This window comes from Tympanuchus pallidicinctus, unplaced genomic scaffold (assembly GCF_026119805.1).
Source record: "Tympanuchus pallidicinctus isolate F22 unplaced genomic scaffold, pur_lepc_1.0 scaffold2, whole genome shotgun sequence".
In the NCBI taxonomy this organism is placed as follows: domain Eukaryota; kingdom Metazoa; phylum Chordata; class Aves; order Galliformes; family Phasianidae; genus Tympanuchus; species Tympanuchus pallidicinctus.
In genome coordinates this window covers 30,739,791-30,811,879 of record NW_026294721.1, presented here as the reverse complement: position 1 = coordinate 30,811,879, position 72,089 = coordinate 30,739,791, and positions in this window count along the sequence as shown.

The window sequence follows — 72,089 nt, the reverse complement described above, 5'->3', positions numbered from 1 at the left end:
TGTGCAGGACATGTCAGTGTTAATGAAGATTTATTTAGTAGCGACATTTGATCAGATCTACTTGATGAAGTCTTAGGTTTCATTAGTTAAAGACATAAAGCAGTCTGTCTGATTAAAGGAAGAAAAAGCAGTGGGGAACTCACATAAATTACTACAGCTCAATTAGGTGTAGACAGTTTAGTGAGTGTTTATTACCAGTAGAAAGGAAGATTTTCCAATTAGATTAAAAGGTGTTGAAAACAACTCTTACAGCGCACAGTGATTTAGACCCATAGCTGGAACAATACATTGTAAGAAGTTGCATTGATTAAGAGTAAGCTGGTAAGTTATCTGCATTGCTTCTTTGTTTATCAATGGAGTCCCTGCTGGCTAGGTACAATTTACATCACAAGATCAATGTCTAGACTCAGCTAGTTTTCTACTTGGTCTGAAGATTTATATGGGTGTAAAGGGCATCTGTATCATGGCTGGAAATACCAACAAGATTTATTGGGGATAATCGTCGAGGAAGTGAAGATGTATCAATCATCAGAAGTGTATCCTTGCCATGCGAGGCCCTTTGCACAGGCATCCCTGCTGCAAAGCTGGATTTGAAGAGAAGACATTTTAATCAGAAAAGAATTCCAGTGAGGTTCCACAAGCTCATTGTAAAAACTGAAAAGAGATTAAAACAAAAGTGGAAATATGCAAAGTGCTCTGGCAGTGGTCAGCCAGTGTTTTTGACAAACAAATGACAAAAAAAAAGTGATTGAAGGTACTTGGTGTACAGTACAAGCTCATGATTCATGAAGCCCAACATCCTGCAGAACAGAATGTGACTTCCAGCAGTGCTGAGCTAGCTGGAGTCTAGATCTGCTTTGCCAAAGGATTTTTGGATACAGACTGGGAAAGGTAGGGGGTCATTGTGCCTGGCTCTGAATGACCGATTGTTTCCCATGCAGAATGGCAAGGGGAAGGAGGTGGGGAAGAGAAGGAAAAGAAAAGAAAATGAATGATATTTAAATTCCTTATACTCCTGCTGTGCCCTTCAGATCACACAGGCCTGCAGCTGCTTCTAATCCCTCTCTCCCAGAATTGTTCATTGTCAGGACTGAAAGTACTGAGAGTAGTAAATGATGAAATTAGAAAAAAAAAAAAAAAAATCAAATATTAAATATTTGATGTAATAACAACACACTCAGTTCCACATTGCAGCCATTCTTTTACCTGGTATCAAAGCAGGAATCAAAATAATCCAAATGCTACAACAGTGATCTGTTCTAATTCCTTTTTTTCTTTCCCCTGCAACTCTTGCACAGAGTTAACATTTCTGTTAAAACAGATCCCTGAAGTCAAAATTTAAATCAATGTCATTGGGGGGGTGACAAGGTTGTGATCAACTGCAGTGAAATCAGAATTTTGCCCCTCCTCTCAGCTCTAATAATCAGGCCTTCAGGCTTCAGAAAGGCAAATGCACATAGGGGTTCTGTTAAGAGCAAAAGAGATATGGCACAGTGTCTTCCACAGAATAATCAAAGGGATATGGCAGGGGTTGTTTTCCTTCTTTTCACTAACTATAGCTGTGCTCTCATACATGGTACACATTCTCCAAATACACAGAACAGCATATTCTTGTCCAAAAGTCTTCCTTACATGTACAAATAAAATGGACAGCACTTTCTGTGTAAATATTTTGATGTGTATAAAAGCACTTTATAAAGAGAGAGTCTAAACAGAGATTGCCTCACAAACTGCACGCAAGAAATTGTTGATTGATTTTTAAGATATGGTTCATTAAAGCTGCAACAGTGTGGTTACTCACTCATCTGAATAATCCCATTGTTTTAAACGCATGTGTTCACTGCATGCTGCCAAATTCCACACTGAAACCCTAAAAGTCTTCATTCTCACCTCATAATGAACAAAGTTCACGGAGTCTGTACTTCAATCTGAAGCGCTTTGTCCAGAACATTTGAGTTACGTGGCATCTTCTCTACATTTCATGAGACGTCCCTTCCTCAGCCACAACAACACTTCACTGAAGCAACCAGCAACCACTCTTCATCAAAATAAGCCGCATTCAAACTCTTCCAGGCACCCTGGATAGTACCTTTTTACTATTTTGAACAACTGCTCATGAATAAAACACCGATATTCTTTGTAATGTAAACATCAGGTTTGTTAACAAAACTGGGCTTTGGGTTTGTTTTCTTTACAATTGGAAGAGCTTGTCATTTAAGGAAACAATTAACATTTGTTACAAGCAACTGACTGTAAATGACTGCTACTATTACACTAAATACGTTTAATTATGATTTACTGGCGCATAGCAACCTTTTGTAACTTGTAAGCCAATATCCATTTTTGCTTAATTAAACTCGTTATAACAACACTTTGCTACTTAAAGGTGGAAAAAAAAGGAAAAAAAAAGCTAAATGGGAAAAAATATATCCATAATTAATCATTAAAACTAAAGGCCATTAGGTAACAATGCAGCAAATTTCCTAGTATTTAAACCACTACTGCTACTAATTGTACTCTTGGAGAAAATAAGCTGAAAAAGACATAGATACGAGAGATTTGTCCACTGGTCTCTGGACTTCACAGAGAGAATTGCCCCCAAACAATGTCAAGCTGGGAGAGCTGAGCTTAGGCTACCTTGGAGCTCTGGAAACATCCAAAGTGAAAGCCTCTGACATTTCAAGCAGCATCTCTTGCATGCTTATATCTTTAGTGCATCGGGCAAAGCATGCAAATCTTTACTCTCTGGTTGTAAAAACGTTTGTGCTCAAATTGTGTGCTCTGGTTGTTATAAGTATATTTTTAATTAAAAAAATAACAGGGTCTCTCAGCAGAATTTCAGCCAAGCAGCCTTCCAAAGGCTCCTGATATTTCCTGCTAAGTTCTAGATTTTTGGAGTATCATAAGCAATTTCTAAGTGTGGGAATCAAATGTTGTTTCTGCATTAGAATTGTATAATATTATTTTATGATCTCCGCTATCATAGTTCTTTTTGGGAGTCCCTCTACGTAACTTGGGGAAGATCTCTGATAAGTTTACATCACTTATTGTATAGACGAACCTTCCCAGGAACACACTCTATATATATGTATATATGTCTATTTTGTCATACACACTGCAAGAATATCCTGCATGAGAGCAAACCAGAGAACAAGCCATGGCATGCCCGAGGATAAAGGCTGTCATGTTGTGTCCATAGGTGCACTCCTACTTGCGGGACACCCGCCATTGCAATCGGGAATAAATTCTGCTTTTATCAGAGATACCGTCCTGACAAAAATGACTTGGATATTTCCAACATAAGTATCTCAGAGTATCATAAACCATTATCTTCTTTTTTGTATTAGAGACAGGGAAGATGTTCCTTTGCTGAAAATTCTGCATCTTCATCTCTCAGCTTCATATGCACTGGGATTCAAGAATTTAGTCCCAGCTACAGATTTAAAGCAGTCTTGAACAAGCTGAAAGTCACAGTGTGGGACAAGTATATCAGCACCTTGTACTGCTCAGATCATTTATTGACTTTTTAGTTGTAGAATTTCCTGCATGGTCTTGACTTTTCTCCAGCTTCCCCTCTCCTACCCCCCCTCCTCCGGAAAAAAAAAAGGTATATATCTAAGAAAAATCATCCCTTCTTTATTAGGCACTAAACATATAGCATCTGTAGAGACTACCTTTGCCCCCATAACTGGTGATATAGCATTTCACTAGAATGTTTTAAAATTCAGTGGTAAAGAAGGTTGAATATAGGAGGGAAGGATTTGAATTATTAATTCCCAATAAACCTAGATCCTTCCAAAATGATATCTAATGCATTTCAAATGTTGAAATACATGCTTAGATCCTCCTCTTTCTAACAGGATTTACTCATGCAACTCCTGGGTGGAGATTAAAAATCCACTCCCTCACAGAATCCCCTTTCTTTCTACTGTTAATCATGAGGTCAAAGCTAAACTGCAGCCTGTCAGTATTTTTAATGAATATGTTTTACACATTGTAGTTGACTGCTTGCTCAGCAACAGTCTGTGCTATCTGGAGGCCAAAGATAAGTGCTCAGGGATTACCTTTAAAACAATCCTCCAGCTCTTTTTTCACTAACAGTGGAAAGTCAGAACAAAAACTGAGCAGTAATCCTTGCTTCTGTAGACTGGCCAAGTTTTAACAATTGAAGGTTCAGAAGAAGCCCTTGAAAATCTTTGAGCATCAAAGCTCAACACAAGTGCTGTAGCTGTTCAAAGGTTAGGATGTCTAGTGCAGCCATTTGCTCCTTTCCTCTCTCCCCCTCAACTCTCTGCTCCCCCAGTCCACTCTAAATGTCACCTTAAATCAAGAACTGTATACTCAGTTCTGTCAATGGAGAATGACAACATTATTGTAAACTATTGTGGATTGTCTTTTCTAGGGATAGCTTGGCTGCCTCTACCATGCACATATGAAAACATCTCAAGACTGTTCTTTTATTACCACTGCATATATACCACTAATTCTGACACTCGCTTTTTATCACTTTAGCTGTAAAACAAATGTGAAATCAAGTGGACAGCTGCAAACACAGATGATGGCATTTTTAACCTGCTGCCTTGGAATGTGGCTCCTGTACTCTTCCATTTCAAATTTCAGATGAAGTCACCATGACAAAGGGAAAAACTGTTGCTGACAAGGAATGTACCAACAGCTTGTTTTGAGTATTACCTGTCTGCATGCTTTTTTGGAAATTAAAAAGAATAGTAGCTGAGATCTTTAAATTCTATAGTTAGTTAATATTTCCAAGTGGTAGTTCATTATTCTAACATTTTATATAATTATACCAGCTTTTATTAAAATAAATCAGTGATTATACCTGTCCCTTAAGTCTTAGCACAATTTTTAGGACAAAAATACTTTCTTTTCCACCATCTAGATCCTATCATTAATACCAATGGGAGCTGCTCTCCTAAGAAATTTGTGTGTTATTTTTTTTGTTTGTTTCTGTATCCTGTTATATTCAACTCAGGTATACTCAGCATTTCAAAAGCAACAGGTTCCAGATAAGTGAAGCAGGACAAACACAAAATGAGTTATGCTAAACCAATGCCTAATTGGAATATTTTTCACCCTACAGATATCCAACAGAATACAGTGACTGTGCTACGCTCGGTATGGTTTATTTATCTCAGAGCATTTATCTTTATGAAACTTTTTTTTTTTTTTCTTATTAGGGACAAAATTTTTATCAATGTATCACTTTAAAAAATGTTTCAAAACGTCTTTTGAACTTGACAGAGCTGTGTCCCAATCTTGAATGTCCTGGTTAAAGGTAAGGAGTTCATGAATCATTTTGTATTATGAATTTCACAGATCAGTGATAGCTGAGAATGGCTCTATGGTTGGAGGAGCTCTCACAGCTAAGCACTGATCTGATTTAGTTGTGATAGAAAGGAGTTATCAATGACTACTGTGAATTCAAGGCACTCTTGCAGAATGCTGCAATGATATATTGCAGAATGGTTTTTAGCTGGGAGTTAGCTTTCAGAGTTTTGCTAAGACCAGCAGTTTACCTCTATTCAGCGCCCCCATAAGATCAGTTTTACATCTGCACTCAACACTATTAGTCAGAATTGACAAAGAAATTTTCCATTTTCAAAATTTCTTATTTATTAAAGGTTTTTTCATTTTTCTTTGTTCTCTTCAAAATCCATGCTAAAGGCAGTTAGCTATCATTTCTTAAGCAATTACTGTCTATCTTGTGGGTGTGTCTCATACCAGAAGACTATGCTTTTTACATGGCTAGGTGGTTAGGCTTTTTTTCTCTTGCTTTCAGCTGTTACTCTCATGCCTCCATCACTTTTCAGAAGTGATACCAATTCCAATAAAGATGGAGAAAACTTATTAAGACCCATTATCTAGGTCATACTCTTAGTGTAGTCCGTGAAAAATATTCTCAAATACTTTTTCCAGTTACAATCTGTTTAAAAGAAAAATACAACAGAGGATGTGATTTATTGGGTAGTGTTTTCAGTCTAAGCATTTAGTATGTTTACTTCAATGTTCTTATATTATGGGAGAAAAAATACAGATGTTGGTGTTTTCTGTATAAGATATTCAAAGAAAATCCTTCATATGGCATCTAGGACTTTTTTAATACCAAAAAGCAAAATGAGAAAGGATGGCTTAAGTCAGAGCCAACTATACTTTAAAGATTGTGAGAAAACTTCAGAGTTAGAGTTAATTGTCACTTAGATTTGGAATTCTGAAAATTTTCATATTTCATTGATACTATTTTGATTTTTTTCCGGTGTAAAAATCCTGAAATTGAGGGTATTTCCAAATTGCAATGGTTTATTTTCTTTGTTTGCTCGTTTTTTAAATATATAAATTTCAATATTTGAGCTCTACATCTGAAGAACTGTGAAAATGAAAAGTCATCTGAAGCCTCATTCCATTTTTTACATGGCACACAATGCCGTATGTTACACGTATGTTACAGTTTTTTTAAAAAGATAAATTACAATGGAAGTAAAGCTAGGAAAAGAGCAGATTATTACTTAGCAAGTGACAATACTATGCTGTTCCTGTCTTTACCTAACATCATGATCTAACTATGATCCTGCACTCTTTCTATTTTCTACTCTCTTTAAGAAATGCAAAGAAAAGATCAAATAACAATAATTGAAACTACCATTCTCCTGTTGCCCAGGCTTATCCCACTTGCCTATTTTAGCAGGATGACACCCAGAATTCTCTTCTGAAGGTACTCTTTCTTTCCCCTTGCTTATATGTGTTATCAGAATTAATCTTTTTTTTTCTTTTTTTCTTCTTTTTTTTTTTTAATGTCAATGCATGTAGCCAATCATCCACCACACTGCTTAGCCTCTGGTTCTTACAACAGAGCTTCCTCTGTTGGTTGGGGACTCAACTTTGGAACATGAGAAAGAACACATGGGTTTCTTGATTCGTGGAGCTTATGAGGATCCCAACATTTTATAGATTAATATCAGCATATGAATAGTGCAGTCAACATGATTCCAATGAAAGGCAGGCAAGTAAGTGGCTAAATAAATCATGGAAGAGCAGAACAGAACACGAAGAAGTTACAGTTTGTACAAATATATAATCCATGGAAAAATAATACCAGTTCACCTCACTTCTGTATATTTTTGACAAGGATTTAAGCTCTGTTGGTCCAATTTGACTATAAACTAATTCTCTATGTTGAAGGCAGATAGCAAATATTTTCGCATTGTGAAGAATTAAAAAATTACACAATTTGGGTGTTAATTAAAAAGGAATAGGGGAAATTATAATACTTATGCTGTATGAATTAGAGGACTATTACACCCAGTAGGAAGAACAGACATTTGATAAAAATAAAGAAGTTTAAAGCAGAGAAAAACTCTGCTTTCCTTTACAGTTTTCCTTTCCTACAGTTTTCCTTTATCAGGAAGTTATAAGAACAGCTATTCTGAGCAGCTGGAGGAGATCACAGTGAAAGGAATTTCTCCTTTGGAAGCCGATTTCAGCTTGTTTCTGTCAGGTATATACTAATGCTGGATTAAACCCTGTCTGAAACAGAAGAATATAATTCACTAAATGTTACTTTTCTTAACCCAAATTTAAAGAGTTTTCAAATCCACTCTAGCTTATTAAAAAGGGCATTTTTTCTGGGTCAACTTATATCCAAGTCATTTATCTAGCTACTGTAAGTAGTCAGTGAACCATATCAGGATCTACGTGTATTACATTTGATTGTAAATCTTTACTTGCAAGTACTAGACAGCCAAAAATAAGGAGAATGTATATGTTAGCCCACAAGGCAAAGAAGTTAATTTGAGTGATGTGTTCTGCAGTGAACAGTTCTCAGAACTACTATGGCCAAAGGAACTGTAAAATGATTATTCAGAGAAGAGATTTAAAACAAGATCTTTAATATAGTTTTAAGGACTAAAGGGTAATCAATCACTTAGGGGTTATTCACATTGTACCTCAATATTCAGAAAGTTAAAGTCATGTTCACCGTCTTCTATTCACAATTAATTTATAGCCTTTAACAAACACCATTTGCTCACTCTCTTTCCACGTATTTCTTATGTATGTGATCAGAATTACATACATTTGATGCCAGGAAAATTAAATAAACTAGTTTGAAAATCAGCTGACAGGCAAGTGATGTAGACTGCAGCTTACAGCCACTTAAACTTGCCTTAGATGCAAAATTACTAAATTGTTTCAACAATTGTTTTACAGTACAGCACCAGGAGTTCATTGTCCTGTGTTTTAAAAAGAAGAAATGGCCTCTAAAGAAGCCTGCCATCTATACTTCATATGTATGGAACTTTTTGGTTCTCCTAACATACTTCCACAGAAATAAAATAAAATAAAATAAAATAAAATAAAATAAAATAAAATAAAATAAAACACGAAAGCACTCACTGCCCAGCCAAGTGAAAAAAACAAGAATGTGTACATTTCTATTTTAGAGAACATGCTAGAAAGTAGATAATAATCTGTTTTTAGAATCTTTAAGACTTTAGCAATATAGTATAATTTACCATCATACATTTCCCAAGTAAACACAGAGTGATTCATGACAAACCACCTCATTTTTGTAAAAATATTCTTCATCTGAGTGGTATAAAAACCAATTTTCTATACTATAAATCAATATTATATGTTCTATGAACCAGTGTTATATAATATTCTATAAACCAGTATATGATCTCTTGAGGACTGTGTTCTTAAACTGTGGGTTTAGCTTTGCTGTGGATATATAAGCATAAAAATGCCATGCTATGAATAGAGCAGCTAGACCAGAAGTTGGCATAAGCAATACAAAAATTTGCAATAACACTGATTTTATAGTTCCTTGGGAGGAGCCAGAAAGGAAAAGCTATATCCATTGTATTCATAAGCATTTCCGATGTTTCTTTTAAAACCACTAAAAAACCAGTGTTCTTTTAAAAACACTAAAAAACACTCACCGTAAGTAATATTACTTACACTAGACTTTGCTGAATTTTAAAAGATCAATTTTAATTACAGAAGCTCAATATCCCTGGAAATCAGATAACAAATATTTAGGCATCTAAAAGCATGCTCAGGATCCTGGCATAGGAATACTTTTTGAAAAATCTGAAACCTAGAGGTGATGTTTCAGGCACGAGTTCAAGAATACATAAGCTAGAATGCATGAAAGAAAAAAGGAAAGGTAATTTTTCCTTTTTCAAAAGGAAAATTTCCTTTAGAAAAAGGAAAAATTATGGAAAGGGAAAGGAAAAAAAAAGGAGAAGAAAAAAGAAAAAAAGGAAAAAGTATCATTTCGGAAAACACCTGCTTTAAAAAAAATGTGCATTTTCAATTCATATGTTGTTAAAACTTTTAACTTGTCAAATTTATTTATTGCTATGATCAACCAAATGATTAAAAAAAAATAGGCTGTGTGGAAACTAACAACTTTAAAGTGAGCATACTTCTTAGGTTCAGAATATAAAGTTAGAGCGTTCTAGAAAATGCCAGTATATCACACTGACAACTAAGATGTTTGCCTAGCAGCCACTGAGTGAACAGTGATTCCTTGAATCAAAAATGCAATGAACAAACACTGTACTGTACCTTCTAGATAGCTGCTGTTCTCATACCAACTTCCTGCATGAGAATAAAAAGCAAAATATAGTATAGCAGTAATAATTTCTAAATAGAAAAACAGTGCATAATTTAGCCATTGCAGGATTGTATAGAAGCACAAAGGACCTGAGGATCTTCAAAATACGGAATGGAAATGTACTGATTAGGCTGTAAGCATTCTTCATGCTTCCCTAAGAAATTTCCTGTAAGCGCACATATGTATTTTTACCTTATGTGGAAGTATTCAAAATGATAACAGCATGGCCTAGGAGTCATACACAGAGCACTAAAACATCATATGCAGGACTTCTATTTGCTTTAAAAAGGAAGTATTTCTTCTGTGAAAAAGAAACAATGAACCTTTAGAGCATGCTAGGAACAAAGTCTCATCCAAAGCCTCATGACAATTTGGTGCTTGGCCCCATTACAAGTGCTATCAGTCAGAAAAGGTGTCAGTTATGGTGTTTCTTGTGATACAAACACCTTTCTAGTAGTAACTTGACTAAGAAGGCAACTCATTTTACGTAGGCCACTGATCAACCATTGGATAGCAATGAATTTTAGTCACTAGCAACCAGAGACAGATATAACCAGTGACCTTCAGGTAAAAAGAAGGGAATTACATTACCAGTGCTCTGATCTACTCTGTCTCTTGGACATCCAGCTCCATTTTACTTCTTACTGAGAATAAACCACTACAGACACACAAGACCAAATAGCATTCAATGGTCAATCACCATGTATTTATATCAGATTCTGTTACTAAATTATTTTCTGAATAAATTAAGTCCAGTAGCATATTAATGTGTTAAAATTAAATTTGCTGTTACATAAAATTATTTTGCCAGCTAAATGCTTGTGATGAAGAGAACTTATAATAATGCAAAGAGTTCACATTTAATGAAAAGTGAAAAATGAAAAATGAAAAGAAGAAATTCAATTGCACGTCTGAATCTCCAACAATAAGAGAGGAAAAAAGAGGAAAAAAAACCCTCAGAAATATGAGGAAAAGATTTAGTTAATGCTGTTTTTCAGACTTGAGTTAAAAACATTTTTTTCTGGACAGATGTCAATTGCATTTTAAAGTATTTTTCAGTCACATAAATATACTATAATCTCTGAGTTTTTTGAATTTATTTTAAGATACTTTCCTTAATAATCCATCCTTTAGAGATACCAGCATGCTTTAACACTCACCATTTTGCCATTTTCATGCCTAGTTGCTAGCAAGTTGCTTTACAGCTTTTATTTCTTCATTCTCAAGTGGCCACTTGTAATTGTACTTTCTTTTCTATAACAAAACACAACAGAAAAAATGGCTGTTCTCCTAATTATTGACAGCAAAATAATGCAGCTGGTAGGACTGACTACTGCCCTTTTCTCTTTCTTTGTAGATCCAGTACTGGCTTACTGGCTATTCTGAGGAGATGCTGCTAATCCACCAATATCCTTTTGCTCACATAGTGATAGCACTTTTAATAAAAGAATTAAACTCCAACTATTGTATTAAATAGAAGGTAGGATAGAGGCAAAGGCAGGAAAAAGACAATATTGCAAAGAGCACATCCACTGAATGAGCAAACTTTTAATGCAAACCTGTAGTTCATGGCAGGACACTAAATTGCTTACTACAGATTTCCATCTTTTGATGCAGATAACTAAGTATACATAAATTTTATTTCTAAATAAACAGCCCTGAGGCCTTGTGAGCTGATAAGGTTTGTCTCCAACAGTCAAAATATACTTTTAGTATAAGATACAGTACCTATGGACTTTACTAGGCTTACAACATAGTGCACTTTAATATTTCTCTAAGTTGGGTGCAAATTCTTCCATGTTTACAAGTTTCAGCCAATATCTTCATCAGCTACCAAGATTATTCCCTGATTGTGTACTACAACAATGTTATAGACATTTCATTGTTACAGAGTTGATGGTGGATTTATTACGTATTAAATAATTATGGCCTCAGTTTCGCAGAATGCAACTTCTAAGTGTATAATTTATTCCCGCATGTACTTCAGCACATCTTAAACACTCTACCTCCTCTTTAAGCTTAAACCGCTTCACGCTGTTTTGGAACATTACATAGGAATTCCATAGTGGGGCAGACTCATCTTCCTATGTCACTTCCAGTATCTTACATTTAGGAGTAAGCTAAAATTATCTTGCAAAACACAAATCAGAAATACAGTCTGCAAAACATATTTGTGAAGAATGATTTACATTTGCAGGCCTTCTTTCTGTTAGTAAATCACTCATACTGTGATTAATTATTATTTGTAATTATCTTAATAATTGTTTATAAAAACACATTTCTGCATCAGTGTCATTTGCAAATATTTTTTTATAATGATGATTTCAGATATTCAGTGTTCATTATACAATGATTGCATTCCTAAAGCATCGCATTATGTCATCTTCTTTTTCCAACAAAAACACTGAACTGGGGAGAGAGAAAAATAGAAAGTATTGTCACCAGATCACAGGATACACTTCATTCTGGAAAGGCATCAGAAAGACATGGTATAGCCTGGGACTGCTAACTATGTATTTCTGAGGATGTTGTTTATGCCATGAAAAAAAAGAGGCTCAAAGTGAGATCAGAAACAGTGAATAAAAATCACAATTAAAAAATGAATGGTAAAAAAGAAGGAATGTAAGCAGGTGGGGAAGAAAAATCTTAAAGAAGCAAAAACTCAGCATGAACAGATGATTTTTTTCCCCAGGAAGGAGACTGCAAAGCTGTATGGAGAAAACATGAGGCAAATAAATAGAAGATATGGAAAGAAGAGATCATAAGTGTTGACATCCAGAAAGATGGCACTAATGAAGAACAAAAAAACATCCAAACATACAGCAACAAAAACACAACAAAACAAAGTTTTGACTATGTTTATGTTTATGTTTATGTTTAAGACTATGAAACTCCCCTCCCAGGGAGGTGATGGAGGCGCCTGGATGAGGAGCTACGAGATATGGCTTTGTAGCTTGTGGTACTGGGAATGGGAGGGTGGTTGGACTAGATGATCTTGCAGGTCGTTTCCAACTTTGTGATTCTGTGAAAACCAGACTAAATAAATACAATAAAATCAAAAGATAGGGAAAAAAAAAAAAAAAAAAAAAAAAAAAAAGAAAAAAAAAAAAAAAAAAAAAAGGAAAATATAAGAAAAAAAAAATTCTTTGGGTCATTCTCAAGACAAAGATATTTTTTTGCTCCCGAGACTTAACATGTATCACTCCAGCCTTAGAAATCTCCTTGTAACCAGCATAACCTGAAAATCAACATTTAGTCTTAAACTAAATTCAAACTTCTGTTTATATATGAACTTAATTCAGCAAAATAACCTCTCCATAATAGCTAAAAATGATTTTTTTTTTCTCTGAATTGAAGAGATAAGTCCTTTTTTATGCCACTAGGCAGTCAAATTCTGCTGCTTGCTAAATTATCAAATGTCCTTGGATATTTAGAGATAATTGTGTATGTCTCATGTACACTACCTGGTATACAGTGAAGTTTATTGGCAATGGATGTGAACATAAAAACATATCCTATTAGCAGGAAAAAAAAAGTATTTTATGATTAGGCTGAGGTTGAAAATAATAAGCACTGCCTTATTTTTAATGTAATTACCTACTTAAAGTCAGAACAAATAAAAAATTAAATGACAAACCCTCATAACATTAAGTAATATTAGAGACAGCTTTAGCTAATAGTTAGAGAGTTGTAAACAGTATTGTTGTTAAATGCTTTATTTTACATTTGTTTCTGTAGTAAGCAACAAAATGAAAATGGGATGGCTGAGATTTTAAAATTTAAAAATAATTTAAAAATTTGCCAACATAATTCAAATTCATACTGTATCTTGTAATCAAAGATCTCCAGATATTTCAAAAACTGATCAGACATCCCTATGTTTATTTTAAGGATGGCACAAGTCAGATAATTATGTAAGTACAGCAGAATAATTCTGTTCCGTGCCTGCCTACATTAAATCAGTTGAGAATTAAAAATAACGTTAAAAAATGTATTATTGTTGAATATAATTGAGAAATTTGGGACATACTCTTAGGAAAGCAGGAGAGAACAAGAAATGGACAAGCAGTTTTAAGTGTTGTCTCTGAATGAAGCCTTACAAGGAGTGCATTGGATGAGAAGTTCAAAGTGAATGAAGTTCAGAGGGGATAATATTCATAATTTTGGAATTCTGACATAACAATAATCTGTTGCAAGTCTGATGTGGGAAACAATGAAAAATGATTTACAGCTAGAAACTACTGATACAACACCAAGAGCATTTTTATTCAGGTATTTTAATATTGCTTAAAACAAATATGTTAATGCATCTTTGAACTCCTTAGAGATTAACTCCAGGGAAGTACTTTGAGTAACCTGGACTGACCTGAGCTACCATAAGTACCTGAATGTTAAAGACTGCCAGTGAAATATAAATTTACAATAAGGCTTTTCTTTGGTCCTCCAGGTTTGCATTTTACATTCTCCTCAGAGTGATGCAGATGAAAAATCAGCCCCTGAAAACTTAGAAATATGCAACTACTAACCTCTCTGAAATCAAGCCCTAGGGTCTGTAATCTTTGCAGTTACAAAAATAATAATAATAATGTGTTGGTATTTGACACTGAAAGTTTATTACACATTTTCCTCAGTGAAATTTTCAGTGATTCAAGCAAAGGCTGCATTATATTAATATTTATTACCTTTGCATCTGTCTTTACAGTTAGAAACAGTCTGAATCTGCCCTTCAGGTACAGATGAGTGTGTTTCTCATTAGCCTTTGTTGTTTACATAGATGGAAAGATTAGGTACACAAAGTTTTTTTTGTCAGGCTTAGGTCTGTGGATTGAACTGTACTTTGGTTTCAGCTGGGACAAAGTTGATTTTCTGCACAGCATGCAGAATGATGCAGTGTTTTGGCGCTAATCAAAAACAATGCTGATAACATAGCTATAGTTGTTGCTGAGCAGTGCTGTACAGAGCCAAAGATATTCCACCTTCTAGCACTCCCCTCTCAGACAGCAGTCTGCAGGGAGTGCAAGGAGCTGGGAGAGGACAAGTCCAAGACAGCTGGACTAAACTGGCCAAAGGGATATTCCATACCATATGATGTCATGCGAAAACAATAATACTGAGAAAAGTTGGCTGCAGGGGCATCTGCTTCTTGGGGACTGGCTGGGCATCAGTTGGTGGATGGTGAGCAATTGCATTCTGCATCACTTATTTTGTAAATATAGATATAGAGATATATAGGTATATATGTGTTTACTTTTACTATTATTTCTCTTTTCTTTTTCCATTTTAGTAAAGTGTTTTTATCTCAACCTAAAAATTCTACCCTTTTTTCTTGATTCTCTCCCCCATCCCACTGGGAGGGAGTGAATGGCTGTGCAGTGCTTACTTTTGTGCCAGGATAAACCATAACAAGCGACACCTATAAAACACTAGATGATTTGAGATAATACATTTTTATCACACAAATGCACACTTCCCATACACTAATCCTTTTCAGTTTTCATACGGCATGTCATTTAAACAACAATGGTTACCTGAAGAGAAAAACATTGATCATATATATTGTAATTTTTTTTTCTTCACAAATTTGTGAGTTTTATCTATGTGAGGAAATTAATGATATTTATATTATACCCTCACTTCATTGCTCACATGCTGCTGAACTGCTGGAACCTATGAGACTTTTGTAGAGTATTGGAATGTGCTTCTCATTTATATCTTTCTGAAACTACATGTAGTCAAATGTATCCAGAAGAAAGGAAGGATCACAGGGATAATTATAATAAGTCAAGAGCCAGCAGGATTCTGCAAAAACAATAATTTTGCAGAACAAGAGCCAGAAAATAACCTTATTCTCTCCATCAAGCTGCAAGCTAGCAGATGCTTTTGAGAAGACTAGAAAGCAGCTTCAAGCTTTGAAAGGAGAAACTCAAAAATAGTTAATTTAAAAAAATTAAAATTCTGTTTTCCTAAATGACACTCTGATCTGGATTTAATGCTGAGAAGGCTATGTGTTCTGAAAGAGTGTAAACTGGAATTTATTCACAAACCTTCCAAATTTCAAAGGAAGGTACCTTGGAAAACAGCTCCCCATCCTCATTCACATCTTGCCTTTCTTCCTACGCAAACAAGAGAATGAACTGCTCCTGAGCACACCTGCTTCTCAACCCTTTTCTCACACTGTGAGTAACCTGTCTTAAAATTAATGGTAATTCATAGCATTATCCTCTGGGAGAAGAACACAGACACCAGCTGTGCTCCTCTTCGAATATGTTGGAAGCATGTGAGCTCACACCTGCCATTTTGCAAGAGAGCTTATCCTACAAAGCATGGCACAAGCAGATGCATTTCTCAACCCAGACTAATTCCAAGAGCAAAACAGCTACCACTCTGAAAATCCAGCACTTCAGAGAAACAGTTAGAACAGTAAAACAACTTCTTTGGAAATAGTCAGATTATGCTTGCATGTATACAGCTGCCTGCAGGTTGGAACAGGATCAGTATCTGCTAGTAGTAGAATTCCTAGAGCAAAACTCATTCATAAATCAACACTCTGAGATACCTTTTCAGCACACGTATTACAGTTTTGGAAACCATGAATTCCTAATTTAATAGGAATAAATATTAATAATAATTCCTAACTAGGAAGTCAGACAGAAATATATGTGTTTATAAAATTTGTATAAGCAGACTCTGATTACTCTGTTCAAAACAAAAATCACCACCAGAGCCAGCTTCCAAAAGGCTGAGCCTTATGCTTTCACAGATCAAACCTTGCAAGAAGACATGCAATTGCAGTATCCACGTGGGCTCCTTAGTGGGGATTTTTCACCGCTAGTAAGCTTTCAGAACAGCTTTCAGGAATAGCATTTTCATCTCAAATCTATTTAGCTAAATGACAATATACAAGAAGCAGGGCAGCTTGTCTCCAACGTGTCTACAGATGAGGACACTTTTTCTTTAGGGCCTTTCATATACCACAGACTTCAGCACAGCCAAAGCCTAAATTCTGCATATTAGAAAAACCACCTAAAACTACAGAAGGCAAAACATATTTTGTAAAGCTCAGAATGACATTTTCATCAAGGCAGAAGTCCTGAGCAAAAAAAAAAAAAAAAAAAAAAAAAGGAGTCGATCTGTTCTAAAACTATGAAAAAAAATTGTGCAGGAATGAAGAAACATCATAAAGCTGATCATTTTCTGATTTAAGAGCTGCTTGGTTATGCTAGTTGAAGTTGTCTTCTCTAATATACGTATGAAGAAAAATAATTTAAAATATAACATCCCAGTGAGTACTTAATTCTCTGGAGGAGTAATGAAAGGTCCATATAGTATTAGACATTTAATTTAATGCCCTTCAAGAAGCACTGTGATGCAAGTGCAATACAGTATGTTTCTGAAATTGTTTCATCTGGCATTTAGCTTTGCCACATTTTCACAAAAATATACTGATAGCCTTTTATTCCTTATTTCCCCCCTCTAGAATGAGCTTAATAGTAGCCAGGCTGCACATCTGTAAAACAAATTAATAACTAACTGCCATTTTAAAAATATGCTGGATTACTAAACAGTCTTGTCATGATTGTTTATTGTGAACAGTTTCAGATGGTATCATATCGTCATGTAAAGAATTGCAGAACCCTCTGCAGTAAGCATTATGAAAGAATTACACTGCAGGAAGGAAGTCCTTTTTGTTTCATTGACAAGAAAAAAATTAGTCTTGCCTCATTGAAAAATTCACTTGTTAAAAATTGGAGAGGAGACAAGGACACCTACTAAACTCACCTGGAAACTATATGATGAAAGTAGGAGCTTCACTACAGTTCACTGCAGATGTCCTTTTTGATCACATATAATCTTATTGACAACTCAATATTTCTCACTCTGCAATTATTGGTGATGGTAGGGACACTCTTGATCTAGGCACTGATTTAGTTTCCCTTGAGACTTAAAGTTAACATCAGAGTGGAAATACTCTTTCCACATCCAACTGTACTCTTCAAGATCAGAAGGCAAGGAAGGTAAGATTAAAATTTTTGCATCCCGCTAATTGTCCAGTGAAATATTCATTTCATAGGAGGCTGAGTTCCTTCATAAACTGAAGTTGGAAATGCATTTTGAGTAACAAGGAAGCTGAGAAGAGCCTGAGATCTTCATTGTTATTACAAGAGGAAGGTAATCTCCTTTCACCTATAAAGACTCTGATACAGAAGGTTCTCAGGAACTGCTGGAAGCAAAATAAGGAGGAAGACTGGCAACATAATTCCTGAGCCAGGACAACTAATCAATGAAAGAACAGTGACCCACACTGCATGATTCATTTCCTAGCAGTATTTCCAGATACATTAATGAGGTTCTGGTGCAGTTAAATCATGCTGTCTGCATCTTGCCTTTATTCCTTAATAAACAAGAAAATGAACAAGCTATTATTGAATAGGTAAAACAATTGAAATTAAAAAGTTTTAAAATAATGTGGCTATTTTACAGGAAATGTTTGCTACATGTAAGGAAAATATTTTGAGAATTATTAACAAGTGAAAATCTGATGTTTTGAGGTAACTACCCACTCCAGAAATCTCCCTGAAGAACATAAAGGAGCTGTAGAAAGTGTTCCAGTTTGAAAAACTTTCATCCTTAGAAATTTTTGAGAAATTTTGTCTGCCTGTATTGAATATCAAAATTCATAAAACATTCATTAAAAAGTATGCTAGATTCAGTACATCCCAGACTCTCAAATTGGACATAAGCATAAAATATTTTAGTGTAAGCAGGATGTGAAGAGTATAAATTATTTGATTTTGGGGGACAGAACTTCCTTGCTGCACAATTTGCAAACCATTTTCATGCAGTAACTGCTGATCATAGCTGATAGTTAATACTACAGTAAACAGCTAGGAAGTGAATCCTTACTAACATTTTGTTATGAGCTCATAAAATTTTAAAATTTATTTTGCTCTTTAGGACAATAAGCAGTATTAGGAATTCATTTCTTTTCTGATGTTATCTTTTGGGAACTTGAACTGTTTTTCCAGCTGATGCCAAAACACTAGACATTAGTGCTGTAACACTTAAAGAGATTAAAGTAACAGCAGAAACAAATAAAGGAAATAACTGTCTCATCAGAGATTACAGTCAATTTTTTTTCATGTAGTAATAAATCAATGCACCTAAATTTTACGTATTATATTCCAAAGAAAGCAAGACACAACATTCATTTTTGTTCTACCTGCAATAAAGCACTTTGCTGCAAACTGAAACATCTCTTACGTCTATGTTTAAATCCAACTTATTTTAATGCACTCAAACACCTGTACTGCATGCAAAAAAACTGCAAGGCTATATTCTTAAAGTTACAGTATTGCAAAATGTTTATTCACACAGGGCTAAATTACAGTGATGAACATCCTCTTATACTACTGTAAAAGATTCCAAGTTGTCTTTGCTCTGAGCATTAATATATTCTTAATGTTGATATGCCATTAAAACACAAGCCAGACACAGACCTCTTAGTTCAGAACAGCATCCCTGTTCATGGATAAATCAATCCAGGTACAACTCTATCTCCCAGGACAAAGAATGAACTTAAGCACGTTACTGCTACTACCAAGCAAGCAAACTGTTATTGTCAGTCAAACACATAAATGTGCTAATAAATAAATTACTTCAAAACAATCATTTTAATTTATATGAAAGCTGGATCAAAGCCTAATGCATGCAGAACAAAGGAGTAAAATATGTTTTCAGATCAGCTTCTCCTGCAGCATTTTTAATAAAAGTTATTTTCATGGAAGAGCAGCTGATGTCTGCACAACTCTGTAGCTCACCATGCTGAACCAGTTCTGGTAAAAATAGAGTATTTGACTCTTGAACACAAATGGTTCTCTGTATGCTTGTACTGTCTTTCAGTGCTCTAGAAGAAAACTAGCTGAAGTATTATTAAGGAAAAAATATATGATATTATAAATCTTGAATAGGCATAACAAATAGATTCAGAGTACATAGAATAATGCAACCAACAAGCATTATCATGTCTTCCTTTTACAGTTTTTATGGAACAGAAAGTACATGAAGCACAGAGTACGACAATGAATTTAAGGGCAAGTAATCTAAAGAAATATGGAACTCTAACTTGTCAAGATGTGCTTTAAAGAGGATAACAACTTCCCTTTTTCAATCATTAGTACAGTAATTTTCTGCTTGTATTTCACTTTTATAGTTTTTAAACATCAGTCAAAACAGCCAGGTAACATCTACTTTTTGATGTCAAGTGTTGCAAATTCAAATGTTGCATGCTGAAAACAGCATGGGCTACCTAGAGACCAGTAGGAAAATGATTAACACTTTTACTAGATTTTAACAATTAAGTTCTGTATGTATATAGAATAACAAAGTTTAGCAGCCGAACAAAATGCCTATTGTAACTACAGGCAACAAACACAGTTTCTTCTGGGAAGGAATTCATTAAACTTATCTCCCTCTAGACCCACACTGAACTCAGAACAGAGCAGGCATCTCACTTCCAGAAGATCATGGTATGCTTTTCAGTCAGATGCTTCCTGCTGCTGATGAAACTTTAACTACATTCTCTGAAGAGGTTTAATTCACGGATTACACTGCCATGGTTACGAGGTAAGAATATTATAGGCACGGGGGGCCACCTAAGGGAAACAGGGTGGTCTGACAAGAAAAATGACCTATTTGATATTTCTTTTATATATATATTTGTAAAGATAAATAGATATATATATAACTGTTAGTACTTATACATCTTACATATCTGAGAAGCTAACTGAGTACCTCCTAAACACTGAAACAGTGACCCTACAGTAGCTCATCAGTGTTATCTGTAAAAGATAATACAAGCATAGTTGTCAGATATCAATTCCTTGATAAAGTAACACTCTCACTCTTTTCCAAAAAGGAAATCATGTGTTTTTTCTCAAGACAAACTGTATATTTAAACGCTTGATGGAAAACATATACTAAATATAATTCCTACTACTGTGTGCTGTTAATACTACCAGTGCCTCCAACGTAAAAGAAAAGCTTACAGCTATAAAACCTAGAACTTTAAATCAATCCTCTACCTCGATTTTCTTTAAATGAAAAGTGCAGTCGAAAATGAAAACAAGATGTGCTTTCTAATCAGGTAGCTAAAAGAACCAGTCTCTGAGGGGTCCTGAAAGCTCTCTTCTCCTACACTAAATGATAATGCTGTATATGACAGGATCTGGCTGTTTCCTCAGCAAGTGTATGTCATGACTACCCAAGTAGGGATAGCTAGAGTGCAAAGTTACAAGGGCTGCACTAAAAGTTATGCATCCCGTTTTATTATCCTGGCCCACGATATCAGATGAGGATGTTGGTGGTATGGTAGTAGAGGCTGATTGTTTCCCAACAATATCACATTACATTTTGTTGGTGTGCAACAGATGACAGTCTGACAAAATGTAATCTGACATGGAATTCTGAATGAAGCAAAGGTGCGCAATTGAATTTCCCCATGTGGAAAAAAAAATTGCACACACTGACATTCGTCAGTGTTTGGAGAAGAGACTGACTGTGAGCACGGTGAGGCTGTGGGCAATAGTTTCAGCAGTGGAACAGCTGGTCACCTCTCCTGGTGCACATTTTTACAACAATAGCATGTAGGCTTTTGTTCATCACTGGAAAAATGCATTTTATATATTTTATATAGAAATTAACACAATTTTTGTAGTTCATATCAACTAAAAATTTATATTGCATACGGTACAGAAAAATCCAAGCATTTTTTTTCTTGTGCACGTATCCATATCATCATAGAGCTCATCTATATTTACACACAATTTCCATTCAATCTTCAAGTATATATAGAGCAAAGAGAGATACGCTTTGGTAAATCATAGCATCATCTCTCAAAATTGCTCCCAGACATTCCTAGATATGCAAGGCTTACTCTTCTCCATATCTCAAATTCCTAGTACTATTTCCCAAAATGGTTAAGCATTTCAGTCATGTACTGTTTTTTCTCAAGCATCTTCCTGCTTGACTGCAGAATTTCTTACCTTTCAAAAATTCAGAAAGCAGCTATATAGCAAATGTAATTTAAAAAGTATAGATTGGCATGTCACCATCTAGTTGCTTAAAAAATTCTTACAAGTATCAAAGAATTTTCGGGTGGTGAGTTAAAACACCTTAACACATAGCAGTTAAGCTGTTAATTTTATATTCTCTAAGACTATACTTTAAACACTACTGAAACTCTTTAAACACTAGCTCATGTTGTATTACAACTTTTATGGCAGTATAATATTTCTGTGATATTGTACTACTGCTCTGAGTGACATATATTGTGCAATAAGATGGAATTTTAGCAAATGGAAATATTTGCATTTTATGTGTCATGTGTAGCTGGTATCTCACCTGCCTTTCTGAAAAAGGAACATTGAAGCAGTGAGCTACAATTCATTTTATTCGTTATAAGAAATGCGTAGAAGAAATCATTATGTACCAACTGATTAGAAAATCCTGCTTAATGAAATGCATATTTTTGAAGACTCAGAGGTGCTGTAATGTTTGTGCTATTATTTAAGAACCATTAAGTATGATTGAGACAGTAGCTCTATTAAAAATTTTTTAGTCTTCTCAGTGTACGTTTATTTTCTACATCAACTCTTGCTCTTTCATAATACTGTCATAATAATTCAGCATCTATGCAATGCCACATTTCAATAGATTGAAGTTAGGAGCACATTTTCCTCTGAAAATTAAAAAAAAAAAAAAAAAAAAAGGATAAAGAATAAGATTCAGGCAAAAAGCCTACCTCATCTACATGAATTATAAACTGTTTAAAATAATTTGCTGTCTCTAGGTCTCTCTAACCTTGCATGGAAACCTTCAAATGGCTCAGAAGCAAATTTGCATAAATTCAATAAAAGTTTCAAATCTTAGATTTGCACTTTCCAAAGTACTTTTCTGCCACTAACTTTCAGTTTTAATAGCAATAAACATTGAATCTTTTGTTCTAGCTATTTGAATCAACAGCATCTTCTGAAAGCTTTCTGGATAAAAATGCTCATTAAGCTAATTGAAGTCACAATATAAAGTTGACTTAAAAGCAACAGAGAGCAGTGCTGTGTTTGACTGTCTTGTAGGAAGTATCTCCCAGATAGAACCCAGCCAGGACAGCTGATGACTCATAATTTGGATCTTATTATACTGTAAGGGTAACACATGGCTCCTCAGACATGAGGACCACTGATCCATGTGCACTTTTCACCCTTGGCAGAGGGTGATACAGAGATACAGAATCTACTTTATGACTTAGAAATGTGCTGGGATAAATTTTCCATAGATTAACTGATTTGAGAAATTCTCTAAATTATATCGTATTTCCAAGACTGCAAGCTGATTATGAAGCTTAGGGCAGCATTCTTGAATTTTGATGTTTTTTTCAAATCTGTTCTATAAAAATGACCTGCTGTTATCATTCAGGATCAATCAGTTTGAAGTTATTCAGTTATACCAGTCAATTAAAATATTTTCTGTTTAAAACCCAAGCTATTTTAGACTGTATTGTATTGTGACAATAGCCAGCAAGAAAAACAACAAAAACCAAACAAAAGTCCTGGGTATATACTCAGTTCTGGCATCAGGAGTCTGTTCAAAATACTTTTCTCAATGTGAAGGAATGCATTTTTGTACATACCTAAATGTATTCATTCGACTATCTGCCTGTTATGACAGTAAATATTACCAATCATATCTAGAACAAGTGGAAAAATGAGATATCTTTTAATGAAAAAGGAATTATATCAAAAGAACTAAATGGTTAAGGCAGTGTAAAGCATCAGTAAGAGTAATTAGCATCTCTGGGACAGCTACTACATGAGACTTGCATTTGCAAAGACTGCTTCTGGACAGAAAAATGTTGTTGATTTGTGTTATGTGTTAAGTTTCTGAAGATAATTGTGGTATCCATCTCTCCATCTCAGAAGAAAATCCACATTAGTAGAATGACAATAATTAATGCTCCAGACATAACAAAACAAAACAAAACAAAAACAAAAAAAAAAAAAAAAAAAAAAGAGACATTTCTGTTAAGATAGTTTGCAGTACTTAGTAATCTACCCAAGAAAGCACTCCAGTCACTTCACCCTCGCAAATCCAGAAGATTATTTAAGATTATTTCCTGTCATTTTAAAATATGTCTATGGTAGACTCCTGCTCTAGCATGACTCTCAGTGCATTATTAATTAATTCTATGAAATGACATCCCTTTGTGTGAGAAAGTGTTATGGCATGAAAAAATAATTAAGAAAAGTATATAGGTGTAGGTTAGCTGAAAAATGAATGCTAGGTTAGTAAATATTTTCCTATGATGTGTAGAGGAATAACACACAAGCTCATTATTTTTTGTCTGCAATCCATGATTTTAACTAAAAGCAGTTCTGGATTTAAATTTGCAATTAGTCATTTGTAGGAGAAGCATAAAATACACACTATTAAATTGTGTATTTAATTGAAACATCCAAAATCTACAGGATGAATGTAATGCACTGGAGAGCCCCAGTCTGTGAATTAAAAATAGTTTTGATTTGCTGCTGAGTTGTTGCTCTGAAAAGTAATGACACCAATTGGCTACACATGGCATAGATGACTAATAGTAAAGATGAAGTGCCAGGTTTTTTAAAGTAACATTTTTTCTTTACATCCCCAACAAAGAAGCAGACAAGAATGAGATGACGTCAACTTCCTCAACCCAGAATGGATGTTTTTAAAGTGAAAGAAAAGTAGATAAACTTTTGGATACATGATCTTCCCGAAAAGTTTCCCTTTTTCTTCCAACACTAAGTCTAATAAAAAGTGCCTATAAATCTTGTTCTTCCTATGCCTTCCCGCCACCAAAACTACTATAAAAATACCTGAAGTGGAAGGAAAGGAAAACAAAGGCCAAAGATTTTCTTTTCCAGCTTTCAGCTATCCATTTTTTCCCTTTCTTTGCACTGACTAAAACCAATCACATTTCACACAGCAGTTCTTTCATCACCGGATATAAAAAGTACTTCCTGACTTGATTTGCCCACTCTAACAGGAGGTGAAGAACATAATTAGAGTCATAAGATATGTCTGCTAAGAATGTCCAAATTGCAAATTTCCTTAAATGGGAAAGCCCTTAGGATAATTCCAGGTTAGTGGTATTGTTTGCTGATATCACGATGCTGAAAGGAATGAATATAAGATACTTCTCTCCTGTGGCATAGAAGATACTTTTCATTCAGTAATTTCTGTATTTTACACTATTTATTTAATTATGCTAATTAAAATGAGAAACATTGTCCTGTGCAACTACTGTTTATCTTTGCCCATCCAAATCACACTTTCCAGAGAGTTAGCCTGAACAACTATACAGTAGGTACGCTGGAAGAAATTTATGGCTAACAGTAGAGATCTTAGGAATGATTTGGTGGCTTAGAAGCTTAGTGAACATGCACCTGTGGTATGGTTTCCAGGCCACTGAAAGGCATGTTACAGAGAAAGATGATAACTCAAGAAAGAATTGTTTTACCTTTATCCATATCAAAGTCCTCAATCTATCAACTTCCCAACCCCAGGTAATTATTCTGTCATTTTTTCACTATTTTAATATTAACTATCACTTATTTCTCATTCCAGTCACTAAAAGCCTTTTGTTAGAAGTACTTAATATAAATATAATTCACAACAGAGTCCAATCATACTCATTAAAATTTAAATCAAGATGAACTAATCATCTACCGACGTACTGTGGATTCCTGCTAGTGAATCAGAGCCATACTTAAGAACTGAATTCTTTTCACTTTTTCTTTCATCCTGTTACCTTTCTTCTGGCACTATTACACTAGCAAGGATAGCATGAAACATTTTGCCTTCCCACACTGTTGTCGTATTCAAACAGCTGTTACTCGTGCCTGAAAAATAAGGATGATAGAAAAAGACTTTGGGAAGACGTATATGAGGGCAAAAGTTTTATAGCTTCAGTACTACTAACAAATCAATTCCTCTGAGCTGGGGTACCATTAGTAGCTTTTAAGATTGCCTAGAGCTGTGTCATTCTCTTCTGTTTTGACACATTAATGCATTAATGGTATGTGCAGGCTGACATAACTTCTCTGAAGTACTATTACAGTAATTACCAGGAGTCTTCAAAATGACATGCAAAGTTAAGAAAGGTGGCAAGAATGTAGATACTCAGACACACTCAAAACATCAATTCAACACTGACAGTGCATAATTATGAAACTACAAAACATTGAGGCAGAAATTGTCTCATGTATACTGTCAGAGAGAACAAGCAATGAATGAGAAAGAAATTATGTGAAAATGAAGACTGATACTATCGAACATATCTGCTTTAGTAAGCAGATGTTAAGAGAATCAGGGCAACAAGCACTACGTTTGCTCAGTTCAGTTATTTTATACTGAAAAAATGTCACAATATCATCCGTGTAAAGCAAAGAGGAAGCAGATTAGGAAGGAGCAGATTGTAGTAATGAACCCCGAGTCCACATTTAGAACCTTTGAAACACAGAACAAAAAGAATTTCTCGATTTCTTAAATTATCACATATATATCCTAAAGTAAATTAGCAAGAGCACGGAATGTTATCTGGAAAACAGATCTTTGCCATTACAACTCACTGTACTTTTTTTTTTTCTTTCTCAATCATGTTTCTTTTTCCTAACTACTATTCTGAACTACAAATTCAGTATGCTGAACATTTACTTTATCTTCTCATCTAAAAACACTCCTTCTTCCCCTGTACATATAGTTCAATGAACTGATTCAACAGACCAAGCACCTTGATCTCAAACCCCCTACCTGCACTTCCTTTAGTTGCAACTAGGATCCATCAGTATCCCATTGCCTAGTGGTCTGTTGATTGAAGTGCTTTGTAGAAGCAACTCTTTGAACTAGATCTTTGTGATGTTCAGCAGTTGTTGGGATTATTGTGAGATAATGAATATGGAGTGGTACTAAACCAAGATTCCATATCCATATCCCTGGGATTCTGATTTATTTAAAGAAATAAAACATCATGTGTAAGATGACAAAACCACAATTCTTGGAGATAATATAGTTTCAGAAAAATTCTATAAATTGCTCACTCTTGGTATATTTGAAAAGAAATAACAGAGATGACATAAATAATTTTAAATACAATTTGCTACATTTAAATCTACTCTAGGGGACTGATTTTATTGTTTGCTTATTACTTACAAGAGAAGTCTTAAACTCTTCATAAAGTTTATGGTCTTGAAACATCTCCTGAACATCTCCTCTCTCATCTAAAATCCAGCTGTAACAGTCTACTATTTCTTTCACACCACAATCCACAAAAGCAGAGCCAAGAAATAGCCTTCCTTAAACTCATATTTCATACTTGTAGTATTATCATTTTCAGCAGGTGAATAGTTAATTCTTTTAGGAAAATATACATTTTTAAATCATTATATGCAAAGATAAGATGGTGTTTTGCAACAAAAAGAGCTGAGTAAGGACTGACTGATCAAGACTTGACTGTTAATTATTTACAGCCATAAATTATTTCTCTACTTAGCAAAACGTATTTTAAATTGCTGCAGTTTGTTTTGTAATTTGAAATGATCATTAAGAATATGGGTGATATTTTACCTTATTCATAAATATTTAAAAGTCTGCTGACTTTCAATCGTGTATTTGTGCAGTATGTTTTTCATAAATACTGAATTTAGTGACAAGTTATTTCCAGTATAACAGCACAATTATCATTCTTCTGGAAAAACAGCTAAAATAATACTGAAAATATTTAAGACTCAGAAGTGTCTTTGTGTGATTTATTATATAAAAAGTACTAATGTATTTCAGAAGCATGGTGGAGCTGTATTTCTGTTGTGCCTATTAAAAAATTCTGGCTTCCAACTTGTCAGCTTGATATATGTTTCTCCACAAGCCTCCTGGTTTTCATTGTTTTCGTAACGACAAAGTGAATTTGATAGCAACATTCACTCCTATTCTGCCAAGGCCAGAATATTTGAATGCGGATTAAGGAGGAAAGCAACTAAGAAAATATTGCTTAAACAAATAGTATGCTGTTAAAAAAAATCTCAGATGTCCTTTTAAAAATAAATAAAATAAAATAATACTTACCCTTCTCTCTCTCTCTCTCTCTCTCTCTCTTTCTGACATTCGGAAATTTAAGTTTTAAATATAAGTTAACTCCATGAATAAATAATAACCTGTTAGGAACTATCAGCAAGTTTAGCCAAATTATCCAGTGATACACTTCAGCTGTGTTGTGACAGAAATCTCAAACACACATATATATTAATTTTTAAGGAAATACATGCATAAATACAGTGTTTGTTTAGACAAGCTTTTCTCCAACCAAAACACAGTGGTTTTAAATAACTTGGTATTTAAAGTAGAAGATAACCACTGGTATTTCACTACTAAGCTCCTCTAGAAAGGAAATATATTTCCAGGACAGATGCAGCTAAGCAAAACAAGAAAACGCTGGGTACTCAAAATGAAGTATCTTTCCTAAAATACACGATTGAACAAGGTTGAAATACATGATTGAACATTAGGCTGTCTAGAAACCACAGTAGTTTTATTTTAAATTTAGAATCAAAGATATAAAATGAAAGTTATTTATAGTTCAGTGTAACACCACAGGAATAACTAACACAGATTCCTTTATTAGGAATATTTACGCTAAAGCAAATCTAATTGCTAAGAGACAATGAGCCATGAGGTGTCATGTAGTAATGTTCAGCATTTAAGCTAGAGAACTAGAAAACCAAAAACATCACATGTATCTAAACTGTATCAAAGTTCAGTCAAATTACTTTTATTTTGAAAAGCCAAAATGAAGGAAAAGCCTTTGAATTCCACAGCACTGGAATACATTAAAATGAACAGAAACTTTGCTCAACTAGAAATACACAAACTTTAAATGTTCAATTAGAAGCACAGAAAGCAGTTCCAGCATGCCAGATAAGAATAGACAAGTATAGAAACAGAGATTAAAGATTAACATTTTCACATAACATTGTAGATTAGGATCAAAAGGAGCAATGTTTGGAAAGAGATGACCCCAATTACTTTGCCGCTGTACTGGGCTCTTTGAAATGTGTTTAGAAGTAACATACAACACTGCTTAGAGACAGATGAGTCAACTTTAAGTAAATAGTGTAAAAAGTGTTTACAGATTAATTGTTCTGCTTGAATGAAAAAGAGAGTTCTAATTTGACATATTTAAGGATTCAGCTGCACTGCTTCAGAGCTAATAAAATCACCCCTGTTTAAATATCTCTTTCAACAGTAGCAATTTCTTTTTAACGTAATTCTAAAGGCTATATCATAAACCACTCTTTTCTATAGCAGATCATAAATTTTCACAGCAGCCAGGATGTGGGTTGAGCTCTAGACTATTCAATCCATGAAGGCCTCGACATATGAACTGCACACTGATAAACACGTTCTTTAATTTTCAAATTATATATTCTGACATCACAGAACATAAACCTTTGACATAAAAATCTATCCATCAGGAGGTAATCTAAAACTGGAGCCAAAGCAATAGAAAGAATGTTTATATATTAGCTTGGAATCTAGAGCCACTAGTAAAAGAATTCCCAGTAGAAGAAGTAGGAATAAATTAGTATAATACAGAGATTCTTTGTGTATAAAACATAACTACAGAAAATTTGAGTGATACTTGGTCTCTCTGGAAAGCTTTTTTTTCTGAAGCATGAGGATCATATAACACCTAAAGTACTGCATTCCTCTTTCGTATAGATTTCACAAGTATAGAACAAAACAAACAGAACAACCGAAATAACAGCCTGGGGAAAACCAATAAATAGAGCTCATTTCTTATGCAAAAACAATCACAAAGAAAGATCAGTTATTGCCATGCTAATAACAAACAAGAGATCATTCAGCACAGAATCTTAAATAACACTGTGTTTCAGGTGAACAATCCACAGAAGAGGCCTCCCACCCCCTAAGAATTTCTTTTCATTCTGGAAGTACATAGGAAGTTCAAGAGCACCCCTGTCTTCCCCAGCATTTTTTCAGGGCATATCTGCAGTTGATACATAATGACTGCAAGTGCTCCCGAGACTCCCCTTTCTCAGATGACACAAATCAGAAAACTGCAACCTTGGCAACAGAAAAGAGTTTGTGTAGTCACGTGTAGCCAATGAAAATATCTATCAAAAGGTTTGTGACAGCAGGTGTAGTTTGTGCTGAATACAGACTAACAGTATTGTTAAAATTGTAATAATAATATTGTATCTTTACATCTTTCTTTCTGAACCTTACAGATATGATCTGTCTGTTATGAGCATCCTGCCTTTAATTAATAGAAGGAGACTAAGAAACACCAGGTCTCATTATTTTTAGCCTTTTTTTTGTAAATCTTTTCCTTAATAGACTTTTTCAATATTGGACATGACAATTGGGGCACTTTAATAGCTAATCAGCCAGTGAAAGATTGTAATGAGTAGAACTCACATATGATTCCACCCAGACTCTTATAACAGAGTTTAATTGAGCTTTAAGTGCTTTGAAACACTTCAGTTAGTTCCGTTCTTAAGAGTAGATTTCATCCATTCTGAATTCTCATGTAAAAGGACTTTTTAAAAATGTCACATTTAAAAACTTTATTTCCAATACAAAATGTTCACAATTTTGTATGAAAGACTTGTAATCACAACTTCCTTTTCATTCCATGGTATTTCATAAGAGCTATATTTGCAAGAGCTATTTGCAAGAGTTGTCTGTTTTTTGTTTTTGTTTTTGTCAGAATACTAATGGAAGTGCAAGACTGAAGTTATAATTTCATGTCCTGAATATATGCAAAGTAAAACCAGTGTATGCCAACTTCAGTTTCTTGCTGTGCCTACTAGAAAAATTTTCTTATATGTTTATAAAAGTCTGAATTTTTACATTTTAAGCAAAAGAAACTGTATTTGGAGAAAGTAGGAAGCTTAAGATAAAAATAGGAAGGTCTAAATTTGCTATTTAAGCTTGGATAAAAATATCTTTAATATAATGGGAATTTTGTCTGCATGAACACTAAAGGATGCGGTTCTTTATGAATAAAGATTGAGACATAACTAATGAGATTTCTAAATGTGAAATAAAGAAATTCTGGGTGTGAGAAAATATCTTTGGACATAAAAAGCAATTTCCAGTTACATAGATGGTGTGAAAACTCCCTATTTTCATTTTACAGTAACACTCTTGTTAAATATATTCTCAGTGGGAAAAAAAAATGCTTTCAATTTATTATTGAAATTCAGCATGCATAGAAAAATGTTTTAATTGCAGTTTTAGGCTACAAAGACACTTGCTATATTCAGGAAAATACTCCCATAGAACTACATGACTTGTTAACTAAATAACACACATAAACATTTTCATTTCTTCCTCTAAAAATATTCCAGTATATTTTTCCCAGAAGACTCAAGCAGAGCTCAGAATTATTAGTCTTATACCTGTTGAACAAGTACAGTAAAACATCATTATTGTCTAGACCAGCATGTAGAAATTTAGTCTACACGTGTCACAGAATTTACCAGTTTTCGATAATGTCAACCTACTTGCAGAAGACTCCATAAAATACTGAAATAATATGAAATAAAAGCTCTGTAACCTACTAAAATGAGTTTAAAAATTTACTGAAAATCATTATTTCCAACCCCAAAAATAAAACTTCATGTAAATATTTATGATATTATAAATCTCCATGAAAGCCAGTGCCTACTTAGACAAATAAATAAATTCATGTCTATAATTAAAACTATTAAGTTTTAATAACTTAATACAAAATACACAAAATTCCATGGAATAGATATTACAGAATCTGAGTCATCTCTCTCATCTTCAGGAGTACATCACAAAATCCATATATAAAATATATGGATTTTTTATAAATACAAAATACTGCAAAAACGTATCTGTGTTTTCCTCTTGTTAATTATTTTATATTAATAGGCTTGCTACAATTACAGTCATGTCATGTAACAGCAACTACACAAACTCAAGCAATCTGAACTACAAAAACACTCTGTTGAGCGAAAACACAACACATGCAACTGTTTTTTTCTATTATGATAATTAAAATGTTAGAGAAATGAACTAGAAAGATTTTTAAATTATTAAAACCTCCAAAAATATGAACTATGAAAAATTAACGTTTAGTGCTTAGATGAGTAGCTATGCTTTCAGAATAATGTCCTGTTAAATAATACCACAGATTTCAGACTTACTTTTAATCTGACCAAACTTCAATCTAAAAATCTTCAATAGATGCCAAACACAGAATGTCAAGATCTATTAGAATAATCACATTTTCCTGGGACAATGAGTGAAGATAGTAAACCGGTGAAAAAAATGAAAAGAGAATTAAGTTTAATAGATTGTGCCAAATGCATAGGTATTTTTCAAATAATTGGAAACTGAGTCTAAAAAGTACACAGGAAGGAAAATTAATATAGCACATTAATGGTCCATCTAGTCTATCATTCTGCCTCCAGAAATATGCATAAAAGAAGCTTAATGAAGGAAACAGAATATGCATAGATCATTAGCTGCATTCAGAAAACGGTCCTGGAACCCACAGCTCACTTTATATTAACAGTACTTGAAAAGGGCATATGCAGAACTATCTCAAACTACTCAAAACAAAACAAACAAACAAACAAAGAAGTGCATTTAATTGTGCAATTGTCTTTTCTATAGATTTCATCCTGTGTCAAAACTATGTTCTAGTAGAACTGTACTCCCTACCACTGCCTGGTGTTCAACTTCAATCTGCTAACAGATCTTAATATATTTTGTAAGCCTATTTTTTAAAATCTTGTCTTAAAATAATTTAGAAGCATAATGAAAATTACAGACTGTGCTGTTGCCTCACATGAATTGCTTGTTCATGAAGACTGCGATTACTTTCTGCTTGCTCATGAATATTTGTCTATCTATGCCAGTAATCTCTTTTTTTTTTTTTTTTTTTTTTTAATGTCCCTTCTGAATATATTCATCCTTACTTTACAAAATAGAGAGAGAATAATTTAGAGACTAACATACAGATAAAGAATCATAATTAAAACATGTTGGAGAAAATGACCAAACATGAAGATTACCAGAAACAGACAAGATCCAACTTGCAAGCACTGAATTCCAGTGACAGAAGCCAGAGAAAGGAGTAACTGCAGAATTATCACTATAGAATGTGAACTTAAATGAAAACCAAAGTAACAGAAAGTTAACAAAATATTTGATTTGTGACACTGAAGCTAGTCTATTAGGCCAAAGGGGCAGAGAGCAATATAACAGTGTGATTCATCAGAAGCTTGTTTCAACATGGTAACATCCAACAAATCCCTGCAAATGATCATGTGATAAGAGCACATTCCTTGTTCTTCCTAACCTTCAGATCCCATGGGCCTGGCCCTGAATGCTGCTCTATCCCTTTCTCACTTGCCACCTTGATCTGCCTTCTGCTGTGCATTATCAGTCATCTATGATGTGGGGACACTCTTCACAGGCTTTGTAGTCCGATCAGTCTCTTGACTTTCATGTTTTGGTTGTATGCTTTTACTGTAGTCTGTAAACTATGGTCTTGTTCCCAGTTCTCTTCCAACTCCTCAGAACCACAAAATGTGCAAGATGGTCACTTGTGCTAACACTGTCTCTGACTAATGATAACCATTTTCTGAGCATCAGGGAAAAACCATGTGAGCTGATGTTTGCATGAATGAAGAAATTTCCTTCATTGTATAGATAAGAAAAACCTGTCTTATAGGGAATGGTGAAGTTACGTGATTTGGCACCACTAATACAAAGAATTAATCTTATTTAATGTGGTCTTGTTCATAATGAGCTTCCAATAATTCCACCATTCAGAAGCCACCATTTATCTAACTAACAAAGAATGTGTTAAACAAAAGCACTTCTCTATATTAGTGCAGTTTACACCAGATGCACTAGAGAAAATTACCTATTACAATTTTCTAAATCATTTAGTATTATGAACAGGAAACTAAAAAAGAAAATTACATTTTATGATTTGTAGGCTATTGAAAACACTCTACATCTGAATTCACACAATCTGCACATAATCATTCTGCTCATTCAATAGTAAAAGGCTTTGATAAACCAGAGAACTAAAAATAATATTCTGTGAATTAAGCAGGAAAAAATGTTAAGTTCTTCTGACTTCTTATAAGTAACACATTACTTGTGATCTCCTCTTAGACTTTGGCCCTTGAGCCACGCAACTCTCTCCTTATGAACTTAGGAATTAAACAAATATCAAAATGAACAGCTTTCTTCTAGTAATTGAATGAGAATTAATAGGATTACTTAAAGATATTTTTTCTCTCTCCTTGAATGTTTTATTGCTTTTATAACGTGAAATCAGATGGCTTTCCTTTCTTATCAGAATTAAGTGGTCAGGTTTAACATATGCTAAAATATAAAACTTCAAATAAATGTTTAATTCAGAATCTACTCTGTACACCAACAGGAATTAAGTTCAAATCAATGCTATAGAATAACACACTACAGTCGCCAAACTTTGGTTGCTAAAATAGCTGGTTAAACTTGAAGTGTGTTACAGATATTCTTATGGTTCCCTCTTGCACAGCAATGAGTATTTTCCCCCTCCCATGCCACTTACAGTTCTTTGGGACATTTAGGACATCAAAAGACTGTGAAACACCACTGTAGTTATATCTTAGCTAAAGATAAAGGTTTTTCTAGCCTAGAGGTTTAAAGGACACTCGAGGAAGTGTGGTACAGAAAAGACAAAGGCCAAATTGCCAAAATGCTATGCATTAAGTGAAAAGAAAATAGAGGCCAGTGAACTTTTGTTTCTTCCCTAAAACAAGACCTCTTTAGAGAAAAGCAGTTATTAAATCACACTACATCTGGCAACAAAGATAACAAAAAATAGAGCTGACTTTACCCTTTTTGTAAACCTTTTTGTGGTTATAAAGACAAACATTAACTGTCCCTCAGTTAGATTTCTTCTCTGTCACAGACTTTGTATCCCATAAAAGTGTTAAACATCTCCAGGGATTTGGAGAACTTGTAGATACTTTGTGGGGAAAAAAATAAAATTCCAAAAGTGTGCAACTATTACACATGCATCACTGATTGCATGACAGGCATTTAATAGTCATGGGAAATAGAAGCAACAAAGTCTTATGGGACAGTATTTGCTTTGGAAAGGAAACTATTGCCTCTTGGTAACTCTACCATAAGTAACATCTTCATAGAGATATAAGATAGAAATGAGAAAAAGAATGACTGGTAAAACTTTGTGCTACTGCAAGAATTACTAATATCAATTGCAATCCAATAGACATTTTCTATAAAATCTTCACTGCACAATAAAAAAAAATCAAAAGTACTTCATTGCTTCTCCCCATCTTAAACTCAGAAACACTGAAGGTGAAAATATAAAGCAGTAATCATACAAGGCTTTATCCTAGAGTTCCAATACAACTGTTAGTAAATTAAACTTCAAAAGTCTAGTTCTTAAAAAAATGTAAAGGGTAAAATAAATTGTAATTTTTAATATTCCGTTTTATACATGAATTCTAGAACAAATTTTATCAGATTTTATGACCATCCAACAAGTAGCAGGGAAAGCAAATCTACAAAACAGGGAAAAATTGCAAGTGCAAATCTTCATGATAAAAATTATCATGCAATTGTTTCATTTATGTATTTGTTTTCTTTTCTCTGAGAGCTTTTACTATTAATTCGGCCCCTGACTTTTACTGACCTGTTTTAAATCTTACAAAGTATGTATTCAAACACTCTTATTTAGATTTTAAAAATCTAGAAATGGCCACGTATATCACTTTGTGTTTTAAAAGAGAATTGAATGATAGCTAAAGCAGTAATTATGGCTCTAATAAAAAATAGTAATTTTTCCTATATGTATATTCTACTTCATTCATGAGTCTTAATGCTCTAAGATGCCTGAGAGTCAAACTGCAGATATATTACGTGTGCATTACGTCATATAAAGTATATATTAAAAAAACTGGCATCTGTGCATTCCCACAAGTAAAATGGTATGGCTGTATTAAAAAGAAACAAATAAAACTCTAAAAGATAATGGATGCCTCCATTAAGAAGTCTTCTGCATCATAAATTCCTTTCCTATGGCATTTGCAGAAGGTTGCCCCATACAGAAACCCTTAAACCCTGTTGATATTGCTCTCTGACTACAGAATGAAAAATCAGACACAGATATTCTTATCGAGCAAAGGAGTGCCCAGGACAGTTTGTGACACAGACTAAGTAACTTTCTGTGAAGAAATGTGAAGAGATGAAGTATGTCTGAATTTGAACTCTTCAACGATTGCAAAGTAAAGAAAGCATTTTTATAGAAATTCCGCATAGAATCACACTGCACAGATCACAAACTTTATTGTCAGTGTTCAAATCTCACTGATTTCCAAAAGAAAAAAAAAAAAAGGTTAGCATGGACTGGAGTGGGAGAGTATTTAGTATTTGAGCTACAGATTATTATTATTTTTTTTATATATAAAAATGCCACCTACATTTTCCAATCACTGTCAGAGGTTCTGGACTTCAAAATCTAAGGATTAACTACTTTTTTGCTATTATTATTCCTGTGGAGGAGCATAGTTATGAAAGATCTGTCTACAACGAGAGCTGTAAAGTATGCTAGAGTCCAATTACCGTAATGTTAATGAAGTCAGCTGCCACTTTGTATCTTTTCTATGAAAAATATGAGCTTTAACTCATTGTCATTTGTACATGATGTCATACTGTAAATATTAACAGTCAAACTTTAAAGTAGTTCATTTTTGTTAATGTTATAGAAGCAATTGAGCCTTCTGAAAACATTTGAGATGTTGGCTATTCAGTGTCTCAACTTCAAAGCATTAACTCCTTTAGCAGGTGCCCTCCTTACTAGTAATTGTGTAAAAGTAGAATATTATTCTTAAAAAGTGCTATTCTTCTAATGATATCCAATCTGAAACTATGCCCTCATGGTCTAAAAAAGTTGAAAGTTCCTCTTTTTCTGAGTATAAACTAAACCTTTCACTGTGTTGCAGGTAGGTTTTACCAAGAAATTAACAGGTTCTCTGGACAATTTTTTTCTTGTGTGTCATCTCTGTATCTAATTCTTCAACTATCTAAAATTAGCTATAATCTTTTAAAACTCCTTTTATCAACAGCACTAATGTCAATGCTTGCAGTTTCAACAAATGCATGTTAAAATGCTTTCCTGCTGGAGGAAAAGTGCACGTTGAAATAACCAGTAAATGTCAACAAATGTTTTTATTGTCGATTGCTTTTTACGCTCTAACTTTCTAGAGACTAAGAGGCAGACTGTTTGCAACTCAATCTGGAATAAACAGTATGAAGGCCAGTATGTTGAGCTAAAATGGAAACAAGAATTTGAGTACCAATATTCTAAAACGTACACTCAGTACCTAAGTGATCTCTTGCAAAAGGAAACATCTACTACATATGTCTGCAAACAGTTTCAGTTCTGATTAAAACACTAAATCTAGCTAAACTGAGGAAAAGTGAAAATAATGCAAAACCAGCCTTACTTTAACTTAAAACTAGAAATATCTCTAGCATGCAACAGTTTTCCACATCTTTTGCAATATTTGAAATACTCATATGTTGTTGGTATTTAGCTTACAACCATCTAGCACTAGAAGAAAATTAGGTATCCATACTGATTTTATCTGATCAAGCAATGATCATAGATCCCTATTATATATATCTTGCACTCATGTATTGTCAGTCACTTCAAAAGAGAAGAATTTCTCAGATGAAATAATTCTCTCTCTTCTCTTGGGATGAGTAAGAGCAAAGGACAGTCTACATAAGTATCAGCTAACTTGGGCTGTCAATAACCATAAATAGGCCAGTGTGCAACAACTAAGCAGAAACATAATATAACAGCTGTAAAAGCCTTTCGCAGAATTTCAGCTAGGTAATTACCTAAATACTAGCAGGATGTAATTTCTAATCCTAAAAATATCTCAGATAAAATGTATTAGGGCCATAGGAAAAGTATCCCATCTAGAATCAAGTCTGGAATTAAAGCAACATGTGCAATGAAAAATCCTTAGTATGAAATCACAATTATTTGTGATCTAATAAAAAATATTTATTCTGAATGTAATGCCTTCTATTTATTTCCATGGAATCTACAGCAGTTACAAACAGCACAGTAAGAGAAAATTCTCAGATACTGTTTTTCAAAACAGTCATTACCATTACCTATGCATTTTGCCTGCATGCCATCCTCGGAAAAATCTGCACTGGTGGAGGGGACCCACTCACTGTCAACATTGCTGAAAAGCACCATGCACTGCCTTTCTGTGCTTACATCCACTGTTTGGTCTCCACAAACATCCAGCAAGCATCAGTGAATGTCAGTGGGTACCATTTTTTCTGCATGATGGAGTTCAATTGCACACCTTTGTTTCATATGCATTGCCATCTCAGATGCTGGTTTGTCAGACTGTTCCTCTGCTTCTATCTGCCACATGACAACAAAATGTAATAAATATTGGCAGGAAGGTTCAACCTCTACTGCCATACCAATAGCATCCACCTATGATCTCATGGGCCAATGTAATAAAATAGGAGGCATTACTTTTGGAGCATCTTTGATACCCAAGAAGCTGTTCAGATCTTGTTTTTCAATCAACAGTGTTTGATTTAAATAATTATGATGATGCAGATGTTAAAACATCACATGACTATTCTTGTTCATATTGTGTACTTTTGTCCATTGTTATCCTATGCTTACTTCTTCATAACTCTTGCAATTCACTAAATTTCCTCCATTCTGTCTCACTGAGTTTCTGTCTTTCAGTCTTTGTTTTAAACTGCTTACCTAGGTGGCTTTTGTTTTGGTCCTTCTCTCCGCATAAATTAAAAAAATGTTGCACGTCAGAGGACAAGCCATTAAGTCAGGTTTACAGCATATAGACTACATTGTTACATCCAATACTGCACGAATTTTAATTTCTAATTTGGTTTTGCTTCTGCTATTTCATATGAATAAGTACAGATTCAGGAGCAGAATATCCAGCAGAGCTCACAAAGGGTCTGGCAATTTCAAATAAGGAGGTATGAGCTAATGAAAAAGACTGAGAGTGAGCACTAGATCAAAGGTAGATCAGGTTAGCATACACATCATGCAGAAGCAAAAAGACACAAATAGCAAGTACCAAAATTACCATGACAGGGATAAAAAATTTCAACCTTCGATGGTATTTTAGAGACAATCAAAGAGATAACAGAAAATTAAGGACAGTCAGGTGGACTGAGATAGATGTATTTAAAATGCAGTAAGGCTGACATTACCATATCTAACACGTAATCTGATCGGTGTATGAAAAATGGTTGTAGCAGTGTCACGATAAGCCGAACAACTGGTGAAGAAGATGGAGATAAAGTTCAGATGATAGTTCAAATACACGTGAGCCTTGTAGAAGCAGAATTTAAATACAGTCATTGCTTTTTTGAATGCACCCAAACAATTTGCACCAAGTAAATATCCAAGCTGAAATGGTGAACCTAATTTCCACGAAAAAAATCTAAGCATTAGATGTATATCCTATGAATAATTCTTACTGCTCTACCAGAAATTAGCATTTCCAAAGGACTTGTCTGATGCCCAATACTTTTCATGACAATTGAATAGTAGCAACATGTGTCTACAAGTCTTACTTCTTTAAAGTCTTTATTTCAAGAATCAAATAAACCCAAAATAATCACCTAAAATCAAATTAATGAGGAATTTTCACAGCTTAGAACAGTAACTGCTTTTGGGTTTTTTATTGGAATGTACTCAAACCAGGTAGTCATGTTTCAGGAAAAAAGGATATATTCTACAGAAAAGGAATACATCTTTCTTCAAGGTTTCACAAAACAAGAAATGAAAAAGTACATTCTGGTTCAGCACAGTTTAGAGTTAACCCACTTCACCTGGGTCTTTTTTTCTTTGTTTTTGTTTTGTTTGTTTACTTTGAATCCTATTGCATAGTATTTCACCACAATCTTTGAATATTTCAGTACGATTTTCAACTAACACTTAACAGTCAAATGGAATGTTATTATAGGATATTATGACTTCATTGCTTTTACAGAACATAAATACAATAACTTTTATGTACTGAAAAACCATTGTGATAAATTCAAAGCACATAAATGTATATTGGCTACATAAATCAAATGTTATATAATTTATATAAAACCACTTTAATTAAACTTGTCAAATGCATGACTAAAACATATTTTGTAATTAAGTCTAAAGCATTTTCAAGAATTTAGCTTCTTTAATTATCTGAAGCCAGGCACAGCAAAGTGCTCTGAGGCAAAAATGGGGCCTAGCAGTTAAACTGCTACATTTCCTCAAAAATACTCAGATGATTAAAGTTAAGCTTGTGCTTAACTGTCTTGCTGGGACACTGCCCAACTCTGCTATGATTAATCATGTTATGAAAGCAACTTCTATATACTTACCTAAAAAAAAAAAAAAAAGGATTGTATAGGAGACAGCAGCCATCTCAAAGCCATTATACACCTCATATTTTTTTCCGTTTGTGCATATTCACATAACCTAGCAAGAAACATACTTTCTTCTAGATTTGTAATACATTTACCAATACTTATCAGGGAAAAAAACTGTGGGTCAAACATGGAGTAGTAGTACATCGCCTCAGTGATTACTTGTTTTATGGACAACATTGAAAAGAGCACCGTAATAAAAGATTATATACTTCTGAATCATCCACTGGCTGGTTTTATCTCCAATATAATAAGAACATCAAAATTTGTGAAAACTATTGCTCAGCCATAAGAGATCATATTCTGCACATATAAAATCATAATTTGTGTGTAAGACAAATAATAAGCTTTAATTTTCTTCTAAAAATACTCCAATAGTGTAGGAATATGCTCGGGGGAAAAAAAAAAATAAAAAACTGAAAAAAAAACTGAAAGAAAAAAAAAAAACCCTGAAAAAAAGCAATTCCACTTTTCCTCAGCTGTGCAGAGAACTCAGATCAGGAAAGCTTTTCAACCAGTGGAACCAGTGGCATTACTACAGAATTTCATGTTTGTTTATACATATGTTTCATTACTTAATTCATAACTTCTGTCTTTGATTCCTCTAACTGTTACAGAGAGAAAAGACCTTATTATTCAATCACTATACTATCTTCCTAAGTGAATAACCACCACTATTTTTCACCTCATATATATTCAGCAGCTGCAAATTACAACAATTTTTCAGCATTGGCAGTGGAACATTTGAACACAATCAATAACAGTAATGGCCTCTCAAGCAACATCAAAAAGATGTGAACTTGCCTGATGTTAATGCTCCTATCACATTCAATTAACACTAAGTGCTACTACATTTATGTGCTTCACACAAGAATAAGGTATGGAATGAAGAACACAAATTTGACAGTTGTACTGTCAGTGCAATGAATAAGGAAAGGTGAACATTTAAAAATGTAATTCACCTTCACCAGCCCAGGCCTTTGGCAAAATAGGAGGCATTATATTAGCTGATAAGAAAGTAAAGGCCACAAGCTAAATATACAGACAAGACCACTAAGACTTGACACTCTTTCCTGCATTTATTTTCCTCAGTCATGCCCTTACATGAAAAGGCTACCGTGATGAGAGGAGGAGCCAAAGGTGATGGCAAATAGTGGGCATGGTCACAATTATAAGAAAAAAAACATGAAAAAAAAAGAAAATTCCCAGGAAGTCATAAACTTAGGTATTTGTCCCTGTCTCAGAAACATTCACTTTTTTAGGAACTGGGAAATTGAAATAATACTAAATATTTATGGAGTGGGGATTGAAACCCAAGAGTTTTTCTTCAGCTGAACTATACTGTGGTACATTGTCTACCTCCTTATTTTATCTATATCCCGTTAGTCTGGCAGTCTTCTCAGTATAGCTCCTTACTTTGAGTGAGTCTTACTTTGCCTTCTTTTCTCTCTTGTCCACTAGGAAGTGGGTACTGTCTTTTACGTGTAGTCTCTCAAAGCAGTACTTTATTACAGAAAATATGACCTACATTCTCCCTGCACCTAGCCTAGCAAGACTTTGTGTAGTACTCTGGGTGGTTCACTTAGCTAGAAACTTCTCTTCTACCTTCAGGTATCTACATAGAGGGATTTTCTTAATCATTTAAAAGACCAATAGCAATCTGTCCTTGGTCACTTGTGTGAAATCAACATAGAAAAACTTAGCAAATTGAAGTGACAGAAATTTAAATATGTCTTTCTAAGCTGTTCTTCAGGCAGGCAATAATGGACTAAATTGTTATTATTTCTAATACTTTTGTACAGAGATAGCAAATAAAACCGGTCTCATAAAACAAAAGCCACAGCTGTTTCCCACAAGGAATATGAATGTTCCATTTTAATAGCCCAGTATGCACTGGACACACCAAGAGGAAGGAAAGGCACAGAAAGAAGACAGCTACAAATCACAGAAACACATAATTGCAGGGCATATAAGGGACCTCAAGAGATCGTCAAGTCCAACCCAACTGCTAAAGCAGGTTCCCTGCAATAGGTCACACAGGTAGTCATCCAGATGGGTCTTGAATATCTCCATAGAAGGAGACTCCACAGCCTCTCTGAGCAACCTATTTCCAATGCTCCATCACCCTCACTGTAAAGCTCTTCTGCGTGTTTGCATGGAACTTCCTGTGTTCAAGTTTTAGGCCATTGCTCCTTGTTCTATAATTACAACTATCATGTATATTAATCAGCTATCCTCTCAGCACATGCATGCTCAATCAGCCCCAAAGCTCAGTCCATTCTTCCTAAAGAGCACGGTTTCTTTCCTGGCAATGTTACCAGTCCCTAATGTGATAACTGTGAAGTTTTCCAGCAACAGTGTTATATGACTTGCTGCATCTGAGACTACTAAGGAATGCATTGTCTTAAATTAACACGAGATAATCAAAACACTTTGTGGACAGTTTTACATTTGAAAGCATCTCTTTGGAGATTTTTCCTTACAAACAGGAATCAAAATTAATTCAATTCTCATTCAAATTAATTTTGAATTAATCAAAATCAAATTAATCGTTATTAGCAAATCAGAAAATTTTACGTCCAAGTAGAGTATCAGCTGTTGTTAAGAAAGCTCTCAATGAATTGATTTGTATTATCCCTGAATCCTGGATGATTCTATCGTGACAGTGACCCCTGCTGACTAGGGGAGGAATGACTCGGGAGACAGAAAAAGATTCACCTTCCTTGAAACCCATTGACACTTGCCCAAAGTGAACCTTAAATTACCTAAACTAAAACTAGATAAAAGTAAAAAATATTTACTTTCAACATCCAAAATAGAATGCTTAATTAATAACTTTTCATAATAAGCTGGAAGGACTCAGCCTTCCTCTGTGCAAACTTACTTGCTTCAAACTGAATCAGAAGAATCTCACTCTTCTCTCTCATTCTTCCTTAAAGAAACAGGAGTTATACTACCTGACCAGCTGCTGTCCTCTGCACTTGACTGCTCTATAACTAATGTCTTTACTAAGTAAGCCTTTCCCTTGCTGGCTAGCTCTTCAATTTTTGTTTCGCCATTCACTTCTTCTTTGTATGAAATTATGTTTGCATACATCAATAAACTAATTTTGTATAAATATCTGCAAGGATTTTCTATTATTATGTCACTATGGATTACTGGCTGTTAAGGTCAGACACAATAACAACATAAATCACTGTGGATAGCCATGATTCTTGGAGGATTGACCTGTAAAATGTATCTTCAAGGGATACTTTAAAAAATACCATAATGTCAAACAAAGAGGGAGCTGAAACATTTAGTTTCCTTTGCTTTCACAGTGGAATACAATCCCTCTTATTCTCCAGATAAAATGATGTGTAAAGTAGGGTGTGTGCTTTTAATACAAACGCAAGCAAAAAACACTAATTTGTGACACAGTACTATAGCAAAAACCCAACTCTACAAAATTATGTAATAACACATAGGAAATTTTGGTGGAGATTTATACTCTATAATGACAAAAGTCTGTTCCACAGGAAAGAAAAAACAGTACTAAAATCAAATGACTTAGTGGCACATGCAAACAAACTCACCCCATTCTACATTAAAAATTAAAAATCAAAATTAAATTCTACATTACAAATTTTAACAAGAATAAAAAGGAAAGAAATATCCTTGAAATTTTGGCCTTGAAGAGTGGAAGGAATTAGTACAAACTAAAATAATCATTGGCACTTCATTTCAGAAATACTGGGGGTTTTTTGTGAGTACCAGGCAGATCAGACTATATAGTGTTCAAAGTCTAGACTGATTATGATATAAAGGAGTAAACAACTTTTACTTTGAACAAAAAGTAAGTCTGATTTTTCTGAGTAGTTGGATATCAGGATTTTCAACTAATTCTAACTAAATTCTAGAATTCAGTTATGACAATACTCTCATCTACAGCTTTGGCATTCTGTAATGACTAAGATTATCAGTCCTACCACTGAGTGAGTAATGTCCAAGTCTTACGTCCTGTAAATCTTCTTCGTTTACTGAAGATCTATACTTTGATATAAGATTTATATGATAAGATATACATACAAGGTTTATATAAACGGTCAGTTATACTGGAGTAAACCTAGAATAGTTTAGCATGGTAGATATATTTGCATCAAGCTGAAATCAGATCCACCGGATTTGTATTCAGTGTATTAAACAGTCTATCTTGCATCTCTGAAAAATCACAGAACCATAGATTGGTTGAGGTTGGAAGGGAACTCTGGAGGCCATCTTGTTCAACCCCCACTCAACCAAGGATTCCCTGAGCAGGATACCCTGTTCTGCCACTGAGCTTTCATTAGAAACATCGTGGGACTGTCCTCTTTGCACCCTCCCTTCAGAGATTTATACTTATTGATAAGATCCACTCTGGCCCTCCTCTTCTCCAAGGTGAACAGCTCCAGCTCTCCCAGCTTCTCCTTATAGGAGACATGCTTCAGTCCTTTCACCAGGGCTGACTGCTAGACTCTCTCCACTATGCCTCTCTTGTACCACTGAGCCCAGAATTTGACTGAACTTCCCTACAGAGTTCCCCCTGCGCCAAATTCTCCAAAATGTCAAAGAAGACAAACCCATCTAAAATTACAAAGAGGTTTTTATGGTTAAGCAAGCAGGAAATTTTGACAATTATCATCTGCAACACAAAGAACACCTCTATTCATGTATATTTTTAACCATTTTCATATAAATTGATTTAAAATGCTTTTGCCTCAAATGTTATTTTCATGGTTATTTTATACCTATTTGTGTCAGATACTAAGCATATGTATACTAAATCAATTTCTGACTGAAAACCCATCATCAAAATAATCAATATTTACAATAACCTACACACCAGTAAAACTTGCAAAGCAATATAATTAAGTTCCTTCTGATACTAAATGATGAGAGTCTACCCAGGGCAGCTTGACACTGACACTGACAGAGTATAAATACCCTCTCAGAAAGGAATCTCTCATTCAATTTGACAGACGGTTACAAGCGATGTCATTGAAGCAATTAAAAGAAGAAAAAAATTAAAAAATATTCACAAGACAATATTGATAGATGGCTGCATGATAAGTATAAACAAGAAAAACTTTTGGGAAGGGAAAAAGGTATCCAACAATGCTGCTGTAAGAAGTACATATATTGCTTAAAAAAAAAAAATAGTGTTTATGTTGAACTTGTCATTTTACTTAAAAGAGTTTTGCTAATACTTACATGGTGAACATGAGCTGTATTCAGATTATTTCTGTCTTAAATACAGCTGGTAAGACCCCCAAAACCACAAAAAGTAATATAAAATGTTTATTTTTTACATACTAAAATAAAGACTCATCAATTAAGAAAATTTTAGAGCACGAGTTTCAGTATATATAGAATGTTTTCACATAGATGGTACGGCAGCAGTATTTGTAACATAGCTTTCCATTAAATGAAAGAACCTGAAGATCCTATTTCATTTGATTTATTATCATTTACAGTTACCATTAATGCTGAAATAAAATAATACGTGTTATTATTTCTGTACGTCAACCTGCAGCAACTTTATAAGTGAAGCAACGTGAGCCACTGTCGTGTAAGTTCCATTATGTTAGAAATCTATCAGCAAGAGATGACAGGAGAAAAAGAAATACAATTTCAACAAACAATATAAATTATTTTAAAATACATTAAAAAACCAACAACACCTTGAAGACTAGTGTTATCTTCCCTCATCTGTCACTGTTAATTATAGGGAATAAACTGCAGCCAAGCAATGCTATTGGTTTTATTTATGTGTACACTTATGGTGCTGCTACATATTTGAACATTTTCTCATCTAAAGATGGATTTGCAGACTCTAGGAAGGGCAGAAACTATAATCTCCTCACTTTTGGCTTCCTTACCACATTCCTCTTTCCCCAGCCTTCCAGTTCAGCAGAAAAACTGTGTCTTTTTAAAATTATTTGGATTTTCAGGTTCCCAAGTAGTAACATCATCTTTGAAAACATCATTTCTTACATTTTAGAGAAAACAGTTAAACTTTCTCCAGTTCTAGTCATTAATATTTTTAGCCCTTTATTTGCAAGGCTGAGAAGCACTCACCCTACCAGTTATGTTTTCCAATGCAAGCTACCTAAACATAGCAGCTCATCAGAAGGTAAACACAGATAAGAGGACACGAACAATCTCTCAGACAATATCAAGATTCTTTACCCATTTTTTTGGAACCACTTTACTGCTAGTTGTCTACCTGAGCACACAATAGACTCTCTGCTTCCTCTTCCCTAAGAATCATAAAATCAGTGTCTCCAGTATGTAATCCCCTACATCCATCCCAATACGCCTCAGCCCTTCCTGAAACTGAACATGACAAAATCATGTGTGCTGTCAAGATTATTAATGCCCTGTACTAAACTTATTAATATTGCATGCACAGAAAAGATCAAGTGCCTGTGCTAACTTTCATATGTTTATAAAATAAGGTTTAAATTAAAAAAATGTCCTTTTTAACCATAAAATTAGCCTTCTTGACCATAATATTTCTGTAAAATTCAAAATTAAGGAGAAGGAATTGGTAAATCGATTTTGGTGAGAGGTGGATGACATGCTGTATAGTGATTGGTTGTTCTGTGGGAAAGTGTTTGTGGGCTATTTTTCCCTAGTAAACTCTATTTTCCATGACAGAATGTCCCTTCTGTTCAATTTTTGTTCCTGGGTGCTTGAATCAGCTTTACTGAAACACATATTGAACCTTATCAAATGCAAACACCTTCCTGAATCTTTAAACTGATAAATATCTTTAACCTTTCTATGAAAAATACAGAAACAGCATGAAATAATATGGAAACATAAAGAATAGTTACTACAAAGTAATGATAAATACTTTCAAATAAAAACAGATCAATCCAGAAGACATCATAGAGAGCTTAGTCCAAGTATGAAGAGAGGAATATTCTTATATTTGTCAATTTTGTGAAAGTGTAGTTTTGCAAGGTTCCCATCCTCAGGGGAGTAAATTAAGCATTCCATTTTATTAGAAACATGGGGAGAGTGATTACAACCAGAAATACTTTTTATGATGAGAGCTTTCACAAAGGAAATCAATCCTATTTCAAAAGCATAAGTGAAGAAACGAATTTTGAAAAGAGATAATGGACTTGCCCAAAACAGAGAGGGACCCACAACAGATGCCCAGACCAATCATCCAGAGGATACAAAAGATTGCACTGTAGCCAGATCATGAAAGACTGTATAAAACATCCAGCTTATCCAGAATAAGAACAAAGCATTGAAACACTACATGATTTCAACTGCTGCTGCTTATAAGTCAAGAATAAAATGACCAATTGTTTTAAAGCCATTCAAAGTGCAAGGTGATACCAAGGCCATTAAACTTAATCTAATCACACATCTCTGAAAATGTGCCAAGTTTCAGGGAATTTTCAGTTTGCTTTAATACACTTATTGCCTGTAAAGACAAAAAAAAAAGTCAGTTGGAACATTTAATGAAAAAAAATCCCTAAATTTTTAAGTATGAGATATTCAGATTTTAGTCAGAAATGTATGAATTTGTGAAGCTCACTCCAGCAAAAATATTTGTCATATAGTAACTACTGATTAGAAATCATACTTCTTTTGAGGAATAAAATTAGTTGCTCGCTACCACATGCTGGCCTTTTTAGCTTACATCAATAATTAAGCAAGTGTAATAGAAAGGCTGTAAAATTAAAAATACATATCATCATTTTTCACAAAATCCCCGGCACTGTACCATTCCTATAATTTCAGATTTCAAAGGTGAGACTCATTTTCAACAGTATATTAATTATTTTATGGAAGTAAATCACCCTAGAATTTCTCAACTGTAATTCCATATAAGAGACAATATATTAAAAACTTAATGTTGAATTACTGTAAATTTTTTTAACGGGTTCATATGAAGAGAACAAAGGCTAAAAATGTCACCTATATTAGGAAGGATGTTGTTGCTAGATGTACAAGGTTGGGCAAGCTGTCAGAATAAGATAAATGGAGCTCAGTTGTACCATTAACCTGTGACATTTTTGACAGTGGAAAGCTGTGCACTGTGAGAAAAGAAGAATATGTATCTTTTTTTTTTTAAACTTTTTTCTTTTCAGTTAGTAACAGAACTAAGAAAGAAGATACAAGGGTCCAACATAAGAAAATAATGACAAAAACCTTCTTTCTCTGCCCCTCTAAAATATAAAAACTCAAATGAAGAGAGCTGTGCTTTAAGGCTACTCCACATATATATTCCGCTATAAGATATAAAAATGGAAATCAGACAAAGTAAAAATACTTCACTGTATTAAAAGTTAGACCACTGTAACAAGATTGCATAAATCTTGACATTTTAAGACTAACAAATTATAACCCCCATTCTGACAATTTGATTTGCATTTCTGTCAAGCCAAGTAACTGGAAAAAGGAATGAATTGTTATAAAATGATAATCATTATACTTAATATAAACAATTGTTGTGTTAGTAATTTTAGGTTTCCATTTTAACATTATAAATTCCCACAGTTTTTCCTTAGGAATACATAAAGTCTTACTTAGCATATTAAAAAGTCTCTGCAAAAGAAAGAACTCTAACTAATCTCTATACAGCAAAAGCAATATGTTCCTATTTTACAAGTTAATACATACTAAAAATCAAGGGGATACTCTGTAAAGTTATTTCAGATAAGTGGTGATTAGAAGCTTTGTTCAGTGTTGTAGTAAGTTTAAAGTATTACTTGACAGTAGTGCCTTTCCAATGAAAGAGCATTGAACTATTAGGAGAACTCTGAGATATGTAGCTGAGTGGGTTTTCTTAACTTTTTTCTTTTAAATCTCTGGAAACATATGCATTATGTCGTTGCCTAGTTTAAAAAAGACAAGATCTTTAATCTTATTTTCATGCAACTTTTGGGGACAAAGCATTAAAGACTGCAGCATAGGTAGGGATTACATATTTTTACTGCTTTCTTTGAATATTCCTTGTATGATTAAAAAGATCTATAGCACACAACAAAAACCACCACTGCTGTCATCAGTGGAGGGTCCTGAATCTAATTACATTAGAATGAATGCATGTCAAGTGTTATTTCTTATTAATACTTTTACCAGTTTCTCCATCCTTAATGCATGATGGTATAATCAATCAAGGAGTTAGTGACATCTCCCATAACATCTCTTAAAATCCTATCCTCAGAGTCGGTGAGTACCTTCTGTATTAGTATATTAGTAGTATTAGTATAAAATGGCCACAGGGAATTTACAACATCAGTTTATTCTCATTTTGAATTCCAATACAAAAGAAGATCAATTCTTAAAGAAGTCAAAAGCACAGTACCTTTTATTCTCTTGATATTCTAGACCTTTGGAATATTATAATTATTGCTAACAATAATATATATGTATATATAAAAGAAGTACCATAAATTACATCTTGTGAAAGAGGAATTTAAAGATTCAGTAGCTCAATTTCAATAATTTGAGGAACTATGTAAGATAGTAAGCCAAGTCACCTCAATTCAGTGAACAGAGAAATCAGTCACTCTGAAGATTGAAAACATTTGGTAGAGTAGCAAGAATGACATTTACTCTGATAGAGGGTGGCTAAACTCATTATCTCAACTCCTAAGACTTCAAAAAAGCAGGTTCTCTAGCTACTCTCAAACAGATCAGTTTTCTAGCAGTCAGGAGAACTACAGTGTCCATGGAGGAACAGAGGGTCAGTGTGTACCCATCACAACTTCAGAATGTTAAGACCGACATTGTTTCATTTGGAGTGCAGTTATCCTAGCAAGGCTCTATTTTCACCAGTCTACTAGATACCAACACTTTGGTGAAGACCACATCAGCTCATCCAGCTGGAGCACAAGTCAAGAACTCCAAAAATCTCTAGAGAAATTCATGGAATGGTGACCTGAATGAATCACAGAAATCATTGAATCACCCAGGTTGGAAAAGACTTCTAAGATCATCCAGTCCAACTGTTCAAATATCTCCAACATTTCCCTCTAAACCATATCCCTCAATACAAAATCTAAACATTTCTTGAACACCTCCAGGGATACCACCACATATGTTTCCTAGGTTCAGAAACTACATTTTGAGACAGAAGCTAAACATTTTGCCCTAAAAATATTAACAACATGTAAGCACATGTTCACTGGGCAGATATTCTGAATTCAGGCAGACAGCTGCATATGCATACCAGCAGAGGAATGTGCATATAAGCAATCACTTGAATGAAAAAATACATTTTACTGATGGATATTGAAAACATGAATGCTTGACAATAAATTCACCTAGGATAGAACCTAATTCTAGCAAGCAATCAAGACATTCACAGCAAAGCTGCTTTCCCTAAGTGTCTGAGTCGGTGACTATATTTTGTGTCTTAGAAATACAACTGTGTAAAAGCATAAAGTGTTCAAAGTGCTTTACAGAAATCGTTAATTCAACCTTGCACCTTCAAAACTGACATAGCTCATGTAGAATAAATCTTAAGGCTGTCTGGCACTGAAATGCATGTAATCAGACTTCTTTCATTTCAGTGCTGCATTATACAGTCTTTAAACTGAAATACAATGCACATCAAGAATATCTAAATTAACTATTTTTTTAATCTTTAAAAATCAGAATTTATTGTTTGACTCAGGAAAAGATGAAACATTTTTCAGATTTTTTTTCTGCAATCAAAACAACATTCTTCTGGACACATACCTGTGGTTACTGTGGGAGTTAATTACTGATGTTTTATAGCTCTTGTGGGTCTCACTAACTGTCCTTAATGGCCCACCTGACCTAGCTACAAGATGAACTGGATGATCTTATTTAGAAAGTACACTTCCATAAAAATTTGTCCAAAATTCAAAGTGAAAATATATTGGAATATCAAATTTTTTTAAAAGGAGGATTGAAAATAGTATTTAAATTTGAACTAATTCAAAGAGATTACCAGACACAGGTGAGAAAGTCCCCAACTTCCTTTTGCACCATACAAGATGGTTGACTTTTGCAAAAACAACTAATGGACAGAAATAAGAGATGATTTTACATTTTTTAAAATAAGAAATTCAGAAGATAGTACATTTTTTATGGCCTCATGGTCTCTCTTCATGCAGTTTGTATATGTAATATGCTTTTTTTGTATACAATATAATGTCTTTTTTTCCTTTTGTCTTCATGAAAATGGGACTTTTTTTTTTTAAGGAATCTGCTTGGATTGACAGATAACAAACAAAGCTAATATCCCCCTTAACCGCTCAAAATCAACAAACTCTCTGAAGTTTGTTGATTAGCCACATTAGCCTTTTTACTTCAAAAAGTTAATTTAAAGCACTGCTATACCTCTATACAAAGATTATTAAGGGCTGGTAAAGACTTCAAGGGCAATCATTTGAAGAATCATTTCTGTAAATAGAATCAAATCACGCAAAAAGGACAGGATACACTTATGACATAAAGTCACAAGATCCACAAGTTAGATGAAAAGAAAAATAAAAAACAAGCATGTCAACATAAATAAAAATTCCTGCTTGCATCAGAAGCTTGAGAACTGGAAGAGACATTTTTTGGGTTAAGTTGTGACTTTAAATTTGATTTAATATCAGATCAATGGCTTTTTATAGAAAAAAGACTGTACAAATTTGAAAAGTAAGTTTGGAATGGAAGTGAGGAAGAGAAGAAATGTAGCAGTAACTTCTTAGGAGATTGTTCTGATGTCTCTCTCAAATTAATTCAACATCTTTTCTTTGGATGTTACAAATTATTGTTATGGAAATTGAAATTATATCATAGAGCCAGGGCTCTTCAGATATGAGCTAAGCAACATAAGCTGCAAAGCAAACATTTTCACTCAAAAACGCTTTGTAATAAAATTGAAGGAGTTAAAGAAAAACACAAATTAAGATGAGGACAACAACACAGACTTAAGTGAAAGAGTTGCTACAAGGCATGGACTTTCTGAAAAGATCATGTTGCAATGAGCTGGAACTATTGCAGATGCCATGCAATTAAAGTATTCAATAAGACAACAGTTTTCTAACAAATTCTTTTAGAAGTTCATCCATTTTCTATCTGTATCTTGCTGTTTAATATTCACCCACACAAACAGTAAATATAGAGGAAAAACGCTGTCACTTACAGCTTTCCTCCTTAAAGGCATGATTTTTACCCAACATGTGCTTTACATCTCCCTTCTAAGGAAAGAGTTTAAGGCATTTTTGTTATTTTCCATTTCATTATTCCTTTGATTATGTGACCTTTTATATTTTAGGATGAAATTGATCATGGAAAAAGTCAGCAGAGTAATATTGGAAAGAAATGAAAGTCAGCTTCCAAAAGATTACATTGCCTTCAAAGAAGCATCATAAAACAAAACAAAAAAGGAGAAGATATTTTCCAGAATGCTTTGTATGTATTGCTTTGTTGTGTCAAAGAGGTAAAAATCTATGAAGTCTTTCAATCTGTCAATTAATTGCAGTTTCTCTTCAGAATTCTCTTGTATACTTTAATAAGGGTGGAAAAAATATTTGCTAGGAATCCAGTTGCAAATATTGAATACTGCTCTCCTTTATCCTTTTATTTCATGGTTCACTTTCATCAGAATGTGAAAGCTGGCATGGTACTGAGAAGTTATGGACTCTTCTTTAAAAGAAATCAAGTTGAACAGATGATACAGACATCTTTCCTTCACTCACTGTTTTTTCTCTGAATTGGGGCAGTTATACCCAATGAAATGTATCCATTACTACCATCCTCCAAAATTAAAAATGATAAAGCTTTATCTTCCAGTACAAAGCAGCATGGACTCGCACTGAAAGGAAACTGCTATCTACTTTTAAGGTACATTTTATTATTTATAAAAGAGTACAATTTTGGGGATTTATTTCAAGAAAAAAATTATTTCCAATTTATGAAGTTATTATAAACCATAGAATTCTCAATTGTTTTCAAGCCACAATTTTGGGATAAGAAGGAAAATACAAGAAGGTAATGATCTGCATGTGTTCAAAAATTTTGTGTTCTCTTTATTATTTTATTATAATAGTATCCCGGGCACTAAGGGAAAAATATAATGCATTATCACAAGTGGCTTTTACAGTGATTTATTTCGGTTTTTAATAATTCCAGACTAGATGATTCCATATGTAACAGAAGTGACAACAGCTCAATCAATTATAAACAGGAAACAAAGTTAACAAATAAGTCTTTTACTTCACATGCACACATACACACATACACACAAACACACATAACACACAAACAGAAAATTAAATACATGTCTCTAGATGGAAAGTCTGGGTATTACTTGAATTGGAACTTTATCAATCAAGAACTTCCTATCCTAGTTAATAAAGTTAACATGAATTTTCAAGTAAAAACAGATGGAGAAAGCGAGAGCACTTACGTTAAGCATATCTCAGCTAGCTTCAGATTTCAATTTTGAAAACCTTGGTCATATCTTTTCATATTACATTTGATCAAAATACTCTAAGTGAAAGCTGGGAGCCCACTCTCACAAAAAGAAGACTGAGAACTGTGTTTCACTTGAGCAGTCTTACGTGATGACCCTTCCATGGCCATATATTGACTTGAAGTTCAATCTACTTTCTTACTTAAAATATATGTATATCTTCTCAGAGCAGCTGTCTTCTCCAAAGTGAGATACAATCATACCCCTGCCTGCTGAAGCCCCCTATGAATCAGATTTAGATAAATATGAAGCTGATCCATCAGCTTCACAATGTTGCTCCAGGACAAACTAAAGTATATTAAAACTTTTCTGAGTTATCAAGCCACTATCAAAATCACAGACTCAGAGTCACAGAAGGGCATGTGTTGAAAGAGATCTTAAATGTAAGATCAGGTCTGATTGTCTTCAGGCAGATGGTTTCCTGCTAGTGAGAAAGCAAACCGAGAGCGGATGCTTATAAAATTCAAATTTAGGTATGTGATGAGCATGGCATGTTTAAACCTTTTCCTTCCTTTAGGGAAACCAAATGACTTGACTTAATCAGGAAAGTTCAAAAGCAACATCAGAAGGCTAATGACTAACGTCTAAGAATAAATAATGAAGCATAGTTGATGAACTTTTCCTCCTTAAAAGCTCATCTGAGAATTGACGATTTATTCACATTCATAAAAACTCTTCTGCAAGCCAGCTATTCACTGTGGAGTTTTTCTTCTCCATACTTTGAAGCTAAGGGTTTCTGGAATTAGTCAAGATGTGAGATACAAGTGAACGGTGACTACTATAGAGCATTATGTTCAAAAACTTTTTTATGTGGAAAAAAAAACATGCCTTATATATAACAACTAGATCTTCTATATCTTATTATTACTATAATAATTTAATATATCGATAGTACCAAAATTTTAAGAGTCTCATTTAAGAATTATTCTTAGTCCAGGCATCATTATTATTAGAAAATGAAATGCTTATATGCAAAACGATAATTACAGTAACACCAATAACAATAGTATTGTTTGAAATTGCTACACTTGGAATTCTTGATTTCTTCTCCTGACATCATGCATGCCCTTCCTACAGGTCTTCAGGCTAGTGGTACCATTCTGATGTTGGTGATAATAGTGCTATGAGAACTTAGCATCTGTTGATGGCTTCTTCTTCTGTCTAGAATCTAATTGGGATTTATATACTTGTTCCAATGATTTTACACCCACTGTTCCTCATCACTGGGCTGCAGCTCTATATCGCATCTAAATTTACATATATGATGACTTTTATTTAAGTGAGGTATTATTCTCTTTCTTACCCCTAAAATCACGTTTCTCCAAGCCCAGGTCTATATGTCTGCAATTAACCATTGTGACTCAGAGCTGCAGGCCTCCTGCGCCAAGCCTGTGCACCGTTTTTTATTATTCTATACCTATACTCCTCTACAGTACTCCTCTACAGCACTCCTCTACAGTGTACCTCTCTCCACGTCCCTGTTGTGATACCAGACCTGTATTTCTCAACACTATCTCATCACATTAAATAATAAATATTTCATTCTACATATAACAATTACATCTTTTAGCAGCCACTCATAAGAAACTATTGTTGCTGTACTAAGATTTTTGAAAGCGCGAATGAAGCCACAGACATCTGGTCAATTAGAGCAATTTCTGCCACAGCTAAACCAAGTACAGCAAAGCTACCAGGAGATCAAGAAAAATTGTGAGAGAGCAAGTCTAACAATCTTCAGTCCTTAGACTTTGCAAAGTCAGCACAAAGCCTCTGGCAAGTTGCTAGCAGTTGCAGGGCAGTGTTACCACAGATTCTGGGGACTAAGCTGGAAGCATCCTCATGTGGCCACTGCACAAGCCAAGGTGTAAATACAGCTGGAGAGCTCATTTAAGAGTAGCTACGTATGCCTAGGCCGAATAGACATTGAAGTAAATGCTTCTTAAAGGTAAGTATAATCTCACATAATTAAAAAATAATTTTCACGTAAATGAAGGGCTTGATTAATTTAGGTTCTTTTCCTTTAGAACTACTGTGTACTGTACAATATACTGTGAGGCTTAAGACAATTAAGAAATTCCAGAAAACAGTAATGAATGGATACTGAAAAGTAAGTAAGAGAATGCTTGTTATTAAAGACCATTTTATACTGTACATCTGTTTTCAGATGAATGGAATAGAACATGAATGAAAGCATACATTTAAAAAAAAAAAAAAAAAAAAGAGTCCAGCAGTGATAAAGGCAGATGAATATCTGGCTAACAATTTCATTAAATTCTAAAACACACAGATTCACTAGAACTGTTTAAAATTCCAGCTCAAAAGAACTGGAGAACTTGCTACTGAGTGGCCTCATTTACAAAGAAAACTAAAAAGAAATCACAGAATCATAGAATTACAGAACTGCTCAGGTTGGAAAAGACCTTCAAGATCATCAAGCCCAACCACAATCTAACCACACTACCCTAACTCTAACACCCCTCCACTAAATCATGTCCCTGAGCACCAGGTCCAAATGGTTTTTAAACACATTCAGGGATGGTGACTCAACCACCTCCCTGGGGAGTGCTTAACAACCCTTTCTGTAAAGAAGATTTTCATGATATCCAACCTAAACTTACCCAGATGCAACTTGAGGCCATTTCCCCTCATCCTGTCACCTATCACCAGTGAGAAAAGACAAGTCTCGCTCTCAGTGTAATCACCTTTCAGGTATTTGAAGAGAGCAGTAAGTTCTCCCCTCAACTTCCTTTTCCCCAGGCTTACCAGCCCCAGTTTCTTCATTCAAATCTCATTTGATCAGAGCTGAGAACTGATATTGGTGCTTAAATCCTTCATTAAATATTTATTTAAATTTCAGCAGGTTACTTTCCTTGCATTTGCAGTTTATGCACCTATTTAAAGGTCATAATAAAAATTGCACATAGTACTGAAGCAAAACTAAGCAGCAAAATTATTATTGAAGTTACTGTTCAGATTTCAATAGTGAGTATCATTTAAATTTCTTCATATTTGGAAAATCCTGTGGACCAGGTGAATATTTATATACATAATATTATATTGCATTAAAAAATGAAGCATCAAATATATTTGTCACTGTAAATAGCATTAACATTCATAAGGACTAATCCTCCAAATACTATGAGTTACCTATCACAAAATTAAATATATTCTGAGATCAATTCTACATTATAATATAAATATCCATAAAACAGGATACAATGGCATATGGTACTGTGGGCACATGATGAATGCTTTTCAACTGATAATAGTTTTATAATGATTTATATTCTTTTAAAAGGTGGAATAATACTGAAGGTTGAAGGAAAAGAAGGCTGGGGAATAAAAAAGGCTCAGAATACGACACAATAAAGCAGTTAAGTCGTTATTCAAATGACATAGCATGTAGAAGAAAACAGCTACAGTCTGATGGCCATTAAGGCAAAGAAAGAAGGAAATGTAAAATAATGAAAGCCTTTCAGTTAGTTATTTCAAACTCTACTTCAGTGAGTGAGGAAGAAATGAACCTCTCAAACTGCAGAAACTGCTACCACGTATTTCCTTGTTTCACTGGGCAACTCTGTTCACAAAGATGACAGAGCAGAAATGGGCAGCTATGACAGTACTTTGTGCTTAATCACATAGACAACACCAAATTATATTTCCACTGTGAAAAGGGCTAGATATGCCTTCTACCTTTCTTTTAGGACAATAGATGTGCTCTCTTTGTTTATTAAAGTTTATATCTGCTTCCTCTATTGACAAAATTAAGCCACCCTCTTTTTTTTTGTGCTAGACCTGCATACCGTTATGATCAAGAGTGAGGAAATTGCACTTCAATCATTTTGTGCACAAAACTTTTACTGTTACCAGGACTGAAATTCCTACAAGCCTTAATCTGTGAGAAGTTACACAAACTTTACCTCAAGTTCTGAGCTGATGTTTCTAGCTTCACTAAAATCAATTAAGTCTGACATTTATGATATAAAAACATCCTAAGTTTTAAAGTAGAGATAGGAGTAACATTTTTAAAAATACAATATATACCATTTTGGTATATTCACTTTCCTATTCATCCGCAAATTCCCCAGGGAAAAAAATGTATATAATACACGTTCAGGAAACCAAATTATATTTAAAACACGTTAGGGTTTATTATTTATTATATTTAAAACAATTAGGATTTTTAAATTTCTCAAATTCCAAACAACTAACTTGAGAAACATGTTTTTTCAGACATAGAAATATTCCACAATTTAAAAAGCCACATTCTCTTAAATTGTTCCTAAGTTCTTTTGCTTCTACACATGACCCTTAGTTTAAAATTATTTTTGCTATGACTTGAGGGTGCCAACATGATAGCAGCCTTTTTTCCTTCAGTTAAAAGGTTTTAATGGGTAGCATTTCAAAAAGCTGTCAAGAGGCACCACTTAAACACAAGACTTTTGAGCCATTTATGTTATAGTATCCTTCAAAAGCAAGTAAAAAATAAATCTTACTTAATGCAGTAAGCACATATGGAAAAGTATTTACTAAAATCCTCTGCGTGACTGTCTTTTTCATTGACTTACTAACCTTGGTAATGCATCAGCAAACACCATCTTCAAAAGTAGCTGAGAGTGTTGTTTTCTTCTAATGACCAATATTGATTTTATTTCTAATCTATCATTCTGCAGAAGCTCATTGTTCATGAACTTTCTCTTACTAGCCCGGAAAGTGCATAGCGGGTCATATCCACATGGTGATAATGCCAATTGCTTGCTGTTGTTTGAAATGTCAGACTCAGTTTTGGCTAAAGTCAACAGAAATTCTTTTAGAATGTGAATGAAATTATTATGTATTGCTGCTTAGTTAAATACAGAAAAGGCAACCCTGAGCCCCCTGCGTATGCGCCTAAATGAAAAGATATGTCTAATATCAAGACAGTTGCATCTGGTATGTTTGTGGTGTAAATGTAAAAACGAAAAGATTTAAAAATTATTACATGGATTGTCTTTATCAACATCATCATCAATAGCCATCATCAAGCAGAGGAGGGAAACCAATAAAGATCTAAACAAAGATCTACTGGTTAAACTGTGAGACACGCGACATGGGAGGAATATAGGAATACCATCCAGACATGCAGAAATGGGATCAAGAAAGGCAAGGCACAGATGGAACTGAACTTGATGAAGGATATGCAGAATAACAAGGGGTTCTACATTGTCATGGTTTTATGATTTTTTGTTATCAGTATTCTATATCATAACATTATGTAGCACACTAGGAGTTAAAGAGTTAATGCTCCAAGTCCGTGGAACACTGATACTTCCAGACACCTGGATCTCAGAAAATAACTACATACTGCATACCCCAGAGGACTTTGCATTGTTCTGTTCCCGTTTTCTTTTCAGAAAGAAATATAAAACTGTTCACAGACCACAAGACCCTCTCTCTTGCCTTTCTGCTCACCCTGGCTAGACATCTCTCCTTAGTATTAGAGTAAGGCCTTAGGTTTTTGGACAGTCTCTCTCATTTTATTTGATTTATTAACTTCAATTCCAATTATATTGTATTATATTGTGTTATCTTGCATTCCAATATCTTTCCTAGTAAATTAGTTCATTTTTTGTTTCCTCCTCAGATTGTTGCCACTGTTTTGTTTCTAGGCCCATCTCCCTATCCCTTTCCTGGGGCATGGGTCCATTGTTCCCCCTGCCCCATTGGTCATGGAACGAGGCCAAACCAGCCCATAAACCGTTGACATTCAGGTACATTGGTTAAAGGAGACAGGTAAAGGAGAGTGTACTCCATTAGATAAATTAGAGGGGATAACTGGCTTTGCCTCAATTTTCACCAGCAGTCAGGCTGCCCACATATCTCACATCCCTAAATCTCTCAGTAGGGGCTGAGGAGTGAAACCCCCCAGACATGTAGCTACTGAAGCAAATCCAGAGCAGCATGATGATTGTAGGGCTGGAGCATATCTCCTGTAAAGAAAGGTTGAGGGATCTATGCCTATTTAGCTCGAAGAAGAGTAGACTCTGGGGAGAAAAATCATTACAGTCTTCCAGTATCTGAGCTTGTAAACAGGAGGAAGATTGACTTTTGACATAATCTGATAGTGATAGGACAAGGGAAACTGGCTTTAAAGTAGAAAGAGGGGAAATTCAGATTGGGTGTTAGGTGGAAACTCTTTCCTCATGGGGCAATGATGCACCATCCAGGCTACCCACAAAAAGAGGCGTGGATCCTCTAACCCTGGTTGAAACAGGTTGAATGGAGCCCTGAGCTGCCTGATCTAGAGAGTGGCAACACTGCACACAACAGGAGTTGGAACTAGATGATCTTTAAGGGTCCTTTCAGCCTAAGCCATTCTGTGATTCTACAATAAATATATTTGATGTTAGCCCAATCTAACTAGATTTTGACATGCGTTATTTTCGCTTCAGGCATATTAGATCCTTATAAAAAATAATCATACTTTGGTTTGGAATTTGGTTAAAATTCCATATATTAATTAGCTGTTAGGTGGAAAAATAATATTAAAATGTCTGTATAATTCATAAATAATATTAATTAATTATCTGTATAATTAATATTATTAATTAATAATTAATAAATAATAATGTTCAATAGAGGTAATATATACTTGTCCATAAAGCAAGTTAAACCTAATCTGAAAATGTTATCATATAGTATGCATGAGTTTGTTTGCTTGCTTTTGTAGTTTTGTTGTTGTTACAGTTTTTATAAAGTCCCAAGGTTCTGTTTACATATAGGCAAGCTTTCTATAATGTTTGTTTTGTTTTTTTTTTATTTTATCTTTCTATTAAATTTAAATCCAAATTTTCACTGAACCATTTAAATGTTTTATATTTGTCTTTCATTCAAGCCATCTAAGCTTACTTGCATACCCACACAGACCTAAGTGCATACTGAAGTAAACAATCATATATTTTTATCTTGAGTATTAAGAAAACTGTTAAATTGATTTTAATAATAAAAGTTATCTAAATATTTCAAAATTTTTGAGAAGCGTAACTGTAATAATGTATGTGATACTAAGAGTGCCAAAATAAATAAAGTGTCTGTTTATTTCTCAGTGAGTACAAGGAAGAAAAAAAATAGTCAAAATACTTCAGATAATGTTTGATCAGTGAGAACAAAGCAGTCAGTTATGATCTTAACAATAGTGTTACCATTACTTACGAAGATTGAAAAATCAAAAGTGATAACTGCTAAACTCACAGTCAAATACTTCTGAAGTGGAAAAGTAGGCAAAGGTCAGATATTTGTGCCCTGTAGTGCATTTTTGCTACTCTTAATGAGCAATACACCATGGCATTCAGATTCAATAAATAGTTACACAGAGTTAGTTTTCGGATGGTGATATCATATACAGACTCTCACATTTGCCTGAGTGGAATTACTGGTAGCTACCATGCTTTTATTTCCCTCATTCATGTAGTACTAAATATCTTACTTTACTTAAATTTTAAACTGGAAAATAAAAAAGTCTCTATGAAATTTTCTGTGCTGCTCTCAAGATCAAAGTAAATTTTCCAGCTGAGTTATAAAGTCCAGAAATGAATTTCTAATGAAAATGCTGTCAGGCCTTTAGCTACAGCGGTGCTAGCGGCTGCTGCTAAAACAAATAGAAACCCCTGTCAGTACCAGAAAAGCAACCCATCATTAGAGGCACTTTTCTAGAAGCTTTTTATTTTATCTGGGTGATGATATCTTCCCACCAGTGTGCATGCTGGGTTTTGGCACATATCAAGCTTGTCAGAATCATTTTACACATTCCAAACAGCAGGCAGAGTAGACAGTAACAAAACAGAAAAGAAACTTTCTCAACATGATGCAGATCTTTTTTCTCAGGAGTTGCTATTGCCTTTTCAGCTAGGAATCAAAGCAACCATTTAGCCAACCTACTATGCATATTAAAACTACTGTCTTAAATTGCAGCAGGTATACCAAAGTTTCTGGTCCAGTCTCAGCTCTGCAAGTAATTGGTAATTATGAAGACTGCAGAAATAACACTCAGCAACAGTGGGAAACAGTTTTAAACAGCTTTTCTTTCCAGCCACATAAGCACCATAGTCTTGGTGTCTTCTTATATCCCCAGAAAAATATTAGGGAAGATGAATTTCATCAAAATATTGAGATACATTAGCTAATATTCTCCATGGACCTTAATACATTGAATCTTACAGATGAGAACATCAAAGGACTGTTATTCTGAAACATACACATAAAATTTTCCCTTTAAAAAACGTCTTTAATCACCATGTGTGTTTTTCTCAGTGTCAAAATGAGAAGTACTGCTTCATTTTTCCCAGAGCAGCCCAAGCCTTAATTTTTAAAATATTTTGACAACATATCAAAGCCTAAACAAACAAAAGAATAATACAAGGCAATCATGGAAACTGTGACCTAATGCTGCAAACCCTTATAAAGAATTAAAGTAAAATGTATGAGCTTGCATAAAGATATCGGAAGCATTCGATCATATTGGAAACAAAGTTAGGAATTGCTGACCATATTTACCACCACAGTTACTGCACACACTGTGTCATGTCACCTCACCTTCTGGGTGATGCTAAGAACAAAACGTTAGACAGTGCATGACAATGAGTGACACTGGTGTGCTTCACCCATAGTACAGGAGAAAATAAAGCAGACATGAAATATGGCATACACCACTTCCACTAATGTCAACAGAGACGAAAAAAAAGACTATTTGTCTCATACACTGGAGATAATTTGAAGAGATAACAAAGGAAAAAAACAAGCCAGACTATTTTTATAAAAATTGTGATATAGTCACTTGGAAAATCACTGAGAAACAATGATATAGGCCACACAGTGCTGCTATCAATCACTTTTCAGAATGAACCAAAGCAGAAAAGTAACACAGAAAGATCAAAAAGCATATATGTATTTCCAGGAATGGAGAATCTTGTACATGGAATTGATGCAGAACAACACTCTATTTCCTCATATTAAAATGTACAGTACACAGAAATGGCTACCTAACGCGAAAGATACTATATGAAGGTATCAACCTGGTGAGCTATAAACTTGCATATACAAATGAAACATGTAAATGTATTCACCATGCTTTCTGAACTAATGTCTCTTGAGGTAAGTAGCATGATTCAGTAACAGTATTTAACTAAGAAGAGTGTGCAGAACTTGTGTCAGGGTCGTATTTTCTCCTTAGGAAATTTTCTCCTGTAGTAAAGTCAAGAATGTATCAGCAGAATGTGGCATTACATTACAGTTCTGATATTGATCTTTATTCACATTTCTTCCCATATTTGTCAACAACAGCTTTACAGCAGACACCGAATCTTTTAAATGAAAGAATACTGTCATGTCTTCAGACAGCAGCACATGGACAAAAACAATCTTAAGCCTACCATGATTCTTTTTGACTAGTCACCATCAGAACTAAACACACACATCAGGTAGCATTATCTGCTTCAACAGGTAAGTAAAAACAAATATTATACAGGGATAAGTTAAAGACTGAGATCCAGATGATACTCTCTTCTTGCAATGCTGAAAACCATTCTGCATACACCAACATAATTTTTTTGCTGATACCTTTTTCCAGGATTTCTGTCCACATCTCATAAAGAATGGAGTTATATATATATATATATATACATATACACAGCTTTAAAACTTCCTCTGAAACTTCCCCAAAGCTAAACACATGCATCACACTTTATTTAGCCTAGAGCAAGTTTTTACTGCTAATTTATAAATCCTTGAAATAAAGGGTTTAGAACAGAATGCTAATATAACTATAGCTATAGCAATGCTTGCAGGCACTACTATAATGAAAGAAATAATTACATCAATAAAATTATAGTAGTTTGACATTAACAGTTTGCCCAAACAAACAATTCTGAATGACTAACAAGCACTATAAATATGACAGCTGTCGTAAATCAATACTATCCATGACCAGAGTTCATGCAGCATTCTGAAATATTATAAAAACAAAGTATCACTAACAATATTAGGAATTTCATTAAGTGCACAATTATGAACTTTATCTTCCTCTGAAAACTTCATCAGCTATCATGCTTGGGAACACAGACTAAGTAAAAGACATAATATAACAACTCTTTGACTGAATTTTCTTATTTCTGAGCACTGGAAATGACCATAGCATTTCCATACTTGTGGTAAACGTTAAAATAAAAATTACTCCATCCTGTATCTTGCATTGAATGTTGCTGGGTTTTGTGATAGTAGTCTTCTACTTCTCAAAGATATATTTTTTGTAGATTCTTTGAGGCTTAGAAAGAAATTAAAAACCTTGAGTAATTTTAGCATGTGAACCTTTTCACAGAGTCATAAATGTGGATTAGAAAGATAAGTCTCTTCTGCATACAATCATTTAAAAAGTAGCTTTGTACTTTGTTGCAGAAACTTTGTTTATGTAGGATAAACTAGAAACAAGTAATCTTAAAGCTAAATGCACACTATCTACATTTACTTTTGCTGGAGGATATCCATAGAATGGAAATACAAAAAATTTCTTAATACACCTAGAAATTCTTTTGCTGAGTACAAGCCACTAAACATGACTCTAACTGTGTTAAATGCTCATCCTTCCCCACAAAGCAGATGACTAACCACTATGAACTAAGAAAATATTTGCCAGCTTGCTCTATGAGAGAAAGCATCACTTTAAAAAGAGAGGTAAATAAAATGATCCTCAAAAGCCAAATACTTGCAGTTGTCAGTAAGACCTGTCAAGATAGGAGAATTTCTGAGTGAAAAGGGGAGTTTGTGATCTAAGTATGTCAAAATTTTGCAGATGTTGCCAAAATATTTTAGTGTCATTCTCGATAAGTTCCCAGATCAGTAGTGCTGATGAACTGATGAGTCATTAGAAAGCAAACCCTAAAAATATAATTAAATCTTAAGATATTTCCCAATAGTTTCTGCAAGATTCAGTATTTTTCAGGCACTTGTGAGAAAGGAGACAAAATGAGTTTTTCATAATCTGTGCATTCTGTTACGTGTTGCTCTGAAGTCTAGCAAACTTAATTTGGTTAATGCATAGTGATGACCTATGATGATGTGTAGCATTGTCTCAGGCAAAGCTAGTGAACTCTTTCTTCTTTAATTTTGATAGTGCATCCAGATATAAATATTTAAGAAAAAATGTTAGAATGCAAATTGTTGCTACAGAAAACTGATAAGTCAAATTATACTGACAGTTCTCCTTACTTTGATAAATACTTTCCTGGCTTTTGTTATTTCTCTGTAAGAAACCATTGCCAAGCATAACTGCTAACATAACTACCAAACCTAAATATTCTGTATTTTGTTACAAGTATAAGTGGTTTTTTGCAAATTTAAGGATAGCATGGCTTAACTTGGAAGGCCAGTGTATTAACACGGTAGATGACTATGCAATGTTGAAAAGCTGAGAGATGGATTCAAAAAGAAAAATCTCAAAACAGGTCTCATGTCAGGTAATTAATTACAGCACTGTCGTATAAATGACTATGGAAAAGCAGGGGAGCAGTGACAATAGGTGCACTCATCTTATTACTGCTCTGGAAAAGGTGCATCCGTATCCCCACGCACTTTGTCTCCTGCTGTCCCTGACAAGTGTATCCCCTGACAGAGAATCTGATAGTTGGAACATTACCTATCCGTCATCCTTTCTTCCTGAAAGGCACCTTTACTACAGCTAATAACTAAACGAGAGCAAGCAACTACCTTCTCCCTCCAGCCATGTAAAGGTTTCTTTGTCATTATACAGTGAATTACTGAGTACATCCAAAGCTCTAAGTAAAAGATAAAGCATCTTAATACTCATTTTTGCCAAGAACACAGGTGTTTGTGTGTGCACGTCTGTAAAATACTTTTGCACTTTCCTAATCATTTTGTCCCTGCAATCTTTTTTCCCTTGCAGTAATTTGTAATAGCAGTAGTATGTAGTTGCAAACAATCCTCAAAACAATATTGACAGAAATCAGTATAGATAAGATATAAGATAATATAGAAAAGGAATGTTTCACTTCTACTTTGTGATTTTTCAGTATTATTTCTAAGGACAGAACTGTTCATGTTTCGGATTCTTTACACCCAATTGTTATCATAAATTGTAAATAAATTTTCAGGATTATGCCTGGTTTCACTTAGTTCATGTATAAAATTTAGGGCAATCATTAAAGCTTTCTGTTCTACTATAGGCTCTATGTCTAGAAAACATTGTAATGCAAAACAACAATCAGATCATCCATGGACTGGCAACATTCTAAAGGTGAAAAATCTGGGTCTTCATAATTATACGTCTTGTTAAAAAAGAATAAAAAGAATGCATCACTTCCACATGTCTTCGTTTTCAATGAAGTGCATCATCATAATTTCATACTGCCTTTGTAGTGACTATTGTAATGTGAATTATACGAAAGGTATTGTTAAGGTTTGGGAAATTTAATCCTCCCTTGTGTGCAATTTTTTATAGTAATAGATCTGCTGTGTTGTTGCAATCTCATAAAATATTACTGACATGTTGCTTATTTCAGAGAAGTTTTCCTTGGGTATTTTTATTGGCATAGGGATGAGACATGGAAGACTGAGACAGGAGAGAATGCTCAGTTTCACAATTGTATCTTTTCCCCATAATGATGAAATAATAATAATTTGTCCCATCTGCCTAACTCTAATTTAGCAGTGTTTATGAGTAGTTGAAGACTCATTTTAATTAAGTCTCGTAGTTGCACTGGTATGTATTTTAATCCCTGCAGGGATCATTTAAAATTTCAATTTTCAATATAGGGCATAGAAGAATAAAATCACGTATGAACTGACCTAGGCTTGAAGTAGTTAATATTGCCCCAAGATGTGTACTTAGTAGCCAATTAAAGCAAACACTTCCGGTAGGCCAGGGGTTCACTGTTTACTCTGTTCATACCCTGGAAGGTGTTTTACTCTATCAGGAATCAAACATCCATGGTAAAATGTGAAGTAGCATGTTTTTATGACGTTTCCATTTTAACAAGGAAATTATTTCAGTAGAGCCCTATAATGTAAAAATACAATACATTTCTAAGCAGATCCTTTTTTTAATCTAATGAATCTCTACCTAAAATTTAATGTCATAATATTTCTTATGGTTCTTACAAACTTCAGCTCTAATATAGGATGTATAATATGCAAGCCTACAGGATTTAATTGCTTGAAAGTTAAGCACTTACCTTAAGAAAAAGATGTTCAGATTTTGAAAGAGAATACTGATTCTTTGTAGTCTGCATAGGCCAGTGTTTTGATACAGAGCACACACATTGTGAGGGCACCCTCAAAAATGTAATGACATTTCTACCATCCACCTGCTCATTCAAGCTTATGCTGAATCTCTATCTTTGCACTTTCAAAGACGGCAATTTAAAAACTGCTGACTCTGTTGATTACCTCTTACCTGTGTAAGGACATAGCTACTAGTTATTCAACTGTCACATTTTAAAAAGGATGGCTATTACAGATTCAAAGAATTCAGGTTTGGGCTTCAAATTTATTCTCAGGGAAAATTCTACTGAAGCTATCTGAGCATTGTTCACAGCAAAATTTCATAAGGGCATCCCCCACATCAGACACATTTCATACAAAAACAAATAAATTCACTGTTTAGGCATCCATTTTTTTTATCAGATATCACAATTAGGGTTTTGTAATGTCAGTAATGTACAATAAATGTCTATGCAAAATTTTATTTTAATAATATCAGAGATCGCACAGTCTATGAAGATAAGAATAGCTTACAATTTTTATGAAAGTAAAAATGACATTTTTCAGGGATTAGTCAGGTACACTGTGATAATCTTAAATAATCTTAGCAATGCGAAAACAGAATAGAATCATAGAACCACCAAGGTAGGACAAGGACTCCAAGATCATCTAGCCCAATCATCTACTTACCACCGATATTTTTCTACTAAACCATGTCCTTCACTGCAACATTTAAACATTTCTTGAACACTTCCAGTGACAGCGACACAACCATCTCCCTGGGCAGCCTGTTCCAGCTCCTGACCTTTCAGAGAAGGGGTGCTTTCTAATATCCAATCTGAAAACCTAAATAAAATGTCTAGAGAAAACAAGCCATCTACACAGGCTTTGCAGACAGTAAGTACACCTGTGCTACGGCAATGGATTTCCCATTTCAACTAAAATAAATGTACGTCTGGAATAAATTGGTCCCTTAGGTACCTCTAAAACTCCGCCGACTTTAAAAAAGCCTATAAAATCACATCAAATTCAATCAGATAACAAAACTTAAGTTTAAGATATAAGTTTGACTATCTTCAGAAACCACAGAATCACAGTCACAGAATCACAGAAACACCAAGTTTGGAAAAGACTTACAAGGTTATCCAGTCCAGCCATCCACCAATCACCAATAGTTCTCACTAAACGATATCCCTCAACACAAAATCCAAACGTCCCTTGAACACCTCCAGGGTCGATGACTCCACCACCTCCCTGGGCAGCCCATTCCAGTGCCTGACCACTCTTTCAGAAAAGTCCTATTTCCTAACGTTCAGACTAAATCTCCCCTGGTGCAGCTTGAAGCCATTCCTCTAGTCCTATCCTCAGATACACAAGAGAAGAGGCCGATCCCCAGCTCACTACAACTTCCTTTCAAGTAGATATAGAAAGCACTAAGGTCTCCCCTGAGCCCCTGTTCTTTAGACTGAAACCAAAGAGGGCTTACAGATTCTTACAGAATGCAGTCTAAGTTTTGCTAAAGCAGTGCCTGAAATGAATGAGTATTCAGGATCATTGTTAATTTCTGCCATAAGATGTAACGTAAGTAACCAAAACTAGCAAGCCCCAGAATTTTCTCCAATACAGATCGCCTTATACCCACAACCTTGGGAGCCGCAGCAGCTGCTGAGGCTCTGGTTGCTGACTCTGACATTACACTTCTATTAATAGAAGAGTCATCCTGTCAGGGAAACAGTAATGCATTACTCTCTTGGAAATCAATAGGAACTTAGGTATTGACCTAGAAAGAGTCAGATGCCTCCTTACCATTGCTACTGATATTCCCCTAGAACCTTTTGTATGTCTGATAACCTGTGCAAGTTTTTATACTCTAAGATCAGATGGACCACAAAAGTTGACATTATCAATTCAGTTTTAAAGAGCACTTGAGTATAGCTTTAGTGGTAGCTAAATTCTTTCAAGATCTCTTCATTTGTTTATTGCCCTCTCTTTAATATGTAGGAAATACTATCACAGAACAAATATTTAATGAGTGTGCAAGTATGAAAATGGTTCAAAAAATTAAAAGCCTTGGCTCTTAATCTCTAGTTCTACTAGAGAAAGAAATTAGCTTTTTTATCTATTCTTACTTTTCTTAAGGCACTAGCAGTAGCCTGACAATTCAATTATACAGTTCTACTTCAGCATTAGGTACACTGATTCAGAAGAGATAAAACAAATAAAAATTTCACAAAGAAAAATGATAAAAAGAGGACAAAGTAACATGAGTTCTGTAATCAAACAGTTTGCTGTTTTGTACTAGATTCTTAAACAATCCAGTACACATGGGTAAGAATAGTATTATTATGGACTGAAGACTGGGTAAAACCCATAAATGCTTTCAAAAATATTTGAAATTGTTAACATGTATGATTATTGTTAGGATCATCAAAATTTCATACAGCAATTTTCGTTAACGCTTACTTTCAGTACAGTGAGATTGTAAGGCTATACAGAATATCCAGTGCTTTATTGTAGTAGCCTTAATAATGGAATATATGGGAAAATGTAAGACTGCAGTAATTACTAAATAGTATTAATGTATCTGGTAATTCTTTAAGAAGCACACATTTCCATTTAGAATGCAGAACTACATACAAGCAAATATTAAAACAGCTTAAGAGTTCAGTACTTGATTATAAAGGCAGCATATTTACTACTACCCCACCAAAAACAAGTTGCTAATTTTCCAAAAGAACATTTAAATTTCTGATTAGCTATTTTGTATAAATACTAGCCACTGAACAACATTTTTCCTTTTTTTAACTGAAGAATGAGAATTGCTGCTAAGATAGGGTACTGCATCCAGTTCTGAAGCACCCAACACAAGGAGGACATTGGGCTGTTGGAGCAGGTCCAGAGGAGTTCCAGGGAGTTTCAGTACCTGAAGGGGACCTACAGATGATCTAGGCAGGGACTTATAGGAAGGGCACGTAGCAAAAGAATGAAGGAAAATGGTTTTAAAATGGAAGAGGGTAGATTTAGACTAGATATTAGGAAGAAATTCTTTACTGTTAGGGTGGTAATATACTGGAACAGGTAGCCCAGAGAGGTTCTGGATTCTCCCTCCCCGAAGGTATTCAAGGCCAGGCTGGATGGGGCTTTGAGCAACTTGGTCTAGTGAGAGATGTCCCTGTCTGTAGCAGAGGAGTTAGAACTAGAAGACCTTCAGGGTCCCTTCCAACCCAAACCATGATTCTATGAAAACCTCCACTGTTTTCTTAGATACAGGAAAAGACATAGTTAAGAGATCAGTTTAACCATGAAAAACAACAAATAAGAATTGAAGTATAAAAATTCTATGGTTAATTTTGTCCCATTTATAAGTTACAGTATAATTTCTCAAGCATTATAACAGATGGTGAGAAACATGGTAATTGAGTATTAGCAAAGGATGTGCATTTTGTAAACATTACTCCATACCACTGATATTTTTTCTCTTCTCTATTGTTATCTTCTGGGTTAGAAATCAAGTGGATTTGGTATCAAGGTTTCTTTATCACATTACGAACAGTATTTGTACTGCGCTCAGTTCCAAACTATTGAAACACCTTAAATTTAAAAGCAGTCTTCCCACTTTTTTTGCAACAACCAGTCTGTAAAATTTTAAGTATGTTAGACTCAGCCCCAAAAATTACGTGCAGCTCTCCGACTCTCGGACAAAAACAGGTTAGTACTGCAGAAATAGATGTCCACAAAACTTCCCAAGCACACCTTTTCAAGTGCAATAACACATGGCCTAGAAGATTAAATTTATGAGCCCAATTTACAGCAGGACAAATTTTGTCTATTTTACTTCAGAAATACTAAGATAAAGAACTACAAGAGATTCAGAAGGGCAGCAAGGGTGACAGAAGGCAATGGTAGCTAAGTGTGCTAGAACTCTTCTATATAAAGAAAAAAATAATGTAAGATATAGTGATTTAACAGAGGTCTATAAAATCATGAGAGGTATGCAGAGAATAGGTAGGGAGCAGCAAGAATTCCTTTTTCTAATGAATGATTTTTTCTAATAAAAGACCTAAGAAGCAACAAAAAAGATAAAAAAACATCAAAGGTACTCAAATTGAAATTGTTCACAAAGAATTTTTAACAATGGGGTCCAATGACATTTATCTCAGGGTATTGAACAAACTGGCTGATGTAGTTGTCAAGCTCTCCATCACACTGAAAAAGTCGTGGCTGTCAGGCAAATGTTGCCCCCCATGGGTCAATCTTAGGAATAGTGCTCTTCAGCTTCTTATAAAGCGTTTTATAATCAAGCATACCCTACTTTTAACAACTACTGAAGAAGGGAATCTTGGTAATTGTTATATTGTTATAGTCCTTATTTAAACTATTTTGAAGCAAAAAAATCAATTCATTATATAATTTCCATTGAAGAAATCACAGCCTTTCGCTGAAACAATCTGATTTTCCAAGAGTACGTGACTAAAATATCACCAGCTTATGGTGTATATTTGCTTTGGAAAACGTTATATTGTAAATCCATGTAAGTATAATGATGGACTGGAAAAGTTACATTGAATTTATTTAAATGTAGAGATTATTCACTGAATGCCATTAAAACTTGCTGGTCAACTATTTGTTTTTAAGCCCATAATGTACAACTCCTCCATAATCATTATCTTCAGTAAAAACAGGCTGCCTTTTGCAGATGAAAACAAGTACACAGTATGGTATCATAGGAGCCTGGCTGTAATGTGAAGATGCATTTTCCTCTATTTTTAATATGGGAAAATACCAAAAAGAGTAGAAAATAAAACTTTTAAGAATATACATCCTAATACCTCCACATAAAAACTTCATAGTGTAATTCTGCAGGAATAAAAGCTGTAACTGAAAATCAAGTGCTGCAGGAAGAAATATACTGTGTCAGTTTCCTGTCTCATTCCAAATCATCCTGAAGCAGAGCGATAGCACAGTACTGAAAGATGCACCACATAGCTTTTGAGTCCAACAAGATGAACAGTATTGTACTACAATCAGATTTACTCTGCCATATCTAAAGTGAAATGAAAAGCAAAATCAGGTATCCAACAGCATGCATTAATGTTGCAGTGGTAGTTTCAGATGCACTTC